The 66,433-nt window shown below is 50.1% G+C and overlaps 6 protein-coding genes and 1 non-coding gene across 14 annotated transcripts; 5 read left to right on the plus strand and 2 right to left on the minus strand.

The window, feature by feature from the left end:
- The first annotated feature begins 6,138 nt into the window (after positions 1-6,138).
- On the plus strand, positions 6,139-19,328 carry Vps72 (vacuolar protein sorting 72 homolog). The gene is made up of 6 exons (XM_057793544.1): positions 6,139-6,316; positions 14,785-14,937; positions 15,219-15,333; positions 16,824-17,000; positions 17,758-17,902; positions 18,752-19,328. Exons 1-6 carry the CDS (start codon positions 6,200-6,202, stop codon positions 19,137-19,139), a joined length of 1,095 nt encoding a protein of 364 aa, XP_057649527.1. The 5' UTR covers positions 6,139-6,199; the 3' UTR covers positions 19,140-19,328.
- A 2,186-nt stretch (positions 19,329-21,514) lies between these two features.
- Positions 21,515-26,078, plus strand: Tmod4 (tropomodulin 4). The gene is made up of 10 exons (XM_057793219.1): positions 21,515-21,597; positions 22,577-22,738; positions 22,985-23,141; positions 23,589-23,705; positions 24,210-24,299; positions 24,455-24,585; positions 24,668-24,775; positions 25,124-25,267; positions 25,450-25,594; positions 25,963-26,078. Exons 2-10 carry the CDS (start codon positions 22,616-22,618, stop codon positions 25,983-25,985), a joined length of 1,038 nt encoding a protein of 345 aa, XP_057649202.1. The 5' UTR covers positions 21,515-21,597; positions 22,577-22,615; the 3' UTR covers positions 25,986-26,078.
- Positions 23,856-29,710, minus strand: Scnm1 (sodium channel modifier 1). The gene is made up of 7 exons (XM_057793223.1): positions 29,520-29,710; positions 29,093-29,163; positions 28,753-28,841; positions 28,551-28,645; positions 28,363-28,451; positions 27,544-27,723; positions 23,856-26,732 (listed from the first exon to the last, which is right to left on the minus strand). The coding sequence occupies exons 1-7, from the start codon at positions 29,568-29,570 to the stop codon at positions 26,633-26,635; spliced, it is 675 nt and encodes a 224-aa protein (XP_057649206.1). The 5' UTR covers positions 29,571-29,710; the 3' UTR covers positions 23,856-26,632.
- Positions 29,711-29,768: 58 nt separating this feature from the next.
- Lysmd1 (LysM domain containing 1) lies at positions 29,769-36,272 on the plus strand. Of its 3 annotated transcripts, none has more exons than XR_009058561.1 (4): positions 29,769-30,678; positions 34,346-34,707; positions 35,067-35,907; positions 36,131-36,271. XR_009058561.1 is itself a non-coding variant. In XM_057793221.1 (4 exons), the coding sequence occupies exons 2-4, from the start codon at positions 30,499-30,501 to the stop codon at positions 35,203-35,205; spliced, it is 681 nt and encodes a 226-aa protein (XP_057649204.1). In that variant the 5' UTR covers positions 29,769-30,103; positions 30,468-30,498; the 3' UTR covers positions 35,206-36,271. The 3 variants fall into 3 exon arrangements, 2 of the variants coding, with proteins under 2 accessions (XP_057649204.1, XP_057649203.1); XM_057793221.1 differs by having other exon boundaries at positions 29,769-30,103; positions 30,468-30,678; positions 35,067-36,271; XM_057793220.1 differs by having other exon boundaries at positions 35,067-36,272.
- A 22-nt stretch (positions 36,273-36,294) lies between these two features.
- Positions 36,295-39,424, minus strand: Tnfaip8l2 (TNF alpha induced protein 8 like 2). The gene is made up of 2 exons (XM_057793224.1): positions 39,348-39,424; positions 36,295-37,294 (listed from the first exon to the last, which is right to left on the minus strand). The coding sequence occupies exon 2, from the start codon at positions 37,264-37,266 to the stop codon at positions 36,712-36,714; it is 555 nt and encodes a 184-aa protein (XP_057649207.1). The 5' UTR covers positions 37,267-37,294; positions 39,348-39,424; the 3' UTR covers positions 36,295-36,711.
- A 10,266-nt stretch (positions 39,425-49,690) lies between these two features.
- On the plus strand, positions 49,691-49,809 carry LOC130890248 (5S ribosomal RNA). The gene has a single exon (XR_009058695.1). It is a non-coding gene; the product is annotated as a 5S ribosomal RNA (ribosomal RNA).
- Positions 49,810-51,918: 2,109 nt separating this feature from the next.
- Positions 51,919-65,560, plus strand: Sema6c (semaphorin 6C). 6 transcript variants are annotated; one of them, XM_057793652.1, is made up of 21 exons: positions 51,919-52,174; positions 54,066-54,115; positions 54,859-54,948; positions 55,770-55,938; positions 58,854-58,968; positions 59,259-59,322; positions 59,476-59,532; positions 59,739-59,840; positions 60,024-60,114; positions 60,285-60,404; positions 60,549-60,637; positions 60,855-61,072; positions 61,248-61,379; positions 61,643-61,795; positions 61,901-62,074; positions 62,276-62,422; positions 62,691-62,768; positions 62,848-62,903; positions 63,034-63,078; positions 63,279-63,374; positions 63,749-65,560. In XM_057793652.1, exons 4-21 carry the CDS (start codon positions 55,824-55,826, stop codon positions 64,747-64,749), a joined length of 2,853 nt encoding a protein of 950 aa, XP_057649635.1. In that variant the 5' UTR covers positions 51,919-52,174; positions 54,066-54,115; positions 54,859-54,948; positions 55,770-55,823; the 3' UTR covers positions 64,750-65,560. The 6 variants fall into 6 exon arrangements, with proteins under 6 accessions (XP_057649635.1, XP_057649631.1, XP_057649633.1 ...); XM_057793648.1 differs by lacking the exon at positions 63,279-63,374 and having other exon boundaries at positions 63,749-65,558; XM_057793650.1 differs by lacking the exons at positions 54,859-54,948; positions 63,279-63,374 and having other exon boundaries at positions 63,749-65,558.
- Positions 65,561-66,433: the final 873 nt, after the last annotated feature.

The following is a 66,433-nucleotide window of genomic DNA, read 5'->3' on the forward strand; positions in this document are numbered from 1 at the left end:
TTCTTACTGCCATCTGCTGGCTTCTTTGTGCTCCCTTGGGTACTGAAAGCAGACAAACAGCGTTGTGAGTGGGTAGCAAGGAAATATTGTTTGTTATGCTATCCCTAAAACCTTCACCCAGCTGAACAGCACTGGAATTAGGGTGAAGCATAGGATCTGTCTCACAGGTCCTCGGTAAATACTGTTGGATAAATTGTCCATATTTCCAGAGCAGGCTTTCAGTTACCTGGGGACTGTCAAGACATCAGATAAAAGTACCAAGGTTGATGACCCAAGTTCTATCCCTGGCTCACTATGGTGGGATAAGAGAATTGATCCAGCCAGGCACTGATGGCGCACGCCTTTAATTCCAGCACTCAGGAGGCAGAGACAGGTGGATCTCTGTCAGTTTGAGGCCAGCCTGGTCTACAAGAGCTAGTTCCAGGACAGCTAGGACTAGTATGTAGAGAAACCTTGTCTCGGGAAAACCAAAAAAATTCAAGAAAAGAGGGGGTACAGGAGAGAATTGCTCCACTCAAGTTTTCCCCTGACCTCCACAGACAGGAGTGCACACACTAAATTAATTAAGTGTAAATTCACTTAATTGATACCATTTCCCAAATTGCTCTAAAAATAAGCTGAGGGAGACATTAAAGCTATTTCTGATTTTGAAATTGCAAATAGACCGTTAAGACCTGAATGACTAAGACAGTTAGGAACAGAATTTTCTTCCTATAATCTTTATTTCAGGCCTAAAAGAAAAAAATCCATTTTACAGCATCCTAGTCACCTTTGTTTCTACCTTGAGTACCAGAAAATGGCCGCTGTAACCTGCCCACCTGACGCTGCTGTACCTGTCCACCTAACGCCACTATAACCTGCCCACCTGATGCTGCTATAACCTGCCTACCTGACGCCGCTGTAACCTGCCCACTTTCTGCTCTTCCTTTACCTGTGTCTCCCTCATAAGACTTTTTTTTTCTCCAGTTTTTCGAGACAGGGTGTCTCTGTAGCTTTGGAGCCTGTCCTGGAACTAGCTCTGTAGACCAGGCTGGCCTTGAACTCACAGAGATCCACCTGCCTCTGCCTCCTGAGTGCTGGGATTAAAGGTGTGCACAACCACCACCCAGCCAAGACTTCATTTTTTATTGTTTTTTTTTTTTTTTTTTTTTTTTGGTTTTTCGAGACAGGGTTTCTCTGTAGCTTTGGAGCCTATCCTGGAACTCCCTCTGTAGACCAGGCTGGCCTCGAACTCACAGAGATCCACCTGCCTCTGCCTCCCGAGTGCTGGGATTAAAGGCGTGCGCCACCACCGCCCGGCCAAGACTTCATTTTTTAGAGCAAAGTGATGCTTTTCATTTTTACAGCTGAAGAATGTAGACTATGCCTGGCACTCATTAAGTTCCAGAAATATGTTTTCTAAATACATAAATGGGCCGGGCGGTGGTGGCGCACGCCTTTAATCCCACCACTAGGGAGGCAGAGGCAGGCGGATCTCTGTGAGTTCGAGACCAGCCTGGTCTACAGAGCTAGTTCCAGGACAGGCTCCAAAACCACAGAGAAACCCTGTCTCGAAAAACCAATAAATAAATAAATAAATAAATAAATAAATGGGAGAAGGTGAAATTCCAAAAGTGGAATTAAGAATTGGAATTAAGGCCGGGCGGTGGTGGCGCATGCCTTTAATCCCAGCACTCGGGAGGCAGAGGCAGGTGGATCTCTGTGAGTTCGAGGCCAGTCTACAAAGGGAGTTCCAGGACAGGCTCCAAAGCTACAGAGAAACCCTGTCTCGAAAAACCAAAAAATAAATAAATAAATAAATAAATAAATTGGAATTAAGATATGTGGTGGAACCAGGCATGACAGCACATGCTTTTAATCCCAGCACTTTGGAGGCAAAGTCAGGCTGATCTCTGTGAGTCCAAAGCCAGCCTGGTCTACATAGCCAATTCCGGAACAGCCAGAGTTCCATGGTGAAACCTTGTCTTAAAATAATAATGACAATAATATAATTATTGTTTAAAGATTTAGGTGTGGTGGTACATGCCTGAGGTCCCAGCTACTCAGAAGATTAGGGGAGGAAAATCTTAATTTCCAGAACAGCCTAAGCCATAGGCAAAATAGCATATCTTTGTCTCGAGAATAAATACAACAAAAAGGAGAGCTAGGAATGTTTAAGAACATTTTATCATAAGTCTCTCTGCCCAAACTTCCCAGTGCTCGAGGTGTCCTCTGAGTCAGGCGCTTCTCTTTCCCCAGCAACATTCCTGGCATAGCAGGACTGGGGTGATGTGGCAAGGTGTGGAGCAGGGCAGAGCAGACTGCGTGGGCTTGATTCTCCTGAGGAAATGGAAAAGGGTGTTCACCAGTACATACTTTCGGGAGGCAGGCATTTGGTGAGCTCAAAGTGGGGCCACCCCTTCCCTCTGCAGTTCCTGTGAGTGCGCTTTATCAAAGCACCTCTTCCCTGCCTCGTACAAGGCCCTCGATTTAATTCCTGGCCCTGAAAAGAAAAATAAAAACAACAATGAAAGAAACAGTAAAAGAATGAGTACCTATTTCATTTAGTTAGTCTTTCATTAATTGCCTAGCCTCAGCTTTATCCCAGGCACTCAGAATTCCTAATACAGACAGAGACAACCTCTCTCCTCACTTGGGATGTACCTCAGTAGGTGAATGCTTCCCTAGCATTCCTGGGGCCTTGGGTTCAATTCCCAGCAATGAAGAAAAAAAAAAAAAAACACCCAAATAGAAAAAAAAAATCCTTCAGCCGGGCAGTGGTGGCGCACGCCTTTAATCCCAGCACTCGGGAGGCAGAGGCAGGCTGATCTCTGTGAGTTTGAGACCAGCCTGGTCTACAAGAGCTAGTTCCAGGACAGGCTCCAAAGCCACAGAGAAACCCTTTCTCGAAAAACCAAAAAAAAAAAAAAAAAAAAAAAATCCTTCAACCTAGTATCATAAAGCAGTCAAAAGACCAAGGCAGAGCAGTTCAAGACTGGCCTTGTTACTACTGAGTTCCAAGGTAGCTTGGATTACATAATGAGACCCTATCTCATAAAACTACTCCCTGGGTAGAGGTATTTGCCATCAAGCCTGTTGACCTGATCTTGTGTCCCAGGGTCCACATAGTATGAGGGGAGAGCCAATTCCTGATGTTGCCTTTTGACCTCCATATCAGTACAGTAGCCTGTGCTCACATGTGAACACAGACACAGTTTTAAAAATGTAATAAAAATTTTAAATATAGCTGGGCGGTGGTGGCGCACGCCTTTAATCCCAGCACTTGGGAGGCAGAGGCAGGCGGATCTCTGTGAGTTCGAGACCAGCCTGGTCTACAAGAGCTAGTTCCAGGACAGGCTCCAAAACCACAGAGAAACCCTGTCTCAAAAAAGCAAAAAAAAAAAAAAAAAAAAAAAAGTAAATATATTCTTCTTTAAAATAGGCCTGACAGTGGTGGTTCATGCCTTTAATCCCAGCACTTGAGAGGCAGAGGCAGGCGGATCTCTGAGTTCGAGGCTAGCCTGGTCTACAGAAAGAGTTCCAGGACAGGCTCTAAAGCTACAAAGAGAAACCCTGTCTTGAAAAACCAAAAAAAAAAAAAAAAAAAAAATTTAAAAAATGCCTGTTATAGTGGTGCACGCTTTTAACTCTAGCACTTGGGAGACTGAGGCAGGCAGAACTCTATAAGTTCAAAGTCAGTCTGATCAACAGAGAGAGTTCCAAGACAGCCAGAACTACATAGTGATACCCTGTTTCAAAGACAACAACAAAGCAAACAAGCAAAGAAAACAAAAGTTCACAAACAAATGGGTATGGGAGCATAAATCACTCGAGTGAAATTGATAAGTATTAGCATGGAATTGTCTGAGTGCTATATTTCTTTTGTTTTAACTTTTTATTTATTTTTATTTCATGTGCATTGGTGTTTTGCGTGCACGTATGTCTGTGTGAGGGTGTTAGAGGCCCTGGAATTAGAGTTACAGACATTTGTGAGCTGCCATGTGGGTGTTGAGTATTGAACCCAGGTCCTCTGGAAGAGCAGCCAGTGCTCTTAACCACTGAGCCATCTCCCCAGCCCACTGAGTGCTGTATTTCATAACTGTATTTTCAGAACAAACCATGAAAACAGAAGTTCACGCAGTCTTGACAACACAGACTATTTGAATTTGGAACTATTTCCGAGACTCTGGGAGACATCCGTTCCATGTTTGTGGAAGCTGTGTCTAGAAAGAGAAGAATGGGTGTTTGGGAACTCCTCACTGTCCTATAATAGAGAGGGAAGAAATGCGAAGGGGACCTGGAGTGACAGAGAGCTGCGTGGTAGGAGAGTGACACCAAAACTGGACAACAGAGCCAGAGCTGGAGCCAGAGCTGGATCTGCAGAGACAAGAAGACAAATGTGGGGGACCTAGATCAGAAACTCCCAGCCTTCCTAGTGCTGGGACCCTTAATACAGTTCCCCATGTGCTGATGGCCCACCCTAAAATTATTTTCATTGCTACCTCATAACTGTTATGAATTGTAACGTAAACATCTATGTTTTCTAATAGTCTCAGGCAACCTCTGAGAGAGGGTCATCGCGACCCACAGGTTGAGAATCACTGACCTAGAAGTTTATGCTAATGGTAGTTTCCTGCTAATGTTCTCTATAAACTTACTAAAACTGTGCTAAACGCTTCACAAGAGTTATAGCCCTTCACCTTAACAATCACATCTCACTTTACAGGTGAAAAATGGGACATTCAGAAATGGACAGCTACCTTTCCTGAGAGTAGCGTGAGTCACGCTACTGCAAGACTTTCGGGCTAAGTCTATGGATTTATTTTGTTTTGTCCAGATCTTCCAGTTCAGTCTCCTTCCCAAGTGCTGAGTTTACAAGTCTCAAATACCACACTGGGCTTTTTGATGGTGGTAGTGCTGTTTGCTTTTGTAATTGTTTTGAGGCAGGGTCACATTTTGTAGCCCTGGCTGACCTAGAACTTGTTATGTAGATTTCCAACTCATAGAGATCCCTAGCTTCTGCTTCCTGTGTGTTGGAATTAAAAAGGTGTGCAGGCCAGGAACTTAGTTGCTTGTGGGTTGTTGCTGTTTTTCTTTCTTTAGACAAAAGCTTGCTTTTGCTTTTTGGTTTTCTGTGTAACAGTCCTTGCTGTCCTGGAACTAGCTCTATAGACCAGGCTGGCCTTGAATTCACAAAGATCCATTTGCCTCTGCCTCCCCAGTGCTGAGATTAAAGGCCTGCGCCGCTACCACCTGGCAACAAAAACGTTCTATGGTTACCTAGGCTGGCCACAAATTGTGATCCTCCTGCCTCAGACATTCAAGACCTAGGGGTTACAGATGCCCGCCACCACCTCTGCTTTTAAGGTTCTGTTCTGTTTGTTTGTTTGCTTCAAGATAAGGGTTTCTCTGTGTGGCTTTAGCTGTCCCAGAACTCCTTCCGTAGCCCTGACTGGCCTGGGACTCAGAGATCCACCTGCCTCTGCTTCGCTAGTGCTGGAATTAAAGGTGTGTGCCACCACCAGCAGGCTTTAGGCTCTGGTCTTAATGACAATAATGTTGATTTTGAACATGCTACGGATAAAATTCAGGGAGCATGTACGCTAAACAAGCACACCTCCACTGTGCTATATCCCAGCCTTCTTTTCATTTTTTTAAATTTTGAAACAATTCTACTTTGCTAACTAGGCATGCGTTGAATTTGTGATTCTTCTACCCTATAGTTGCTGAGAGTATAGGAGTAACTGTCATTGGAGTTTTAGAGGAAGGAAGTGAAAAGGCCAGGATTTTTAGAAAGGCTTCTGGTAGCAGAATTAAAATCTGATGGGGGAAAGGAGCTTGCCCCGGAGCCTTTAATTCCAGCACTCAGGAGGCAGAGGTAGGAGACTCTCTGAGTTGGAGGCCAGCCTGCTCTGCATAGACAGTTCCAGGCCAGTCGGGACTATCCAATGAGACCCTGTCTGAAACAAACAAACAAAAAAGTGGGTGGAGTGGAGGGGAACTCCTGATACTGTTCCTAGGCTCTGCCTAAGAGTGGCCAAGACAGCCTGGAGAAGGCTTAGAGGCTGGCTTTAGAACCGCTCGACACTCGGCTGCTTTTGCCTGTAATGCCGGACTTCCACCATTGGCTGCCGCCCGCAGGAACTAGTGTGGAGCGCCGATCTCCGCGCACCGGCCTGGACTAGGGGCTGCGGATGGCAGCGCTGTCTCCGTGGGCAGCATGAGTTTGGCGGGGGGCCGGGCCCCTCGGAAGACCGCTGGGAACCGGCTTTCCGGGCTCCTGGAAGCCGAGGAGGAAGATGAGTTCTACCAGACGACTTACGGGGGTTTCACAGAGGCAAGAGCTGGGCCCAGGAAGAGGGAGGGAGGAAGCGGAGGCTCGAAGGGAAAAACCCTGGACAAAGAGGAAGGGGGCGGGGAGTAGAGAGGTGTTCTGAGAGCTAATGCTCCTGCCTGCATGGCGGAGTCGGGAGGAACACCGTGTGTGTCGGCTTTGCAGTTTCCTTGTCCTGCTGTCGGGTTATTTACAAGAAGAAACCACTTCAGAAACAGAAGCTCAATTAGCATACTCCGTTTGCAGCTTTCAAATCCCTGTACAGTTTTCTTAGATGACCCTTTTATTGGCTGTTCTAAGAGAATCCCTATTTATTTCCATCATAGAAACAAAATTTCGGTCTAATTAAATTTGGCTTCTTTTCATTCTCTGATTGGTTTGTAAGGTCTGAAACACCAGAGTTCAGTTTGTTTGTTTGTTTGTTTGTTTGTTTTTACATCCGGGGCTGACTCTTGGCTGAATTGTTTTGTTTTGTTTTTGTTTTTCAAGACAGGGTTTCTCTGTGTTTTTTTTTTTTTTTTTTTTTTTTTTTTTTTTTTTGATTTTTCGAGACAGGGTTTCTCTGTAGCTTTTGGGGCCTGTCCTGGAACTAGCTCTTGTAGACCAGGCTGGTCTCGAACTCACAGAGATCCGCCTGCCTCTGCCTCCCGAGTGCTGGGATTAAAGGCGTGCGCCACCACTGCCCGGCCTTGGCCGAATTTTTATTAACAGAAACTATTCATTGATTGAATATATGTTGAGCACCCAGGTCAGCGAACCATATGTGATAGGTCGTGGTGTGCTCCTTGAAAACATCAAAAACTGTCCTGGAGTTGGGACTATAGTTTGTGCCTTAGTGATAGACCACTTGCCTAGTAAGCCCTAAATCCTGTGTTACCAGCTCTATCCTGCAGGGGAACTGTCTGGATTTCTGGATTCTCAGTCAACTAAAATACTTTTTTTTTTTTTTTTTTTTTTTTTTGGTTTTTCGAGACAGGGTTTCTCTGTAGCTTTGGTGCCTGTCCTGGAACTAACTCTTGTAGACCAGGCTGGCCTCGAACTCTCAGAGATCCGCCTGCCTCTGCCTCCCGAGTGCTGGGATTAAAGGCGTGCGCCACCACCGCCTGGCAAAATACTTTTTTTTTTTGAGAAAGGGTTTCTCTGTGTAGCCCAGGCTGTCTTCAAACTCAGAGAGATCCGCCTGCTTCTGCCTCCCAAGTGCTGAGATTAAAGGCATGTTTCATAACCACCTGACTCAACTAAGATACTTTATGATAAAGACTTAAAATCAGGCCGGGCAGTGGTGGCGCACGCCTTTAATCCCAGCACTTGGGAGGCAGAGGCAGGCGGATCTCTGTGAGTTCGAGACCAGCCTGGTCTACAAGAGCTAGTTCCAGGACAGGCTCCAAAACCACAGAGAAACCCTGTCTCGAAAAACCAAAAAAAAAAAAAAAAAAAAAAAAAAAAAAAAAAAAAAAAAAAAAAAAGACTTAAAATCAGGGAAATGTGAGATGTCATGGGAACAGGTGAGAGGTTTGCGTTTTGTGTTTTAAATTGCATTATATTTTGTGTGCATGCAAATGAAGATCCGAGGGCAGCTTGCAGGAGTTCGGTGTCTCCATCTATCCTAAGAGCGCCAGGCATCAAACCCAGGTGGTCAGGGTTGGACAGCAGACTACTTTACCCACTGAGCCATATGAAGGCCCCAGAGTGGGTAAGGATAAGCACTCACGGGGAAATTTAAACAGAGGACATTATAAAAAGCATACCTTGGTTGGGATGAAGAGTGGGGGAGAAGAAGATTAAACAGAGTGTGTGGAGGCCCTGGAGTCCTGGCCTGAGACTAAGGCGTCTGCTTTTGTTCTCTGTGAGAACAAAGATTGGTATGGCTAGAGGGTGTAGACCTCAGCTAGATTTGTTTTGGTTTTTTTTTTGTTTTGTTTCTTCAAGACAGGGTTTCTCTTTGTTACAGTCCTGTGTTGTGATAAGGAGCGGAGGGGCGGCCCCAGCACCCGGCCGCCCACATGGCTTTACCAGAAATAATTACACGGAAACTGTATTCTTTTAAACACTGCTTGGCCCTTATTCTAGCTCTTATTGGCTAATTCTTACATATTGATCTAACCCATTTCTAATATTCTGTGTAGCACCACGAGCTGGCTTACCAGGAAAGACCTTAACCTGCGTCTGTCTGGAGTGGGAGAATCATGGCGACTCACTGACTTGGCTTCTTTCTCCCAGCATTCTGTTCAGTCTACTTCGCCTCCCTAATTTTCTGTCCTATCAGGGGCAAGCAGTTTTCTTTATTAATTAACCAATGAAAGCAACAGATAGATAAAGAAGTCACTCCCACATCAGTCCTGGCTGTCCTGGAACTCACTTTCTACCTGGCCCTGACTGTCTTGGAGCTCACTATGTAGACATCCCCTGCCCCTTCCATGCCCAGCTTAGGTGCCCCCTCCCAGGAGTACCACCTTCCATGTAGCCCTGGAGCTCGCTTTGTACACCAGACTGTCCTGGAACTCAGAAATTCCCCTGCCTTTCCCTCTGACTGCTGGGGTTTAAGGCGTGCACCACTGTGCCTGGCCTTATGACATTTGTTTAAAATGGGGTTACACTGGGCGGTGGTGGTGCATGCCTTTAATCCTAGCACTCGGGAGGCAGAGACAGGTGGATCTTTGTGAGTTCGAGACCAGCCTGGTCTACAAGAGCTAGTTCCAGTACAGGCTCCGTAGCTACAGAGAAACCCTGTCTCGAAAAACCAAAAAAAAAAAAAAAAAATAATAATAATAATAATAAATAAATAAAATGGGGTTACTTAGCCAACCTCAAAGTTGAGGCTGTCTTTTGCCTCAGACTCCTGAGTCCTAGAATTGCAGGCACTTGTCACTGCCCTTGGTGTCCCCCTGATATCTCCTGTCAGATTCTGTGGGACAGGGAGGCAGCATTAAGCAGGCTGACTTCACATCTAGAGGTCTGAGATGAGGCATCAAAGTTCCATCATTAAAAATAAAACGGAAAAAAGATTACTCTAGGGCTGGTGATCTCAGGGAGACGGACAGCCGGGTCACCTCCAGTTCCAGGCCACCTGGGCTGTGTTTCCAGTTCTGTCCTGACTCGTGTGTGTGTGTGTGTGTAACTAATGAGATAAGCCTAAAGAGGGCAGAGGCAGAAAAGAAACATGGACAAGGGCTAGCTGTCACTGTTGTTCAGGGCTAATTTGCTTAGTGTGCCTGAAGACCTGGGTTCCATTTTCCGGCACTATGGGAAGAAGGTGGGTATGGGACAGTGTTGTAGGGTGGAAGGGAGAATTTTGGAAAAAGAGTAGACAAGACCTTATGACTAACTAGGAGCTCCTGTGTGCACAGCTTTAGTAAACTAGTTTAAAATAGATCTCTCTTCATCCTTCCTCCAAGATTCGTTTTCCTGTTCCTGTCATTTTATGAGATGTTATTTAATAGGTGCACTTCATGCTTCCAAGAAGGATTTAAGAAAGGTTACAGTAGAAAATTAGGAGCGATAAAAATAGAAAATGAGCAGAACAAAATATGTTGTATTAATGTATGAAATTTTCAGACTAAGTAAAAATATTAATTTTTTTCAAAAATCAGAAGTACTTGTGCCAAGAATCTATGCTAAGATGGAAATGGCATTTGATAGCTGTGAGGTTCCTAGCAGCCAGACTGAATTTGTCCGTTTGTAAGACTGAAGTATATGGTGTATTAAGGAAGACAAACTTATTTAGCATTAAATGCTTGGGAGAATTTCTCATTATTTCCTTCCATGAGGTTCAACTAAAGTAATCATGGATTTGGTGGATAGAGAGCATTCTGGAAAGGAGCCCAGTGCCGTGACACTAAACCCACAGTGTAGTAGAGACTACTACAGATTGGGCACGCTCGGGACTTGATCTACCACTCTGTGATGTGGCTCAGAGCAGGGCTGAGGAGTTAATGTGTTCTGAGTCTTTCACACAGTGGCTCGGAAGAATGGTGCTCATTTGTGCTGGACTGAACTCTGGCGGGCTTGGGGTTTCAACCATTTGTTATTTGCTTGCTTTGGCAACATGTGTACCACAGTTAATCCGCTAGTTGAATCACTGATTGAAGAGCGGGCATTGCTTGAGGTACCCAGTACAGCTGACTTCCCCTCATCAAGTGATGTCCCCCCTTTCCAGTGTAGCTGCCATTCAAATCTTAACCGGTACTACCTCAGGTTGCACTTGAGGTTCTGTACTCTAGCCCTTCCAACACCCACAGCTTTCTCAAACATTCCATGTGCGTACCCCACATCCTCAGCGGCTTCCATTGTCCACAGTAGTATTCAGATAGCTTTCTGTCCCAACACAGATGAAGAACACATTTCTCTCAGTAACTACCTCAGCAGTGATGATCAGCAGTGGGATAGGTCAGATGAGGGGAGTGAGAGCCACCGGCCAACAGATTGAGTTATAAGTTTATTACTTTGACATTTAAATTTTCCCAAGGGGCTGGAGTTGAGATAAGAGCAGTTGCTGCGTTTGCAGAGGACCTGGATTTGGTTTCCAGCACCTTCGTGATGGTTCACGGCCATCATAACTTTTTTGTGTTCTTTGGTATTTTGAAACAGGGTTTCTCTGTGTAGCTCTGGCTGTCCTGGAACTCGCTCTGTAGACCAGGCTGACCTTGAACTCACAGAGATCCACCTGCCTCTGTCTCCCAAGTCTGGTATTAAAGACGCGCACCACCACCACCTGTTCATTCATAACTCTTAATTTTAAAGGCTCTGATTCCCTCATTCCCCTTCTGGCCTCCTTGAGCACTAGGCACACACCCACATGCACATACACACATGCAAGCAAAATGCATTTGCACATACAATAAATGTTTCTCCATTGCGAAAATGGTAGGCATCTTTTGAACCTAGAGAAGTCATTGTTGGAACTAGAGCAGTCAGCTAACGGGCTCCTCTTTTCCTTTCTGTCATGTGTTTGTGGGGGAGGGTCGTGTGCCACCCCTTCTGTCCTTTGTGGGGAGGGTCGTGTGCCACCCGTAATTGTGAAAGCCGAAGGACAACGTGTCTTGGCGTTGGTTCTGTCTACCAGGTGGGTCCTGGGACCAGGTCTGTGGGCTTGGTGGCAAGCTACTTTACCTGCTAAACCATCTCACTGGCTTTAATACAGTTTCGTGGCAGGGGAAACTCTGTGCTTGGGTCTAAATCCTTATTCCATAAATAGCTGTGTATGTGTCTGCCTTCCCACCTACCTGTGATTCATTCCTCCCCCTTGGCTGTTTTGTTTTTTTGTTTTTTTGTTTTTTGTTTTTTCGAGACAGGGTTTCTTTGTGGCTTTGGAGTCTGGAATCGCTCTTGTAGACCAGGCTGGCCTCGAACTCACAGAGATCCACCTGCCTCTGCCTCCGGAGTGCTGGGATTAAAGGCGTGCACCACCACCGCCCGGCTCCCCTTGGCTGTTTTAAACACTACCATGTATTAAATCAAGACTCATGTCCTTTTTGTCCTTCAGGGTAGTACAGGTTCAGCAAGCTTCAGTTAGCTCACATCTGGCTCACTACCATGAGACTGTCTTTAGAAAAACAAAGCAAGGGCCTGGAGAGATGGCTCAGTGCTGAAGAGAATGTCCTGCCGCTCTTCCTATGCTCAGTGCCCAGCGCGCTGTCTTCTGAACTCTGTAGGGGCTTCACTCACCCAGCTTACCCACACATAAATAAAATCCTGAAGAAAGAGAAGAAAACTTTCACAGCCTCTGGCTTTTTGTAAGGGAGTAAAGTCTAAAGTTTAGGCTCTTGGACTGCCAGGCTGTTCTGATTTGCAACTTTTTTTTTTAAACTTAAGCATCTTTAATGGAAGTTGTATATGAGACACTTCTACTCCTGCCTCTTCTCAATAGTTTCTTCTTGTGTTTGTTTTTCTCCTTTCCTGCTGCTGAGACTTGGCTTCCCTTCCAGGATCTTTTGTGGTCTTTGTCCACCTTGCTGGGGTGGATGCCCACATGGACAGTTGTGCCATTAGCCTTTTCTCCCTGCACTCGCTCAGTGTAGATGACGTATTTCTCACTGCGCTCAGTGTAGATGACGTATTTCTCACTGCGCTCAGTGTAGATGACGTATTTCTCACTGCGCTCAGTGTAGATGACGTATTTCTCACTGCGCTCAGTGTAGATGACGTATTTCTCACTGCGCTCAGTGTAGATGACGTATTTCTCACTGCACTCGCTCAGTGTAGATGACGTATTTCTCACTGCACTCAGTGTAGATGAGGTATTTCTCACTGCATTTGCTCAGTGTAGATGACGTATTTCTCACTGTACTCACTCAGGGTAGATGACGTATTTCTCAGTGTACACTTGGACCACTTTGCCAACCTGCTGGCCTTTGTAGTTGGACAACCTGAACTTCATCTTCCTTTTGAATGGGCAGAGATTGAACATTGTGCTTCAGTCTCAGCTCTTATAAAGAGGGGAAGACAAAGCTGGGCTGTGGTAGCACACACTTTTAATCCCAGCACTTGGGAGGCAGAAGCAGGTGGATCTGTGTGAGTTTGAGGCCAGCCTGGTCTATAGAGTGAGCTCCAGGACAGCCAGAGCTACACACAGAAACCTTGTCTTGAAAAACCAGAAAGAAGAAGGGGAAGACATGGTCCTTCTCCGAATGTGAGACGGTGCACTAAAAAGCCGTTTGAGGTTCTTGCTTCAGTCAGAAGCCTCAAAAGAATTGAATTTCATTTTAGCAGCTGTAATCAGCGATAGCCACAGAAGGTTACTGTTGTTTTGAGTCAGGGATTCTCTAAGTAGGTCTGGCTGTCCTAGAACTCACTATGTAGAACAGGCTGGTTTCACAGAGATCCACCTGCCTCTGCCTCCTGAGTGCTGGGATTAAAGGCCTGTGCCACTAATGCCCAGTTTTCATGGTTTTTTTTTTTTAAACACCAGTAGGGATTGAACCCAGGGTCTATCACATGCTAAGAAAGCACTCTACCATTGAGCTGTAGTTCCAGCCAAAAGCGTAGCCCAGGCTGTCCCCAAACTCATGATCCTTCCTGGTATCTGTCACCACATTTGACTGTTTTTGTTCTTATTTATGTAGGGGTTCTTATTTTTATGTCATGTATTATTTTTTTAATTTTTATTATTTTTGTTTATTTTGGTTTTTTGAGACAGAATTTTTCTATATAAAAGCACTGCTTGTCCTGGAACTTTGTAGACCAGGCTGGCCTCAAACTCACAGAAATCCTCCTACCTCTGCCTCCTGAGTGCTGGGATTAAAAGTGTATGCCATTTTCTTTTCTTTTTATTTATTTATTAAAAGTGTATACCAATCTTTTTATTTTCTGTATGTGGTGGATGTTTTGCTTGTATGATTGTTTTTACACCAAATGCATGTACTGCTTGTGGGTGTTAGAAGAGGTAGGGCCCCTGGAACTGGAGTTATAGGTGGTTGTCAGCTGCTTTGTGGGTACCTAGACCTGAACTCAGGTCTTCAAAAGTGCAGGTAGTGTTGTCTTTCTAGCCCCAGTTTCTGTGTTTTTGAGACAAGGTTTCATGTTCCTCAGGCTGGCCTCAAACTAGCAACATGGCCAAAGAGATGGCTTTGAATTTGTTTTTTGTTATTGTTGTTTTTAATTTTTATGTGCATTGGTGTTTTGCCTTCATTTGTGCCTGTATGAGGGTGTCAGAGCCCCTCAACTAGGGCTACAGACAGTTGTAGCTGCCATGTGGGTGCTGGGAATTGAACTCGGGTCCTCTGGTGGAGCAGCCAGTGCCCTTAACCGCTGAGCCATCTCTCCAGCCCACAGTGACTTTGAACTTGTAATCCTGCCGCGTCCACCTACTTAGCCCGGGATTGCAATTGTGCAACCCTACGCCCAGACAATGTAGTGTTGGGGATTGAATGCAAGGCTCATTCATGCTAGACAAGCATTCTACTAACCGAACTTTGTCCTCAGCCCCTATTTAGCTATTTGGGGAATAGCATCTCTTCTAACCCAGGCTTGACCTGAGCCACTAACTAGCCAAGGAATTTTATATCTGTTTCCTTGTGTTAGAACGTACTTATCTATTTATTTGTGTTTTGTTTCAAGTCTCACTCTGTAGCTTATTCTGCCCAAACCTCACCGTGTAACCAGGTTCCCTTCAAACCCACAGCAATCTTCTTGCCTAGGCTTTCTGAATGTGGGGTTATAGTCATGAGCCACCATGACTCTGGCTCAGCATCAACTTCTTTTTACAACTGTGTCCTGTCCTTCAGTAGATGAGGCCAAAGCACATCCTTTAGATCCCCAGCGAGTCATAAGGTATTATAGTTGATATAGGCCAGTTGTCTGTAACACTGGAAGGTGGTGGATCTCTCGGAACCATCATCTGGAAAGGCTTTGTCTGTGGGGGTGAAAAGCTAAGTAGGAAAGACTAAGAGTCCCTGTCAGGGGAGTGAGTTAATCCACTTCCTCCCCAAGAACGTGTACAGTGCCCGCCAGTTCTCATCTCCCCTTGTCCGCAGGAATCTGGAGATGATGAATATCAGGGGGACCAGTCTGATACGGAGGACGAGGTGGACTCCGACTTTGACATTGATGAAGGAGATGAACCATCCAGTGACGGAGAAGCAGAGGAGCCCAGAAGGAAGCGCAGGGTTGTCACCAAAGCCTATAAGGTACAAAGGAACCTTGGACACCAAGGAAACCTTTGTGTGGGGGAAGGTGTGGGATTGGGGCGGGTTGATTTGTTTTTTGTTTCTTGCTGTGCAACCCTGTCTGGCCTCAGACTCAAGGATGTTTGCCTGCCTCTGCCTCCATGTGCTGGGATTAAAGGCGCGCTCTTTGGACTGTTTTAATTGTATTCTCCTCTTACTGAGTGCTAGTTTTCTCTGATAAAGTCCTCATCTTTACCCTTATCCCTTATGTTTTCTTGTGTCTGATTCTAATTTGTCCCCAGGAGCCTCTAAAAAGCTTGAGGCCTCGAAAGGTCAGCACCCCAGCAAGTAGCTCTCAGAAGGTCAGAGAGGAGAAGGCACTGCTGCCCCTGGAGCTACAGGAAGACGGCTCTGACAGTGAGTTAAAATGTTCTGCATTACGTTTACTAAGGTGATAGCTATTGTGTGTAAGGAGGATCATGTCGATGTGTATACGTGTGCCTACTTGAGCGTATGTGCACTTGTGTGCACAGATGCATGCAGAAGCAGAAGAGCTAAAGGTACCATTCTCTGGGGGAGGGGTGTTACGTGTGTGCCAGTGTCTGAACTGCAGTGGCATGATTGCTCAGCAAGCACTTGAGCGGCTAAGCCGGCTCTTCAGCTCAGGAAATCCTTCTTCTTAGAAACAGACCTGGGCCTGATGGTGCAGGCCTGTAATCAGAACTCTCCTGCAGAAACTGCAGCAGGACGCTGGGCGGTGGTGGCGCACGCCTTTAATCCCAGCACTCGGGAGGTAGATGCAGGCGGATCTCTGGGAGTTCGAGGCCAGCCTGGTCTACAAGAGCTAGTTCCGGGACAGGCACCAAAGCTACAGAGAAACCCTGTCTTGAAAAACAAAACAAACAAAAAAAAAAACTGCAGCAGGAGAATCTCAAGTTCAAGGCCACCCAACAGTTGAGTGAGCATGTCTCAAAATAAAAAATATGAGGGCTGAGAAGATGTCTCGGTAGGTAAAGCTGTTCGCTGACAAGCCTAATCACCTGAGTTCTGTCCCTAGGACCACATGGTGGAAAGAGAACTAAGCCCTGAAAATTCTCTGATTTCCACATGAGCTGCCCCCCCAAAGATGAATGTAATAAAAAGGGTTAAGGTACTAATAAAATATAACTATGAAAAGGTGTGGAGATTTAACCAGTGATAACATACTTACTCCCCAATACCACAAAAAATAAAAAGACTAAAATATTTAAGAAAATCTGTATACAACTTAATTCTTAAGTCATTAAAAAATTGTAATCTACAGAATGAGACAGGTGTGATGTTCACAAAAGATGTTGTGACTAAAGACTGTAGACATGCCGGGCGGTGGTGGCGCACACCTTTAATCCCAGCACTTGGGAGGCAGAGGCAGGCGGATCTCTGTGAGTTCGAGACCAGCCTGGTCTACAAGAGCTAGTTCCAGGACAGGCTCCAAAACCACAGAGAAACCCTGTCTCGAAAAACCAAAAAAAAAAAAAAAAAAAAAAAAAAAAGACTGTAGACATTATTTTTATTATGCTTGCTAACATTTTTATAAGCTTAAATTGTTTTTTTAATTTTTTTTTAATTTTTACCTACATATTTTTTGTAAGCTTAAATTGTTGAGTTTGTTTGTTTTTTGGTTTTGTTTGTTTTGTTTAATTTTTAGCTGGGCTCATGGCACTGTCTTTAATCCCAGTGCTCCAGAGGCAGAAGCAGGACATCTCTGAATTCAAGGTCAGATTGGCCTACACAGTGAGTTCCAGGACAGTCAGGGCTACATTGTTGGAAGCCTGTCTAATGAGGAAAAAAAAAAAAAAGAAAAGAAAAAGAGAAAAAGAGACTACAGAAATGAATTCAAAGATTTCTTCCCATCTCACTTCCTGCAGGTCGGAAGTCTATGCGTCAGTCTACAGCCGAGCACACGCGGCAGACTTTCCTTCGGGTTCAAGAGAGGCAGGGACAGTCGCGGAGGCGGAAGGGTCCCCACTGTGATCGACCACTCACCCAGGAAGAGCTGCTCAGGGAGGCCAAGATCACAGAGGAGCTGAACTTACGATCGCTAGGTCAGTTGTGGTTTGAGGACAGGAGGTAGAGACACTGAGGAGAAAGGCTGACACCTGCAGGACCAGAGGAATGGAGATTTGAGGCAGAATAATTAGAAAGTTCACATTTAATAGTCCCAGCTTGCCAGGTGGTGGCGGTGCACGCCTTTAATCCAGCGTTTGGGAGGCAAAGACAGGCAATCTCTGTGAGTTCAAGGCCAGCCAGAGCCACTTGAGGAGAGCATGTCTCCCTCACAGACAAACAAGGGGAACTGTCCTCAGGAATTGTATCTTAGCTGAGAACTGGACACACTCTGTCTGGTCGTCATGTCGGGGTAAGGAGCAGGTGGCCGGGCTGTGGGGTTGGGAGGAATATGCTGAGAAATGAAGGGGTTCCTATCGCAAGGCCTCTGCCTACCTGAGATTCTTCCTGTACTGAGTGAGTAAGGACCCTGTGTATTTGAGAAAGGAAGGACTTGTGCCAGAGTGGCAGGGATTAGATTGATCAGATCATAGGACAGGGCCCATGAGATCCATGATGGCTCAGCCTTTAGGCACTTGCCAACAACCCCCTTGACCTGAGTTTGATCCTTGGAATCCACGTGATATACGCAGGGAACTGACTCCATAAAGTTCCCTCTGACTTCTGCGTGTGTGTGCACACACATACATAAACACTCGTAAATACATAAATGTAATTTAAATAGACCATGAGTCAGAGCTAGAGTGTGGGAAAGGGAAAACTGATCATTTCCTCATTTCTCCTTTGCTCCTGAAGAGACCTATGAAAGGCTTGAGGCTGACAAAAAGAAGCAGGTTCACAAGAAGCGGAAGTGCCCTGGGCCAATCATCACCTACCATTCACTGACAGTGCCGCTCGTTGGGGAACCCGGTCCCAAGGAGGAGAATGTGGACGTGGAAGGGTGAGTGACTCCCGTGTCCCTGGCTCATCCCCCATCACGCTCCTCACCGCACATCTCAGATCTCACCCCTTCCCTGTAGCTCTGGCTGGCCTGAACTCACTATGTAGCCCAGGCTAGTCCCAAACTCATGATCTATCTGCGTCTTTCTCCTTAGTACTTAGTACTGGGATCACAAATGTGAATCACCATGCCCAGTTTTTATTTGTTTGTTTGTTTCCTGAAACAGGGTTTCTGTGTGCAGCCCTGACTGTCCTTGAACTCGCTCTATAGACCAGAGCTGGCCTCAAACAGAGATCTGCCTGTGGGGTTAAAGGCATGCTCCCCGCCCAGCATTTTTATTTTATTTATTTCATGTTAAATGTGTATCAGTGTTTTGCTTGCGAGTATGAAGAAGGGAACAGATACCTTGTAACTGGAGTGGAAAATGGTGTGAGTCACACTTTGGGCTCCCATGTCTTCAGGAGAGTAGCCAGTGCTCTTTTTTGTTTTAAAAAAAAATTATGTATACAGTGTTCTGCCTGCATGCCGGAAGTGGGCATCAGATGTGGTTGCTGGGAATTGAACTCAGGACCTCTGGAAGAGCAGTCAGTGCTCTTAACCACTGAGCCATCTCTCCGGCCCAGTATCCAGTGCTCTTAATTTCTGAATTATCTTTCCAGCCCCATGTCCAGCTTTTTGTTGTTTTTGTTTGTTGTCTCTGCAGTGGCTTGAAACCCAGGGAATCATTTTCCCTCCGCCTCTTGAATATTCATATTACAGGCATGAACCACCACACCCAGCCTGACTTCTTCCTCTCTCTGCCTTTTGTCTTCTCCTCAGCATTTTGTATTTTCTGTCTTTTGCCCTCAGACTTGATCCTGCTCCTGCAGCTTCTGCATTGACCCCACACACTGCGACTGGAGCTGCCGGCGCTCCTGCTCACTGCTCACGCACCTTCATCACATTTAGTGATGATGCAACATTTGAAGAGTGGTTCCCCCAAGGGCGCCCCCCAAAGGTCCCTGTGCGGGAGGTCTGCCCAGTGACCCACCGTCCAGCTTTGTACCGCGACCCTGTAACAGACATACCCTATGCCACTGCTCGAGCCTTCAAGATCATTCGTGAGGCCTACAAGAAGTACATCACTGCCCATGGACTGCCTCCCACTGCCTCGGCCCTCGGGCCCGGTCCCCCGCCCCCTGAGCCACTCCCTGGCTCTGGGCCCCGGGCCTTGCGGCAAAAAATTGTCATCAAGTAGACGCTCGCTCCTTAGGAACGTCTTTAGGAACGTCTTTCTTCTGCCGACCTGGGCTGATAGGTCCGCCGTTCCCTTTGTCCTCGCTCATCTTTGCTCTGGGTTTTGTTTTGTTTTAAATCATTTCCTTCCCTAGTTCATTCTGGTTTTGTTTTGTTGTTTTTTTCAATTCTAATAAAATGGTAAAATCCCTTTTGTGTGGTGTGTAGGGTTGGAGGCAAGATATGAATGTGTTAGTGTTTTAGTATATTTGGGTTGTTTAGTTTTGTTTGTGACAGCGTTGAACACGTGGCCTTATTCATGCTGGACAAATGGTCTGCCACTGAGACCCCCAGCCTTGTATGTCTTCTCTCTCTTTCCCTTCCTCTTCTTTTTCTCTCTTTTTTAAGACAGGGATGTCTACTTAGCCTAGGCTGGCCTCAGGTAAGATCTCCCTGCCTTTGCCCCCCGAGTGCTGGAACCCCTCTTGGTTGTCACACCCGTCCCTATATCTTTTTTATTGTTTTATAGCACTTGTTATGAACTTTCAAACCACCTTGTTATTTTTTTTCAAATTTCCACACGGGGCTTCTCTGTGTAGCCCTGGCTGTCCTGGAATTCACTCTGTAGGCCAGACTGGTCTCGAACTCACAGAGATCCACCTGCCTCTGCCTCCTGAGTGTTGGGATTAAAGGCCTATGCCACCACCGCCCGGCCTTGTTTCTTTTTTTTGGATTTTTCGAGACAGGGTTTCTCCGTAGCTTTTTGGTTCCTGTCCTGGAACTAGCTCTTCTAGACCAGGCTGGCCTCGAACTCACAGAGATCCGCCTGCCTCTGCCTCCCGAGTGCTGGGATTAAAGGTGTGCGCCACCACCGCCTGGCTTGTTTCTTTATTTTTAAAACAGAAGCTCTTACTAAATTGTCCTGGCTAGTTTCAGACTCCTGGGCTCAGGCAGTCCTTCAGCCTCAGCCTTCCAAGTGCTAGGCCTAGAGGCGAAATCGCGGTCCCTGCTCTGTCTTTTATTAGTACATATTTATTATATAAAGTAATTGGCTTCATAAAGATGGTTTTGTTCGATCCTGTCACGTATTTTTATTATACTTCCCCGGGTTGTTATCCAGGCAAATGTAAACTCGATCCTGTCCCTTGGGGACCTGACAGAGGCACAGTACTGACTCTGCTTAGGTGAAGAGGTTCCTTTAAGAGACAGGCTCTGGCCGGGCGGTGGTGGCGCATGCCTTTAATCCCAGCACTTGGGAGGCAGAGGCAGGCGGATCTCTGTGAGTTCGAGACCAGCCTGGTCTACAAGAGCTAGTTCCAGGACAAGCTCCAAAACCACAGAGAAACCCTGTCTCGAAAAACCAAAAAAAAAAAAAAAAAAAAAAAAAAGAGAGAGAGAGACAGGCTCTGCCCACTCCCGCTCTCTGCTGTGCCTCTTCCTCTCTCTCTCCCTTTTCCCAGTAAACTTCCTTCCCGTTTAAGCTCTGTTTGATGGCATGTTTGTCCCCTGCCATGTGATCCACGGTCCCATCTCGCACTGCATATCATTACATGGGTTGTCCATATTTAATTCTAAAAGTATTTGTTCTTTCTACTAAAGTTAGATACCAAATCAAAATCCTTACGTTGAGAGAGTGTGTGTTTGTGGGTGGCTTGCACATGCAGAGGCCACCAGTGTCTTCTGTAATTCTTTCTACTCCTGAGCCTGGGGCCATGCTTTCTAGGCTATCAGAAGCCAGCAGCCTCCAGTGATCCTCTGTCTCTGCCACCCACAGAAGCTGGGGTACAGCATGTGTGAAATGACCAGTTTGTCACGTGGGTGGAGGGATGTCAACTCCAGTCCTCACAATTGCACAGTGAAGAACCACTTGAGCCATCTCTAGCTCCCACACCCCTTTAAAAAGATGTTTTGTAGTCAGGCAGTAGTAGTGAATGCCTTTAATTCCAGCAATTGGAAGGCAGTGGCAAGTGGCTCTCTGTGAGTTCGAGGCTAGCCTGGTCTACAGAACGAGTTCCAGGACAGCCAGGGCGACACAGAGAAACCCTGTCTCAAAAAATAAAAAACAAACGTTTTGCTATAGTTCATGCTGTTCTCCATGTTGTAGCAGCTCGGCCTCCCCTGTGGCGGGAATACGGGTGTGAGGTACTGTCTGGTTGCACTGACATACCACCCCATGTTCGGTGCTTTGAACGGAGCAGGAACAGGCATCGCGCAGTGGGGGTCATCTGATTCTCCCCTGGAGGACTCTGCTCATGGGGAAAGAGAAGGTGTCATGGCAGGTACTGGCCACTAGAGGCTCTCAGGGCTGGGCAAGGTATGGGGTCTGTGTATATGTGATCTCCCACCACTCCCCACCTGGCCAGAGCTAAAATAATAAAATGCTGAGCTCACTGTTCCCCCACTCTCTCCCCCGGCACCAGACTCCTCCTGCTGACCGGACGGTGCCCTAGTAGAACAGACGGACCAACTGACAAGGGGAGGTGAGAGGTGGCAACTAGGACTGGTGGGTGGGAAAAGAGGGGTCTTCTGGGTGAGGGCCTGGGGGGTGATAGGAAGGAAGAGCGGCCCCAGGGGAAGTGAGCTGGTGTGTCCTTGCCTCTGTCACTCTGTATGTTTCTGCGACTTCCCTGTCCTGACTCTGTCCGGCTTATGTTGCTAATGTCTCCCTTTCAGGATCATCTTCCATGTTAAGCATGATATGTATGTAGAGTTCGGGAGCATTTTTCACACAGTAAAAGACTGCAAGCTTACTCGTCCCGCTACCCCATTTAGAAGAGGCTTTTTTTTTTGTTTGTTTTTGTTTTTGTTTTTTTTTTGTCCAGAGCTCTGGTGTCACCTTTCTGGTGACAGATTATGGGAACTGAATGCCTTCTGAGGCCATATTGCCCTTCTCCCAATCTGGAAGTGCCCCAGCTTCTAAGCCTTACTTTCCCCTCACAATTTAGAATTTTAGCAAATACAAAAAGTAAGATCTTGGTCCTTTACAATAAAGGAGGAAATGAGGATGGCATAAGAGGCCGCCAATCCAACCCAGCCATTCTTCCTCACTTACCAGTTTTGGAAAAGGCCTGGGTGTTGGGGAAGAGAGGAGGAATTTCCCTGGAGCTCTCTGTCACCCCCTCCCACCTTTCAGTAGGAACTGGGCATGCAGCCAGCTGTGCTGGCAGGGCCTCCAGCAGCTGTGTCAGGGCAAGAGACACTGTCGGGTAAAGTAGGGGAGGGCCCTGCCAGTTTTTCTCCATCACAGTGGGTGCACAGACCCAGCCTGGAGCTTAGACTCCCCAGCCAGAATGGCTGCAAAGTGCAGGAACCAGGAAGGAAATTGTAACAAAGAACGGTCTAATCTTTCCGTCCCCCGTAGACCCTGGTCTCCAAGGTGTCTAGCTCAGTGCTCTAACCATGGCTGGACTTCTGTGTCCTCAGTGTCCATGTTCAACACCTTTTCCCATATCCCTCCAGGCTGTGAGTGTCATACGGTGGGGAGGGGGAGGGGCCACCATGTCATCATATCAGAAGGAACTGGAGAAATACAGAGACATAGATGAAGATGAGATCCTAAGGACCTTGAGCCCCGAGGAGCTGGAACAGCTGGACTGTGAGCTACAAGAAATGGACCCTGAGGTAGGGGCACCAGCACAGGGACTGGAGCATCCCTACACATGCGGGAAGGAGTGGATGCTGGGTGGCTGAGACCAGGGCCTGAGCTAGGGAACCAGCACAGGGGTCAGAGCATCCCGCACATGCGGGAAGGATAATGGATGCTGGGTGTCTGAGACCAGGGCTACCAATAGGACCTGGAATCCTAAAAGAGCCAGGGAAAAGATGTCTGGAGAGTGTCTGATTTGTTCCCCAAAACTCATCCCTAAGAACATGCTCCTGCCAGCTGGACTGAGACAACGTGACCAGACAAAGAAGAGTCCAACAGGGCCACTAGACCGAGATGCCCTATTGCAGTACCTGGAGCAACAGGCACTAGAAGTCAAGGAGCGTGATGACTTGGTGCCCTTCACTGGCGAGAAGAAAGGTATGGGCACCCTAACATCTATGCCCTACAGGAAGCAAATGGCTGTCCCTGGCACCTTTCCGGTAGCTCCCCTCCCCTTTCCAGCAACCATCTATCAGGAACTCCAGTGCTAGACACCTGCATGCTAGTTTGTTCTCTTCGATTTTTGTTGTTGTTGTTTTCAATATTTTTTTGAGGTAGGATGTCACTGTGTAGCCCAGGTTGGCCCTGAGCTAGCAGTCTGCTAGCTCAGCTTACCAAATGCTGGGATTGCAGACACACACTGCCTCACCAGCATGTGTGTACTCTTCAGTTTTTCCAAGAGTGGAGAGGACAGGACTCAAGGGTCCTGTGCTTGTGGAGAATTCAGGCTTCAGTTTGACCCCACATGGAGAAAGAAAGGAAGGTGGATGCTGCCATCTTGGAAGAAATTACCTCTTCCTGAACTGTCCTTCATCCCTCTATCAGGGAAACCTTATATTCAGCCCAAGAGAGAAATCCCAGCAGAGGAGCAGATTACGCTGGAGCCCGAGCTGGAGGAGGCACTGTCCCATGCTACAGATGCTGAAATGTGTGACATTGCAGGTGGGCAGCCGGGAAGTTGAGGAAGGTGGGAGGATGGGGCTTGTGCCATCTTTACCTTGATATAGAACTAGAGGGAAAGGCCCAAGCCAGAACATGGACATCAGAGAAAGCCTAAGGCAGTGTTTTTTAACTTTTATTTGTTTGCTTGTATACTGGTTCATTCTTTTTTTTTTCTTTTTTTAATTTAATAAGTTAACATCCCAAGAGCATCTTTCCAGGGATTGTGAAGGCAGATAAGGGTGGAACTCTGGCTGAAAGCAGCAGAGGATCTTGTCTGCAGACGGGGCTCACCCTCTAGCGGCTCCTCAAGGGGCTCCCTGAGCCCTCTCAGGTTCTAGAAATCAGCCCAATGTAGGTGCATGGAAGAGACTCCTGGAGCTGAGGGAGGGTGAGAAATTCCACAAGAGTGGACGGTCAGGCTGTAGAATTGCTTCAGGAGAGAGGCAGGAGGCAGGCCTGTGGCAGGTACCTTAACTGCCATGTCCCTCTGCTTACCCTCACCAGCCATCCTGGGCATGTACACACTGATGAGCAACAAGCAATACTACGATGCCATCTGCAGTGGGGAGATCTGTAACACCGAAGGCATTAGCAGTGAGTGTGCTGGGGGAGCATGCCACCCCGACCCTTGAGCTCCGGGGGCTGAGGAGGCTCCAGTGTGAGACATGCTGCACAAAGGTTTAGAGGGCCAGTGGAGAGATGGAGTAAGGGATATGTCGGGGTTCCCTCTCGGCTCTTATCCCCACCAGGTGTGGTACAGCCTGACAAGTATAAGCCAGTACCAGATGAACCCCCAAATCCCACAAACATTGAGGAAATGCTAAAGAGAGTTCGGAGTAATGACAAAGAGCTGGAGGAAGTGAACCTCAATAACATACAGGTATTTGACTCCCATCCCCAAATTGTAGCAGGAATAGCTGTGGAGGCATGAGGATCTTTATTCCCCATCCTGTGTCCCTTAGGACATCCCGATACCCGTGCTCAGTGAGTTATGTGAAGCAATGAAGACTAACACCTATGTCCGGAGCTTCAGTCTGGTGGCCACAAAGAGTGGTGACCCCATCGCCAATGTAAGGCTGGCTGCTGTCCCCAGTCCTCTTCCCCTACCCTGTACTCCTGGCAAGGGCTGTCTTTCTGGCCACAATAGGGGGTGCTGTTCCCATCATGAGTTATATGGCAGCCCTCAGAGGTCCCTCTCTGGCTCACAACTCTGAAGTTCCAAGGCATTTTCCCCCAAAAAACAACCTTCTCTAGTAGCCTCGATCCCGCCAGTGATCTTAACCTTCACGCTTCCACCAACTCCCCAACCCTGGCTCCTTAGGGAACTGCAAAGGGCTGTGTCCCTCCTGCTCCCCTTCTGCCTCTCCTCAGTCACCTAGGAACCTGTCCCCAACCCTGACACAAGTCCCTACCACCAGGCGGTAGCTGACATGCTGCGTGAGAACCGTAGTCTCCAGAGCCTGAACATTGAATCCAACTTCATCAGCAGCACAGGGCTCATGGCTGTGCTGAAGGCAGTTCGGGAGAACGCCACTCTTACCGAGCTCCGTGTAGACAACCAGGTCAGCATTCCTTCCCAGGGTCACTCATCCAGCTAACACCCACTGAGTTCCTCCCTAGGCAGCAAGGGGACCAGCACTCCCTTCACCGACTCTAGAGAAACAAGCCTCTTAACTTTCCGGAGGCCCGTGGGCTGGGCTCAACAACCATAGGTTTCTGATAGCTTCTGCCTCTCTCTCCTCAGCGCCAATGGCCTGGTGATGCAGTGGAGATGGAAATGGCCACTGTGTTAGAGCAGTGTCCCTCTATTGTGCGCTTCGGGTACCACTTCACACAACAGGGACCACGAGCTCGGGCGGCCCAGGCCATGACCCGGAACAACGAGCTACGTAAGTAGCTGTGGAGCCCATGTAGAGACGAGGGCAAGTGCCGAGATGGTTAGACAGTCCTGAAAAGAGACTTAGTGACGGAGGCTTGGGTAGCTGGCACACACGCGGAGAGGAATGAGCGGGAAACAGATACAAAGTCTGTCTTCCCCAGCATACATCTGTAGAGAAGTGGGTGGGAGCTCGACATGACAGTACCACCCAGAAACACGTCCTCTTATTTTCCAGTGTGTGTTCTTGATTTGTTGTTAACATGGGACAGGCCCCTCAGGTGGCATGGGGCAGCAGTTTATAGTCTATGGAAAGGGAAAGAGAAACACACCCTTGCCAAAACAAGAGATGAAGCTGTGTTCACCATTCTCCCCTTATAGGTCGCCAGCAAAAGAAGAGATAGCGTCACCCTTCCTTTTGCTAACAAGAGATGAGAGCCCTGGACACATAAGTCCTCATCTCTCTTCCCTTTCCTGTAAATAAAATCCCTTTTGTTCACACCGCCTGTCTCCTTCCTTGGGTTGGGGTGGGAATCTTGGCGCTAACCCTCAAGGGTTACTGCCAGTTCATCAAGGGATTATTTATACTCTGGGGATCAGCAGGCAGGGAGGTTCAGGTTACTAGGAGGAGGGGGAGCTCTGTCCCTTGTGTTCCCCATAAATCTGCCAAAGGCTTCAGTCTCTTCACAGGGCACTTGGCCACAGTGCTCTCTGCAGACAGAGGTGGCCAGAGCCCCTGTGCCCACTGGCCATCCACATGTGAGCTGAAGGAAAGGGACTGAGGGTGAAGGTGGGGAGGGGTCAGACTACACAAAGGGCAGGGATCTCCTCCTGACAGACTTATTAATAGGGCACCAGGCTGAATGCAGCTGACGCTTGGCATGGCTTTGGTAGAGAGGGGGGAGGGGTCAGAGTATGGCGAGCCATGGACACTGCAGGAAAGAGTGGCCAGGCTAAGAATGAACAGATTTGAAATCCTAAGGTCGAACAAGGACCATTAGGCTCCCAGAACAACTACAGTTTATCTGTGGAAGAAATGGGGGAGGGGCTGTTAGTCCACGGGGAGATCAGGGGGCTCTTCCTCATCCGAGTCAAATTCGACATTCTCATCTTTTATCCATCGGCCTTGTCCATCTGGGACCCATCCCGAGCTGGAAAATCAGAGAAAAGACAATGGGTCAGGAGAGAGGTCTCTTGGTTTGTTTGTTTATCGAGACAGGGTTTCTCAGTGTAGCTCTGGAGTCTGTCCTGGCACTCACTCGCTTCTGTAGACCAGGCTGGCCTCGAACTCAGAGATTCGCCTGCCTCTGTAGGCGGAGACTGCTCATTCGTTTCTTGGCCACCCAGACCCGAATAATCACACAGAAACTCTATTAATTACAGCACTGTTTGGCCAATGGCTCAGGTGTATCTCTAGCTAGCTCTTACATCTTAAATTAACCCATTTCTATCAAGCTATGTATCACAAGGCTGTGGCCTACTGGTAGGCAGTAGGCATCTTTCTCCTTCAGCAGTTACACGGTGTCTCCCTGACTCTGCCCCCCCCCCCCTGTTTGAATTTCCGGCCTGGCTTTGCTCTGCTAAGCCATTGATGGAAACAGCTTTATTCATTAACCAATTAGGTAATAAAACATATTCACAGCATACAGAGGAGAATCCTACATCATTCTCTGCCTAAGTGCTGGGATTAAAGGTGTGTGTCACTACCGCCCAGCAGAGAAGAATTTTATGAATAAGGTTCATGGTGCTGAGTCCCAACCTCGGGACCCACAGGGTAGAAAGAAAGGACCAACTCCCATAAGTCGCCCTATACTTACACAGTGTACCCCAACATAAATAAATAAATAAATGTCATTTAAATAAAAAGTTACTGGTGATTAAAAAAAAGCAGCTGGATTGGTTTGAAAAGGGTGGGTCAGGGAAAAATGAAGGAAACCCAAAGAATGTGATTGGCAGACTAACCTTCGGAGGGTAAGGTAATGGTTCAGGATTCGTCGTTTTGTGGGGCTCATGGGAGCAGATGACTCTTTGGCATGCGATCCTGCCTTAGGCTCGGGTTCCTTACTGATCTTTGCACTCTGGAGTCCAACCTCTGGGGCTGGCAAAGGAGAACTGGAGACAGAGGGAGCAGAGGCTTCCGGTCTGTGTAGAGAAGAACCCAAGTCTTGCAATGCATTGAAGGAAAGCAGCAGTTGCTGTGCCTCCCAAGCCCTCAAAGCAGTGCTTCCTGAGCTGAGCTCCTGAACTGAGACGGGCGGGGGGGGACAGGGCCTTACTATGCACCCAGGGCTGACATGGAACTCACTCTGTAGACCAGACTGGCCTTGAACTCACAGAGATCTGCCTGCCTCCGCCTCTGGAGTGCTGGGATTAAAGGCGTGCGCCACCACTGCCCAGTTCAATGTTACTAGTCTCCACTTTCTAAAATTTATCTTAAAAGTCATAAACTATCATTTTTCTTTCTTTTTTTTAAAATATTTATTTATTATGTATACAATATTTTGTCTGTGTGTATGCTTGCAGGCCAGAAGAGGGCAGCAGACCCCATTACAGATGGTTGTGAGCCACCATGTGGTTGCTGGGAATTGAACTCAGGACCTTTGGAAGAGCAGGCAATGCTCTTAACCACTGAGCCATCTCTCCAGCCCCCTCATTTTTCTTTAAACATCTCCACAATACAATAAATATTAGTATTGCTCAGAATACACTTTGGAGAGCAATAACTTTAGAGTCATCTACTTCCTTCTACCCTTTCCCACTCGGGTTTCCAAGTCCACAGACCTGTGTTTCCTCCGGCAGCAGCTGTTATAGTGGGGAGCTCTGTGCAGAGCACTCTGAGTGATCAACCGGGTCTGGGTTAGCAAAGGCGCCTATTTATGGAGGAAAGAGACAGATCAGAGCTGAGAGAGCAAAGGTTCCTTCAGGCCTGGAGCACGCAGTGCAGCCGGACACCTGACCCGCTCTCGCACCTCAGCTTTGGTTTCTGTCTTCAGGTCTTTCTGCTGCCTTGGATTTTGCTCTGTTTCCTTGCCTGCCTGCTTTTTGCCATAGAAGAGCTTCAGGCCTGAAAAGCAAAGGGGATGCAAAGCACAACAGCAGGGGGTTTGCTAAACTAAACGTCCTGAGTTTATTCTCCATCATTCTTCCCTCCCCTCCTTCCCCTATACTTACTGGACAGATGTTTCTTGCCTGCACGGTGGGCAGTCAGCATAGCCAGGGTGTCCAGTACTGGGCGATGGGGGCAAATGGCACACGCAAAGCTACGGAAAGGAGAAGTGAAGTGAATGATAAACCCGTGTGAGTTCCAGAGCAGGCGGTGGGGCTATTCCTGCTGGAGCAGGGGCTCCGCCTGTCAAAGCACTCCACCAACGCCCAGGTCTCCCGCTCTCCGCCTCTTCCAATCGCCACTTCCCACCAAAGAATCCTACCATACTCCTTAACTACTCAGTAACAAAAGTCTATTGAGCCTCTGATCGCAAATCCCCAGGCTCGATCTACCCTTCACGCTCACCGTCCATCCCGCAGCATCAGCGCCTCATCCTCTGGGATGTAACTGGCCAGCAAGTCTCCAACCCGTCTTTTCTGCAGAGAGAAGGACAGGAGAAATGAGGAAGTGGGACGGATGAAAGAGATAAAGAGTCAAATGGAACGGGGCCATGCAGATCATAGGGTAAGAAGGAGGCATCACTCAGTTCTGGTCCCCTAACAGTGCAGCTGAAGCTGAGCAGTCTCTCAGTCTCTCTCCCTCTCTTCCTCTCCCCCCCCCCTTTGGTTTTTCGCGACAGGGTTTCTCTGTGTAGCCTTCTTGGCTGTCGTAGAACTAGTTGTGTAGACCAGGCTGGCCTCGAACCTCAAACTCTGCTTTTGTCTCCCAAGTGCTGGGATTAAAGGCGTGCGCCACCATTGACCGTGGTCTGATTCACACTAGGGCTTCTTACTTTTAGCACATTGAGCTGACTCCAGTCGTCCCCTTCCCTCTTGAAAGACATCGCAACTGTGAGTCCCAGAAATAATAAATTCTCCTATGCCGACTTCGCTTCTCCTTCAGGCCACCGTAGGAAGAGTAGGTTATCGCTTTCTCTGCTTCCTGTCTTTTTCAGGTTGAGCCTGTACTGCCGAGGATGCATTTCCATGCATGCACCGCGCGAGCCGGAAGACCCGCCTCCAGCGCCCTGAGGGGGCCTGCATTTCCTCTGACGCCCTGAGGACGCTTTGCCCCTTGGGAAATGAAGTCTTTTAGTTATTATTTTTTCCTATTTTTCGAAGAGCTTACCGTTCACCTGAATACAGGCCCGCGCATCTCGAAGGATCTAGGTGTTTGGAGATCAGGAGCCTGAATGCGGAGCCGGCGTTTCGGGGTGGGACACCCCGATGTGGAGTGAGGCTTCGGGAGTCTCAGTGGACTGTGTACCGCGAACTCTCGCAGTCCTCAGGCTCAGCGCCCGCAGCCACAACCCACCTGGGGTGGGACTGATTTGGAGCCGAGAGGATGGGGGCGCTCCTGGCGGCCTGGCTGCGAAAGGTGGGGGCACACTGAGGGAAGCTTGTTGGTGAGAGAGTCTAGGGTTCAGAGGTCAGAGATCAGGCTTGCGAGGAGTTGGAGGGGGCATCGAAAGTCGAGGGGGGCAGCGGCTGACAACTCAGGCAAGATGTTTATGAGTAAGGGGCTTGAGGAAGGAGAGATGTAACCAGTCTGGCAGCCTTCTTCGAGTACGGGCTGTGACCCCAAGCTCGCTCGGTAAGCAGCAGAAAGAGGAGGAGGACCGATGTAGTCTCTCGAGAGCGAGGAGACTGAAGAGAGACGAGAGAACGGAAAAGGAATTCCCTGAATATCTATTCCTTGGGTTCGGCTCTCATTGTTGGCCACTGAGCCAGGCTTTCCTCAGTTGTGACCGTAGGTCTTGGCATCCTGAGGAGATGGCTTCTCCCTCTAGACAGCCCCCACTCGGGGGGTCAGGGCTGCTGCAAGGGAGCCGTACTCGTTCTTATGGAAGCCTGGTACAATCGTCCTGCTCCCCAGTGAGGGAAAGACGCCTGGAGCATCACCTGGAGCCTGGAGACACCTTGGCTGGACTAGCTCTCAAATATGGGGTGACGGTGAGTCTTCCAAGGATTGGGGCTGTGATGACCATTTAGGAGAGAGTTGTGGCCCGCTAAGCAGGCTTCCCTGACGTTATATTAATTATATTGTGTCTGCTTTGCCCTTCTTGTTTTCACATCTCAGTGCAGGACTATCTAGTTGGGACACATCTGCCCCACTCTCCCAGTGGGAGGAGCAGCTCCTGTGGATTAGGTTGGCCTAGGGGGTGGTGGGGTTGGGGGTGGACCTATCAACTTGAGACTTAAGACTGATAACCAGTTAGCCTGCAGATATGTCTGTTGTAGGAGGGTTTCAGGTCCCCTGGAACCGGAGTTAGACAGCTGTGAGCTGCCATGTGGGTTCTGGGAATTGAAGCCGGGTCCTTGGAAGAGCAGCAGTGCTCTCAACCGCTGAGCCATCTCTGCAGCCCTGGTAACCAGTTTGATGAAGGTCAGATAACTTGAGTGTCAGAGGAAGGTTTCAGTGTCTGACTTAAGTCACTACCATTAGTCACGCAGAAACACTGGGAGTGGCTAAACCTTTACAGCAAGTCGTGAAGAGTTAGTAGAATTCCCGAAGTGCCTGTTCTAGTTCTTCCCTCCAGGCCTGTGCTTTCTTTCCAATGAGGCACAAAACAAGTACCCTCTACATACATCGAGTATTTCTGGTCACACCTAGGAGGAGTTTGATGGGCATAAAAGTTAAAGTTGTAGCCGTCCCCTCTGTATCCTGTTTTACTGGTAACATACAAACAAATGTTGAATTTAGACAAATTCCCATGCCTGCTGTACTTAAAGCATTATAGTAACCCTTCCTGGAGATAAAACATAAATGTGTACTGATGTGTTCATGTTTAAATTCTGTGAGAGACGGAGAAGAAGCAATGGTTATGTAAGGAATAGTCACGAGGAGTGGGAAACCAGGAACTATTCATTTTTGTTTGGAACTGGGAGTGGATATCAGTTGATGTGGAATTTTGTTTGGCGGGGAGGGTGGATTTTCTAGTCGGTATGTCACTGTGTAGCCTAAGCTGGCCTGGAACTCTCAGTGTTCCTGTGTCGTGAGGGCTGAGATGGGTGTGAGCGATGGACGCTGTGGCGTAGGTTTTCCTCACTATGGGCCTTGAAGACTTAGAAACCTTGCCCTCCGTGTCCCCTTCTACAGGTCTGTCTGACCCAGGTATTTATGTCTTTGACTTCCAGCAGTGCACAAGCTCTTTAAGAGCAGAAATAGTTTCCTTTCCACCTTCCGTCTCTAAATTCTGGCCTAGTCTCAATTACATGGAAGTTTAACAGCTGTCTAGAAGTTGCCTGGCATGGTGGCGCACGCCTTTAATCCCAGCACTTGGGAGGCAGAGGCAGGCGGATCTCTGTGGGTTCGAGGCCAGCCTGGTCTATAGAGTGAGTTTTGGGACAGCCAAGCTACACTGAGAAACCCTGTCCGGAAGGAAGAAGAAAAGCTGCCTGAAAGCCAGGCTTGGTGACACAGCCTGACAGCTGGCTCAGAGTTCCAGGCCAGGGACACACATAGCAAGACCAAGGGAACTGGTGATTTGAAGGTGTAGCTCAGTGGAAGAATGCAGACGAGAGACAAGGCTAGACCCGTCCTGTGGGGGCTAGCTAGAGAAAGGCCTTGAGTCCCCACTTGGATTTTGTTGTTTAGCCCAAGAGGAGCCACAGAAGCTGCTGAGCCAGCTAGAGGGTTAATCAGATTCACTTTTCTAGATGGCAAGGGGAAGATATGTGGACAGGAAAGAGGAAGAGCAATTAAACGAACAGTTAACCCGGATGAAAGAGAGTGGTATGGTGTTGGTGGGCAGGACTGTGAGAACGTGTGCGAGAGTTTTGTTTATTTATAATTTTATAATTGTTGGAGGTCTGCTAGGGGTCCAGCCTAGGGCTCTGCACACGCCAGGCAAACACTGCACCGCAGAGCCACAAATACAGCCCCATCCAGGTTTGTTTATTTATTTATTTATTTATTTATTTATTTATTTATGGTTTTTCTTTTTTTTTAATATTTATTTATTTATTACGTATACGATATTCTGTCTGTGTGTATGTCCGCAGGCCAGAAGAGGGCACCAGACCTCATTACAGATGGTTGTGAGCCACCATGTGGTTGTCAGGAATTGAACTCAGGACCTTTGGAAGAGCAGGCAATGCTCTTAACCTCTGAGCCATCTCTCCAGCCCTATTTTTGGTTTTTCGAGACAGGGTTTCTCTGTGGCTTTGGAGCCTGTCCTGGAACTAGCTCTGTAGACCAGGCTGGTCTCGAACTCACAGAGATCCACCTGCCTCTACCTCCCGAGTGCTGGGATTAAAGGCGTGCGCCACCATTGCCCGGCCCAGGTTTATTTATTTTATTGTTAACCAGGCCTCATTATAACTTGATTGGCTTCACACTCAGAAATCCCCCTGCCTCTGCTTTCCAAGTGCTGAGATTAAAGATGTGTACTGTCACCAGGCGGTGGTGGCACACACCTTTGAACCCAGCATTCAGAAGGCAGAGGCAGGGGGATCTCTGAGTTTGAGGCCAGCCTGGTCTATACAGCAAGTTCTAGAACAGCCAGGGCTACACAGAGAAACCCTGTCTCAAAAAAAAAAAAAAAAAAAAAAAAAAACAGGAAAAAGAAAGATACACTACCATATCTGGCTCAGCTTTATTATTTTATTTTAAGTTTATTTTTAGTGTTTTCTTGCATGTATATCTGTGTGCTATGGGGGTACCTGGTGCCCCCAGAAGTCAGAAAAGGGTTTTGGATCACCAAGAACTAGAGAACTAGAGTTTAACGGATGGTTGTGAACCACTGTGTGGGTGCTGGGAATTGGTCCCCCTCTGCAAGAGCAGCCAGTGCTTTTAACTATTAAAACCATCTCTCCAGCCCCTCAGCTTTAATTATTAATAATTAATTTATTGTTATTAATTATTTAATTGTTAGCTTTAAATACTACTAGCTTATTCTGTTTCGTTTGAGACAACGTCCCTGGGAACTCAAGCTAGCTTCAGACTCTTCTTGGCTGCCCCTAGGGAGCTGGGGTAGGAGGCTTTTGCCACCACTCCTGTTTAGTGGCCTTAAGTAAATGAAAGGGTTGTAGGTTGTTTTTCTTTCTGTTTTCTGCTGCAATAATTTTTAAAAATGTGAAGGTGTCCTAAGATTAGAAAATAGGAAAACGGTAAAAGACGATTAACATCAGCCTTCATGCTTGAGCTGGTGTGTCCTGGAGCAAGGACTTGTACAACGACTTAAGACGTTTGCGTTGGTGGCTTGGAAAGATGGCCCAGTGGGTGCAGGCATGAAACCGTGCAACAGCCTTTGGGCTCTGCTGAAGTGCACATATCCCCATGACATACCAACGGCAAGAGTCCTAGATCCTGAGCCAGGCTTGGTTTGACATTAGCTTGGCCTACATAGTAAAAAAGAAGACAAAAAGTTTGAGATGCTATACAAGATTGGTGGATCTAGCCGGGCGGTAGTGGTGCACGCCTTTAATCCCAGAGCACTCGGGAGGCAGAGGCAGGTGGATCACTGTGAGTTTGAGGTCAGTCTGGTCTACAAGAGCTAGTTTCAGGACAGGTTCCAAAAGCTACAGAGAAACCCTGTCTCAAAAAAAAAAAAAAAAAGATGGGTGGATTTTATTGTCGGTCATTCATTTTGGGTGTTGTTTTGTTTTGTTTTTTAAGATGGAACAGATTAAGCGTACAAACCGCCTTTATACTAACGACTCCATCTTCCTGAAGAAAACCCTCTACATCCCCATCCTGACAGAGCCCAGAGACCTGTTTAATGGTTTGGATTCTGAGGAGGAAAATGATGGAGAGGAGGAGGTACGACCCAGGAAAGATGGCGCTGGTTCACTTTCAGGGAGGAGGAAGAATCAAGAGTCAGGTTCAGGCCGGGCCAATGGCGAAGCCCTCCTACCACGCCAGGAAACCTCCACACCCATCCATGACCTTTCTGCCTCTGATTTCCTTAAGAAGCTCGATTCACAGATCAGCCTATCAAAGAAGGCTGCTGCCCAGAAGCTGAGGAAAGGGGAAAGTGGGTGAGTCTCCAGCTGGCCCCTCGAAGGCCCTGCACAAACCCCACTCTTTTAGCGAACCACAAACTAATAACAGAATGGCCTGGAAACGGAGGATATCCTTTTCCCCATATGGTTCCGAGGCCGTGAGCAGAGCCAGTGGCAACTGGAAGGGGGTGAGGCAGTGGGAAAGTAGGTTCTGTGGCCTCTGTGTTCTCACAGTTCTCCCTGAGGTAAGAACTGTGCACAGTGTGAGGACAAGCGGTTTTCCCGGTGACATTGAGACTCTGTCCACCTCATGAAGCAGAGGAAGGCAGCCCCCACACCTTGCGCTGGGTCCATTCTCAGGTTCTCCCTCACTCTTGCTCTTTCCCCACCTGCAGGGTCCCTGAGGAGGGCACAGGGCTCCACCTCAGCTCCCCTAGGACGCAGCAGCGAGCAGTGCTCGGTCCGGTACCACTGACCCGGACCTCCCGGACCCAAACACTGCGGGATCAGGAGGATGAGATCTTCAAACTCTGACGGTACCACTGACCCAGACCTCCCGGACCCAAACACTGCGGGATCAGGAGGATGAGATTTTCAAACTCTGACGGTACCACTGACCCAGACCTCCCGAACCCAAACACTGCGGGATCAGGAGGATGAGATCTTCAAACTCTGATGTCCCCGGACTGATGCAAGAAGCAGGTTGGGAATGAACAGTTGAGCGGGGAGGAGTCTAAGGTGAGGCTCAAAAGCAGAGCTTCCCAGCCTGCCTCATTCCTCTCCGGCCGTCTTGCCCAGCTCTGTCAAGATTTCCTCAGCTGGGGACACTTTTTGCCAAGAGTTGGGAATGGGAACAGAACTCTTCCCAGTTCTTGGGCTGAATCTAGCGTTGTGCTTTAGATTCAAAGGCTCCTTTACAGCCTTACTGTCTCTTCCACCATTCCCTGGGTTAGAGCAGGGGAGCAGAGGACCCCCACCCCCATGTTTAATGACGTTACCTAATTTATTTGGTGCTATATTGAAGTAATATTTATTTGCTATATCTAACTCCTTCCTCCTCTTAACTGAAATAATGTGATTTCTGTATCATTGAAGAGAGGGAAAGCCAGAGCTGGGAGCGGGCTGCTTACCCTTCCCGCCTCCTGCCTCCCTAGCGAGCATGCTACTGAGGCCAGTAGCCACACTCACCACAGAGACTGGTGGACTGGACGGGCTGAGTCTTTCCCTGCGCTCAAGGTAGGGTCCTAAGTGAGCAGTTCCTCTAACTCTTGACAGTTCTTGGCTCTGAGAGGAAGCAGTGGGGCGGGGTACTGACAGCCTCCCAGTCCACCCTTTGACCTTCTTCCCTCTCCTGCTGGGCTAAGGTGTGGAAGAGGATGCCTTGGGGTGCAGGAGGCAGTTACAGAGCACACCCCAGCCTACCTATGTTCCTCACTTCGTATCTCTTTGTAATCGGTAGCCCCGATCTGCAGTACAGTGTGTCTTTGTTCCTGAAGCTGAAGAATTCTGTTCGCAAGTGGGAACCGGCGAGATGAGTGGTGTTTCTGGTCTTCGCCTCTATGTCCAGCCTGAGTGTGGAGCTGGAGAGATTAAACAGTGACCCCTGTGCGTGTTTTAGTGGTTTTATTTCCCCTGTGCTTCCCCTCCCCCAGCTCCTTCTAGAGACTTTGGAACCCAGCCTCTGGTATGTGTCCAAGGGCTCCCTCCAGCTCTAGGAGATCTAGAGGCCTCTGACCGCCACCTTCCTGCTTCTGGCCTTCCGTGCCCCCTTCCTTGGGTTCGTGGAAGAGGAGGATCCCGTTTCGGGCAGTTCTCCTGGGAGAAGCAGACCCGAGTTTCACTTCATCTTCCTCGGTCAGCTGTTTCCTTTGCTGGCACGGGATGGGAGAGCCACCCCAGTCGGCCCATTGCTGTCCTCTGCCAGCAGTTGGGGGTGGGAGCAGCCTGGGCGTCAACAGCCTTGGGGGAGAATGAAGCCAGGGATTGAAAAGCGCTTGAGCAGGGTTAGAAAGCCAGGTCAGTCGTTTTGCCAGAGTCCAGTCAGAGCTTCCCCTCATCCAGCAGCTTCCGGAGCCCGTCACAGATCTTGCCCAGGTGCTGAGTGAAGTCGGGCCCATAGAGGGCTGCCAGAAGGTCAGGGTCAGAGTAGTGATCAAACACGTGCCTGATGCGGTCATGTGACTTGGGGGTGAGGTGGTGCTCCACCAGCTCCAACAGAATGTCCCGGCACTCTCTGAGCAGGCCCGCTAGCACAGCAGCCTCGAAGGTGAAGTCCACCTCACCAAAGCTGAGCGCGGTCATCGCGCCCTGCCGCAGCTTCTGGCGAAAGCGTGTAGCCAGAGCCAGCTCCCCAGGGCCAAAGCAGCCACTGCGGTGCAGCACAGCCACCTTGACAGCCACCTTGATGAGGTCTTTGAGCACCCGCTGTGCCTTGGGCCGGCTGTGCGTGTACTCTTTGGACACGCGGTAAAGCTCATCTAACACCTCGCTGCTGGTCTCGTCGATAAAGAGGTGAGCTACGGACCGACCAGCCATTTTACTCAGTAGCTTCTTCTCTGCTTGTAGTGCCAGACTCTTCGAGCTGAAGGACTCCATGGCACCGGGGTGGGTATGTGGTCAGTCCCTAGAAGAGGCCACAGGCGTCCTTAGAGAAAGAGAAATGGCTTTTCCCCATTTTCTTTGTTTTGGCTGCTTTGTCTTCCCTCTCCCCATGGGGCCCCTCCATCCTGTAAGCCTTGCTTCTGCTTTTCCCTTTATTTCTGTAAATTCAGACTTGTGCCTCTCCAAAACAGCACAGAGGAGCAGGGAGAGCCTTAGCTGGAGGAACGTGGGCATAATTGGGTTCTTTTTTTTTTTTTTTTTAAGATTTATTTATGTATTATGTACAGTGTTCTGCCTGCGTACCTACACCCCAGAAGAGGGCACCAGATCTCATTATAGATGGCCCTGAGCCACCATGTGGTTGCTGGGAATTGAACTCAGGACCCCTGGAAGAGCAGTCAGTGCTCTTAACCTCTGAGCCATCTCTCCAGCCCGATAATTGGGTTCTTAGAGCGGGAAACTACTGCCACGATGGAGAGCCTAGTGCCCATTTGGCAGGGAATTTGAACAGATACCAGTTATGGATGCTAACTGTGTGTCCTGCATCAAGAAACATAGGCACTACCCTCGTGTCTCCAGGCTTCAGATCAAAAAAAGTCCATGTCGGTAGGGTACCATAGAACCTTAAAAGAAGTGGGATTATACGGGTCTCTAGAATCCTAATAAGAACTCTTGGTGCCAGGCGGTGGTGGCGCACACTTTTAGTCCTAGCACCTGGGAGGCAGAGGCGGGCAGATCCCTGTGAGCTCAAGCCCAGGCTGGTCTACAGAGTGAGTTCTGGGACAGCCAGAGCTGTTACACAGAAATCCTGTCTGGGGTGGTGGAGCACTTGGCATTTTCAGAGGCCTACTGTGTGCAAGTGGGCATACTGTGTGCAAGTGCTTAATATGAACCATCTCGGTTTTCCAGTCTCCAGGCTAAGAGAACTTCTTGTTTGTTTGTTTGTTTGAGACAGGGTTTCTCTGTATAGTCAGTCCAGCCTGTCCTGGAACTCGCTCTATAGAGCAGGCCTGCCTCTGTCTCCCAAGTGCTGGGATTAAAGGCGTGTGCCACCACCGCCCGGCAAGGCTAAGAGAACTTAAGCTACTTGTCCTAGTAAACGAGACACCGGCTTGGAGGAGCCGGAGAGGTGACTTGACCCACACACTCATAGGCGACTCACCATTGCCCATAACTCCAGCCTCGGGGAATCAACACCTCCGGCCTCCCCAGCCACACTTACATACATCAAAACAATTGTAAAAAAATTAGGCTACAAGTTAAATAATCCCCCAAAGCCCTTTCTGTCAAGGAGTGGTACCAATGAGGTGTCAGCCCACTGAGGAAGGCTGGGCGGCAGCGGTGGGGTTGGAGCTGAGGCCCTCCCGGTGGTGGAGCTGGCGCCTAAGGCGAGGCTGTGGTCCTCCACTGTGCTTCTGCTTGTTTTGCTTCTTACTTCCCCCTCCCCTGCTCTGCAGGATGTGGCTGTGACCGCAGTGAGGAGCAACCTCACCCTCTCCCCCAAATGAAAATGGGAGTCTGAAGAGGCAGAGGGAGACTAGCCAGAGGGCTTTCTCCTCCAGCTGAACCACTCCACCGCGAAGCTGTAGCCTTGATTTGTTCCTGACTTGCCCTGGGCTCGGTAGTACTGCCCTCCACAGTAGGGGTGACTGCTCCATATGAGCCTTCCTGCCTTCCTGGCCCCCCATTGCCCCAACTGCCATCTCCAGTTAGGTCCCCATCCTCTCAAGGTCTCTGTCTCTGGCCTTCTCTTTCTAGCCTCTACGTCGTCATCCCCGTGACCCTTGAGCCTAGCTAAGCCTTCCCTCTGTGCCACTGTCCTTCCATGCCCAAAGAGACTTTACGTCTCTAAACTTCCGCCATGCCCCACTGTGCACCTCCATTCCCTCAGCCTGCACTCAGCCCTCATCCCAGGCCAGTTCTCTCTTCCAGATATGCCTTGCCCCATCCGCTACAGTGGTTCTCGTGGGGACTCAAGGATTCCCAAATACAGAAAGGAAGGTCAGGGTAAATGGGTAGGAGTATCCCGCACTGTCACCCCAAAACCTGCCCTTCTCTCACAGCCACCCTCTCACCTGCTGGGTGCTGGGTGCCAGTCTCGCCTCGGTTGTTCCTGAGAGCTAACAGAATGGAGAAGCTCCTAAGAGGCCCTTTGGTCTAGCCCCACCCCAAGCCCCGCCCACCTACTCTCAACCTCCGGTTTATCATCACTGTCACCAAGAAGGCCCGTGTCCCGAGAGCAACCTAGAAATAAGACAAAGGTCAGAAGGAATGGAATTCTGTGGGAAGCACGGACTCTGAGGTGGGAGGGGCCGATTGCACACCCTCCACCTCAGCTGCTTCTTTCTTGCTGCCTAATATTCTTGTGGTACTGAGGACGATGCAGAGTCCGAATTTTTAAGATTTTTAATGTGGGGGGTCGGTGAGGGAAGCGCTGAAGGTCGAGTGGTGCGGAAGAACAGCGTTATCACAAGTATCTTCAGGCTCAGGCAGGTAAGATTGGCACAGCCTGTCCTGGCCTCCAGTAGGGGCAGGAAGCAGGTGCCAGGGTTAAGGCTGCTGAGCCATATGTGACCAGCAGGTGTCAGTATCGAACTGAAACACTAGTGGATCAAGTAGAGAGCCTTGCAGCCCTTAGAGGGCTTAAGAAACGAGGGCGCCAGTGAGGCAAAAGTATTTGCCATTAAGAGTCTAGCAGTGGGCCGGGCAGTGGTGGACCAGACCTTTAATCCCAACACTCAGGAGGCAGAGGCAGGGGGATCGCCGAGCTCGAGGCCAGCCTGGTCTATAGAGTGAACTCCAGGGCTACAAAGTGAAATCAACCCATACCTCCAGCTCCAGGGGCCCAGTGCTCTCTTCTGACAGAATGTCCTGCATAGGCATGGTCCTAGACATGTATTTGGACACACACAGACACTAATATTTTATGTCTTTTAAAAATTTATTTATTTTTGTGTTTTTTGAAAGATTTATTTATTATGTATATAGTGTTATGTCTTTTTTTTTTTTTTTTTTTTTTTTTTTTTTTTTTTTGGTTTTTCGAGACAGGGTTTCTCTGAAGTTTTTGGTGCCTGTCCTGGAACTAGCTCTTGTAGACCAGGCTGGCCTCGAACTCACAGAGATCCACCTGCCTCTGCCTTCTGAGTGCTGGGATTAAAGGTGTGCGCCACCACTGCCCAGCTGTGTTATGTCTTTTTAAAACTTATTTTATTTTGTTTTTAAGATATACTTATTACATATATAGTGTTCTGTCTGTGTGGACAGCAGAGGAGGGCACCAGATCTCATTTCAGATGGTTGTGAGCCACCATGAGGTTGCTAGGAATTGAACTCAGGACCTCTGGAAGGGCAGGTCGTGCTCCTAACCTCTGAGCCAGCTCTCAGCCCCCAGTTTATCCTTTCTTGCACTGCTGTAGCCGTGTTGGTGCTTTCCTGCTCCAGTGTACCCTGCGGGGTCTGCGGCCGCCTCTTCCTCTGTGTTAGCCTTCACACTTCTGAGCCCTCTGCTGAGAACTCTCCCCAACTCCCAGCTGGTGCCCCCCATACCCTCCCACTCATCCTCCGGATGTCAGCCCTCATGCCTCTGCCTTCTGAGTGAATTCTGGGGTTACAGGTGTGTATCACACAAGCTGTCCTCGTTCTCCAGACTGCTTAGCCTGTGTTCTGTAGTCCTCCAGCAGCACAGACTGCCCCATGGGAGCATGTGTGTCAGTGTGATGCCAGAGGCTGACTGACAATGGGCGTCTTCTACGGAAGCTGGGGTTCACCTTTGAGCCCCTGGGATTCTCCTGAGCCTCCTTCCCCCAGCACTCATACCACCGTGACATATGGCTTTTGGTGGGTTCAAGGGATCCAAATTCAAATTCAGGTCTCCATGTCTATACGCAAGCACTCTACCCACCGAGCCACCTCCTGTGCCCCACATCTCCCTACTGTCATGTGTGACTTTGTTAACTACCAGACCATGAACACATGAGGGCATCTGTGCCTTACCCTGCTCATAGACACCTCCTGGGTCAGGAGATAAGGGGCTGTCAGGAAACTTGCTTAGGAAGCTGCTGGCCAGGTAAGCTGAGTTCAATCCCCGTAACCCAAATTAAAAAAAGAAAAAAAAGAAAAAGGTCAGATGGTGTACACTTTAATCTTGCGGCACTGGGATGGCAGAGACAGGAGATCACTGTGGCTCACTGGCCAGAACAGACAGCTTGGCTCACTTGGCTAGCTGCCGGACAATGAGAGACCCTGTCTTACAAAATAAGGGTGATCTCGGTGTGGTAGCACACACCCTTGATCCCAGGACTAGGCAGCAGAGGCAGGTGGACCTCTGAGTTTAAGGCCAGTCTTGTCTGTCTCAAGTTCAACCAGAACTACATAGTAGGACCCTAAATCAAAAAAAAGTGGGGTAGGGTGTGCTGACACTTGAGAGAAGACACCCCAGACTGACCTCTGACCTCTACATATACACACATGCACACGCACAGGGGTGAACACACACACAAAGACGATGGTAAGGAAGAAATGGTAGCAGATGCCAGTTACATGATATTGTTCTTATGGGAAGGTTTCACTTTTATTGTTTTATTTTTGCTTTTGCTTTTTGAGACAGGCTTTCTCTGTGTAACAGCACTGGCTGTCCAGGAACTCACTCTGTAGTCCAGTCTGGCCTCAAACCCACAGAGATCCGCTTGCCTCTGACTCCTGAATGCTGGGGTTAAAGGCGTACGCTGTCACGCATGGTTTCTTTGTAGACAGGCTGACCCTGCACTCACAGAGCTTTCTGTCCCTGACAGAGTGCTGAGCTTTGGTGTGTACAGCCCCTCCGCCCTGAGCTTTGGTGTGTATAGCCCCTCCGCCCCACACCCCCTGCCCCTGACAGAGTGCTGAGCTTTGGTGTGTACAGCCCCTCCGCCCTGAGCTTTGGTGTGTATAGCCCCTCCGCCCCACACCCCCTGCCCCTGACAAGTGTTGAGCTTTGGTGTGTACACCCTCCTCCGCCCCACACCCCCTGCCCCTGACAGAGTGCTGAGCTTTGGTGTGTATAGCCACTCCGCCCCACATCCCCTGCCCCTGACAGAGTGCTGAGCTTTGGTGTGTACAGCCCCTCCGCCCTGAGCTTTGGTGTGTATAGCCCCTCCGCCCCATACCCCCTGCCCCTGACAGAGTGCTGAGCTTTGGTGTGTACAGCCACTCCGCCCCACACCCCCTGCCCCTGACAGAGTGCTGAGCTTTGGTGTGTACAGCCCCTCCGCCCTGAGCTTTGGTGTGTACAGCCACTCTGCCCCACACCCCCTGCCCCTGACCAAGTGCTGAGCTTTGGTGTGTACAGCCACTCCGCCCTGAGTTTGGTGTGTACAGCCCCTCTGCCCCACACCCCCCTGCCCTTTTATTTTCACCTTGCCGGGAAATTTGCCCGGGGCCTGTGTGTGCCAGGCAAATGTCCTGCCGCTGAGCTGTATCTTGAGCTCCTCTTTACTGCATAAGCAGTTCCAGTAGGAGCTGAACCCAGCACACAATTAGCAATAAACTTAGAAAGTAACAAGGAGCTTTTAGAAACAGGGAACAGGCCGGAGACACAGGTCAGCTGTTAGGCATCCTGACTGTTCTCCACAGGGTTCGGTTCCCAGCACTGTAGCCCACAATCCTGTGTAACTCCAGTCCCAGGAAAGCCGACCACACCCTCTTCTGGCCTCTGAGGGCACCAGGAATTCTGTGGTACACAGACATGCATGCAGACAAAACACCCAAATTCATAGACCAATAAATAAGAGGAAATAATTTTAAAAAGAAAAAACTAATAAAAATGGGAGTTAGCATGAAAAGACTAGGAAAATCAAAATATAAACCACTGGAAACTAACATGGGGTGGTGGTGATCCTGGCACGCACATGGGAGGCAGGCAGATCTCTGAGTTCAAGGGCAGCCTCCTCTCTAGTGTGCGTTCCAGGACCACAGAGAAAGCATCTTGAGAAAGACAAGAAGAAAACTAGCATTTTGGCCGTGTAGAAGAGGAGCAGACGGTATTGATTACAGAACTGGCTTTGAGGTCCTTACTGTGTTCCTGGGAGTTTTAGGCTACAGGTGTGGTGACACAGGTCCCTACCGCCAGTGCTGTGGCAGTAGAGAAAGGAAGATGAGCTGTCTTGGCTCCACAGTGTGTTTCAGGGAGCCTGGACTACATGACCCCCTGCTTCAAAGAGCAAGAACAAAAGTCTAAGCACGTGGTCCGATTTATGTCTGTGAGCCCTCTTGATCCGGATATTCCCAGTGGCTCGTGCTTGTACGGCCAGCCCTCAGGAGACTGGGGCAGGAAACTTGCTGAGCCGACCAACCTGGGCTGTGAAGTGAAACCTTCTCCAAAACTAAATTCACACACATACATGCATACAAAGACGTTTTAGAAGATTAAATGATAGCCTGGTGTGGGGGCACATACTTTTAATCCTAGTCCTTCAGAGACAGAGGCAGGTCGATTTCCGTGAGTTTAAGGCCAGCCTAGTCTACTTGGAGAGTTCAAGACCCAGTGAGGCTGCATAGTGAGATCCTATCTCAAAAAGAAAACAAAGTTAAATGATATCATTTGGGTTTTATATTTTATTTATTTATTGGTTTTTCAAGACAGGGTTTCACTGTGTAGCACTGGCTGTCCTTGAATTTACTCTGTAGACCAGGCTGACCTCGAACTCACAGAGATCCGCCTGCCTCTGCCTCCCAAGTGCTGGGATTAAAAGCATGTGCCACCTCTGTCTGGCTTGTTATTGAATTTTTAAAGTGAAAGAGTTTATTAAATATGCTGCCAGAGGAGCCATAAATCAGAGTCCATCATTTGATTTTTGTTTTGTTGTATGTAGCTCAGGCTGACTTTAAACTCATGGCTAGAGACTGAGCTCGCCGGGCAGTGGTGGCGAATACCTTTGATCCCTGCACTCAGGAGGCAGAGACAGGCAGATCTCTATGAGTTCGAGGCTAGCCTGGTCTACAAGAGCTAGTTCCAGGACAGGCTCCAAAGCTACAGAGAAACACCGTCTCAAAAAAAAAAAAAAAAAAAAAAAAAAAAGAGTATGAACTCAAGGCTTCATATACTAAGTATGACAGCCATCACTGGCTTGTCCTTAATCCAGCGGAGGTTCAGCATGGCAAAGATCTCTCTCTTTGTCAGGAATTCGGCCTGACAAAGTTTTTACACGGTTTCTAATCTACCCCACCCTGCCTTGCCCCTTTCTATCTTTGATACTTTTACTTATTCCTTTACTTATTGCTTGCCGGACATTATAACTAAATGCTTGGGATAAGAAGACAAAAGACACGATGCTCGCTGGGCGTGGCTGCTCGCAATGGCAGTGTGAACTCTGAAGAGGCTAAGGAGATCATGGGTGTGGCCACACAGTGATAGACAGACAGGATGAGCTCCACGCCGGCAAGACCGCAGAGTGCGACCCTGCTTGTTGCTGTTTAACCAAACTTCCTGTTTTTGTTTACTACATTTCTCTGAGAAGAATGTATATTGACCTTCTGGGTAGAATTTACTCTCCAGGACATAACCCCTCATACTTCTGTGGGAGCCAGTGCGTGGCTTCTTCGCTGGTTCTGAGTCTGACTCCATTGCAGTTTGTGCCGCTGAAACCTGGCCTGCCCAAAACCCCGGTGACACACACCTTCAATTCCAGCACTCAGGAGGCAGAGGCAGGTGGATCTCTGTGGTTCAAGGCCAGCCTGGTCTACGGAGTGAGTTCCAGGACAACCAAGACGATACAGAAAAACACTGTCTTGAAAAAGAAAAGAAAAGGAACAAAAACTAATCAGCCAAACAAACAAACAAAGTAGTCCAGGACCTGGATCCTAATGCTTGAATCATAGTTGATAGTTGATACCCAGGTCGGTGCATTCCTGGACCCCAAACCGGGCATCTCTAGCATCTGGGAAGTTATCTTCATAGCTTTGCCAGGATTCCTTCTGCCCGGGCCCTGAGTAAAGGCCTGTGCCACCACCCCTGGCTAATCCCATTTTTAGACTGAGTGGTGAGTACACATTAGAGCTGAAATGGAAATAGCCAGCAGGTATTTGTCTAAGTGGGGGACTCAAGCATAGCAGAAGACCTGAGCTGGACCTGGGTTCTCGGGGAGAGGCACTCATTGCAGCAAGCGGGTGGGGATTGTCTTGGCCAGGGAGAATGCACAACAGAGGAGCTGCCCAGGGATGTGACCCTAGAGACCACCCACACTTAAGGCGAGGTCGAGGAAGCCGTTCACAAATTTGAGAAATATTTATTAAGCCACTTGTCTCTGTCAAGAGAAAAAGAACCCTCTGAGGTCAAAGGGGAGAAGACTTTAAGGAAGGAGTCGAGTGCCATACTGGGGACAAAGGGATGAAGGCTGGAGAGCTGTTCAAGAGCCGATTGTGACCAGGAGGTCACTGGCAGCCTTGGTGACAACAAACTCTGGGAACTGGAGGAAGCAAAAGGAAAAGTGATTCAGGATTAACGAGAACCCAGAAAGTAATCCAGCGGCAGTTTGGCAGCAGTTTGTCACGCAGAAGTCACACACTAAATGCAGACACATGAAGGCGTAAGTCACAAACAATCCCACACCAGTTTGGAATTATGATTAATAGGGTGGTATTTATTTAAAGGGGAAAAAACTTACAGATCACCGTCCTAGACAACAGCTCTCTGCACAATCAGGAAGGAGTCTAGTTGCAGGAAAAGGAGCAGGAAGCAAACAGAGTGAGGAGGGAAGTGGCAGCTTTTTTAAAGAGAGAGACCACGCCCCAATGGGCTGGTATCTCAGCGGCTATTGGCTGGAGGAGCGGAAGGACCTCCCGCAACACCTCCCCCTTTTGTTTAAGTAAGAGAGTTCTAAACCTACTACGAAATTATATACAATAAGTACAAATATCCTATTCTAACTAGCTTAGGTCTTATATAATAAATAGCTTGGCTAAGTCATGAGTCGAAAGTAACTACATTTATATAGTCTTCAACCCCATCGAAGATCTGAGAAGGGAAATAATGTTACCTGGGTAATTAGGAAGTTCAGTAAAACAACTTCCAAAACATGCAACAAATCACAGAGACAACTGACTACCTGGGCAATCACCCAAAGTCACGTTTGCAGCGTTGAAGCAACCAACTTTGGCTAAGGCCTAACATAACTGACATACCATTTTCAAAGGCAAGAAACTTGTCAAAACTATCTTACCCTGTCTTGGCAGGATATGACAGTCCTGTTTTATCCATTAATGCATGCTCTGTATCTCTGTCAGTGGTTGAGGTATGGGCATTTCTTTGCCCAAAGGCCAGTTCAGCCAAGAAGAAAGGCTCCAGGTGGAGTGTCTTTGGTGCTCAACATTCTGTCGGGAATAGAGCGGTGTTGCCAGGAGCAATTGTGTCTCACTACCCAAAACTCTGAGTTAGATTAAAGGCCATTTTCTACAGCTCTTTGAAGAGGTTGAAGATTATCTATCTATACTGAGTATAATCTCTATGTATCTAAAGAACCTGATTAGTCTAATTATAGATGACAAACTTAGAATACTATTGATCTATATAATTCTCAATACCTATCTAACTTAAAGACTAAGACGATAAACGACTGTGAAACAAATGAGGACAATGACCTCCAAATATAAACAATGTACAAATATACATTGCAGTATGGTAAATATATATCAATACACAAACAATATATAAGTATCTTAATCAGAGGTAGAAATGTGCACTGTAATATGGTAAATATATACAATATATCAATACAATATATGTCAATACATAAAAAATGTTTTAAACAGAGGTAGAAACATACATGCATACAATAGTCAATATAATTTCACTTTGTATCAATATATAGAATTGATACCAATATATTTGTCTCAAAACAATAACTCACAAGTACCAACAAGTACCAATCTATTATCCCATCATCCCATTATCTCTTTTTTTTCTTCAAATGATCCCTGAGCTTATAAAATTCCTCCCCCAACCCTCAACTGTATACTAATTATAATCAACCCCTAAATGATGTCCCTAAACCCAAGGGCAAACTTTACTGGGAGAGGGGACATCGTCCTCTAGAGTTACTTCCAGCTGTCATGGGGGCCGACGTTCTTTCTGGGGGATCCTGTGAAAGTAAAATGATGGTTAAATTTCAAGATCAATGTCTTTTAAAATTGCAAATAGTCTCTGAGTATTTTGTGCAGGTCTGGCCAGAATGTTGTATAAGATGTGCACCATTTCAGCTAACCAAGTTGGAACTGTCTTGTGCAGCTGGTACCCAAAACGGGTCTTGTAGTAGCGCTATCAGTATCATGACATCATATCAACCAGGTGGAGTCGTTGTTATGGGGCCCCATCTTCTTCCTGGAAACTTCAAATGTCACTTCAGGAAAAACTCATTGTTCATTGTGTAAAACTTAAACATTAATCATATAGACATATATATATATATTCAATGAAAGGCATGATAGATATATTCAATGAAAAGTATGATAGATATGAAGAAAAGCAAAGATGTTTTCTAAACTCATATTTCTTTCTGTCCCATATCATGGCTCTTGACATGAAACAGAAACTCCAGAAACTCTGGGTTTTTCTCTTACCAACAGGCTTGGAATTGGAGAGGAACTGAGCCAGAGTCCAACTTCAAAACCAGCTCTATAAATTTAGAAATATGGTTTAGTATATTTTACTTACACAACCTATTCAGTTTTCTTGATAGTTCCTATTGGGCAGGTATTTTTCCATCTGTCAGTATCCAAACATCCAGGGTCCCTTAAATTTTTCAAAGATGAGTGTTTTCCTGTGGAGATAAGAAGAGAACCCTGCCCCCATTCTATATGTTTTTCTTACCACCTGTATAAATATCATCATTGTGGATGAGCTGTCTGGAAAAAAACGGTTACTTATTTGCCAGGCATGATGGCGCAGGCCTTTAATACCAGCTCTTGGGAGGCAGAGGCAGGCGGATCTCTGTGAGTTCGAGGCCAGCCTGGTCTACAGAGTGAGTTCCATGATGGCTCCAAAATTACAGAGGAATCTTGTCTCAATAAAGAAAACAAAAACAAAAAATACAAAAAACCCACTCCCTAAAAAACAAAAAGCAACCAAAACCAAAAAGAACAAGACACTTTGACAAGTTATTCCCTTACTAAGGAACTTAAACAACATACCCTACCCCCTCCAAATTGTTTTATCCAGCCCACCTTGATGATCCCTCCTCCTCTAACAAGATTCCCCTTTCACTTCTCCTGTCCAGAACCAGTGTCTTTTGTACACACAGCCTCGTGTGACCTTTTGCTATCTACACTTCAGGCTGCGTATTTACCAAGGAAAAGCTTCTGCTTAAACACAGACTCTTAGGAATACTATCTCCTCTCTTCGGGCTGACTCCCATCAAAGCTCCCTCCCCCTCCAGATAAAACACCAGCAAAGAGCAGGGACTAGAATCCAGTGGGAGAATGTTTACTTAGTATATTATCAACGGCTTCGGTTTCTTTCCCCAGCACTGAACAAAAAAGTAATTAAAATGTTTCCAATACTTCTTGCAAACATCAAGAAATGCGGAGGCTGGCCTTGAATTCCTCTGAGAACTATGAGCTCCAGATAGTCCGGCCATGACAGGTTTTTTGGCAGAGCTCTTTAAATTTTTTGAAATTTATTTAGATTTATATTTTATTTTATGTGTATGAGTGTTTTGTTTTGTTGATTCACTCATTTATTTTGTAACCCTTGCTCTCCTGGACCCCATGTAGACTAGACTGGTCTCAAACTCACAGAGGTCCTTCTGCCTCTGCCTCCTGAGTGCTGCCAACCACTTCGTCATCTCTCCATCCTGCTATTGCTTTTTAATCACCTAGTAAATGTAGATCTTGTTTTAACTCAGATAGATAGTGACAGATAACATTGAGTCTCTGATCCTGCCTCCGACTGATTTACACTGTGTGTGGGGACAGAACCCAGGTTTTGTGCATGCCCTACCAGCTTAGCCACACCTCCAGGTTTTGCTGCAGATGCCCTTTCCCACTGAACCATCTTTCCAGTTCATGGGAGTCCTATTTTTAAAGACTGGGATGATATGTCACAGTAAACTGTGCATGAATTGTTTAATACTTATTGTATTGAATTAAGGTTTGATCTGTACCCAGCACTCGGGAGGCAGAGGCAGGCGGATCTCTGTGAGTTCGAGACCAGCCTGGTCTACAAGAGCTAGTTCCAGGACAGGCTCCAAAACCACAGAGAAACCCTGTCTCGAAAAACCAAAAAAAAAAAAAAAAAAAAAAAAAAGGTTTGATCTGTATTAAAACTTGAAGGAATAATGTGTTTTGTTTGTTTGTATGGGTTTTCAATACAGGGTTTCTCTGTAGTTCTGCCTTTACTGGAACTCTCTCTGTAGACCAGGCTAGCCTTCAACTTACAAAGATTCACCTGCGTCTACGGCCATACCACCCTGAACGCGCCCGATCTCGTCTGACCTCGGAAGCTAAGCAGGGTCGGGCCTGGTTAGTACTTGGATGGGAGACCGTCTGAGAATACTGGGTGCTGTAAGCTTTGCGTGGGCAAGGAGGGGCCAGCTCAATTATTTGGGGGCTGGAGAAATGGCTCAGCGGTTAAGAGCACTGACTGCTCTTCCAGAGGACCCGGGTTCAATTCCCAGCACCCACATGGCAGCTCACAACTGTCTGAAAAATCCAGTTCCAGGGGATCTGACACCTTCACACCAATGCACATAAAATAAAGATAAATAAATCATAAAAAAATTAAAAAAAAACAAAAAACAAAGATTCACCTGCCTCTCCCTCTTGAATGCTGGGATTAAATGCATGTGCCCCCACTGCTTGGCATGCAGTTATGTTTAGATATATATATTCCAACCTATCTAATAAATACATATTTGAATATCCAAATCCTATTTTAGAAGCTAGGAAACATGTTTGCCTATCTTTCTCTTAAAACTTCTTTACAATCTTCAGAAGATTCCCTAATTCTCTTTCCTTTGTTTTTCAAGACAGAGTTTTTCTGCGTAGTCCTGGCTGTCCAGAAATCTCTATTTAGAACAGGCTCTGGCTTCAAACTCACAGAGATTCTCAAATGTCCTCTGCTTCCTGAGTGTTAGGATCAAGTCCTAACTACTGTTTTCTTCTTATTTAGCATCCCTATGCATGTGATGAGTGTCAGAAAGCTACAGTGTGTGTGGAGGTCAGACAGGACTTTTGAGACTTGGTTCTCTCCTCCCACCAGAGGTTCTGGGCATTGAGCTCAGGGCCTCAGGATCTTATCTATTAGGCCATTTTGCTGGCCTATGTTCTCCAATTTTACTGTCTGCTAAATTGCTTTGGACCCAGGCCCCTTCAGCAGTTACCATGTGTGGGTCTCACCCCTTTCTTGTTCTGTGTATCTCATTGCGACCCCTGACCTTAAATCTTTGAGTCTGTCTTGTGTTCATGTCTGTGTGTGATTCTTACTCACTGCAGGGCATAGTCTCGCTGGTGATATACTCATTCTATTCGGATTCCCATTCAGTTAAGGCTGCTGTAGAAATCGGCAACTCCGTGTTTTTTTCTCCAGTCCAGAGAACAAACGGTGGGTGGAAGTGCCCACTCAGACGACACTCTCTGAGAATGTCAATGTCTCCCAGACCACCTACATTCCTGGGAATTTTGGAAATATCTTTTGTCCTAGCCCCACGCAGGGAAAAATCTTAGCAGGCAAACCCAAGGTGGAAGCTAGGCAGCATTGTCTGAAGTAGCCTTGTACTTCCTCTTCACTGACATTCCTCGTATTGGAGGCTCTTTACTGGGGCGTGGGATAAGGAACAGTTTTGCCATTTGGGGGTTTGTCCAGAGGCCTTTTGAGGAGGCGGGACACACTAATCTTGCATCTATGGGGTTCGGGCAGATCCCTTTCAGGTCTCTGTATTTCTCTAGTGTTAGTCCGGCTTTGAGCGTTAGCCTTCCTACCTATCCTCTTTTGTCAACTGTCTCCTGACAGCCAGCCCCCTAGCTTCCTGGCGTGGTGGCTCAAGGCCGACCTGTTCTGACTGTAGAGGTCGGAAGGGAGATGAGGAGCGCACGATAAACCGGAGGACACTTTTTTCGTTTCTCAGGCCTCCACCCCCAAACTACATGCAGGCCTTCATATTGGGGTCGGGATGAACGTGAACCAGAGAAAGCATATGGGGGTGCAAAAGAGACACAGGCAGAAGCTTAGCAAGGAGAAACGCGGAGAGACTAAGGCGGGAGACTCCCTAGGGAGCAGGGTCGCCTAAGTCGCTGATGGAAGTGAGGGAGGATCGCGCAGGCTCTGACAGCCCAGCCCAGCTGAGGCCCCCTGGTTTCCTGTCTCTCTTCTCAGGTTGTCCTCCTGACTTTCTGGGACACTTCTGCCCAGGAACTCATCTCTGTCAGTCTGTCTCCGTCAGTGTCTCGTGCCGGCGTCTCAGCCACTGTCCGTGGGTCTTTCCATCTGGTCTCCAGCTCACCCTCTCGGCTTGGCTATGGGTGGACCGTGCTCTCAGCGCCCCTCCCCCTACATTACTATTGGTGGAGAGGTGGCGGGAAGGCGGTGTCTAGCCCTCCTATGAGCATTCTATTGGTCGTAGGGACCGAGAGGCGGGACGGAGGTGGGTCCGGCCAGGAGGCGGGCGGGGCGGCTGGGGCCGAGCCCAGAGCTCCGGGCGGTCGCATTGTTTTCCTCCGCGGATCTGCGGCGGGAGTAGGGGCTTCCACTCGGACCCAGGACTCTCGTAACCCGACAGCGCCCTGGAGCCTACACCCAAGCACCATCCAGACGGGACGCTCGTCGCATCTCGCCCGAACCCCAAACACGGATTGCGAACTCTGTGCGGCTCGGAGCTGGAGGCTGCTTGCTGCTCCCTGGATCTCGCTGACCCGGATCTCGGAGCAAGTACCCTGGGGTAGGGATGTAGCTGCAGGGAGGGGCAGGAGCACTGCAAGAGGGGGTCAAGCTTCTGAGTGTCACGGAGACCCGAGTGTGTTCAGCGCGCCTTGCGCCTGACAGAGAAAGGGTCAGCGGACTTAGGGTGCGTGGAGGAGGGGGGGACCGTGGCCGAGCCTAGATGCTCTGCTGGTTGCAGGGTGTAAGCTTCTTTTCCAACTGGTAGCAGTCCCGTCCCTCTAGACTGGGGGTCGCGAAAGGGAATATTTTCTTTTTCTGAGGTGCGCATGATGCGGAGGGTGGAAAACCCAGCATCTTGCCTCTCCCGCGGGAAACTGAGGCTCCGGGACCTGTGGAGAAGTAGACCTTCTTGACGCCCCTGCAGGAATAGGAAAGGGGACAAGTCGTTCTGGACTTTGGTTTAAGGGTTGCTTCTTCGTCCTTGTGCAGGCTGGAGTCTGAGCACTCCCAGGGGGAGGGGTCAGCTTGGGCAAAGAGTCCAGGAGTGGGGCCACGGAGAAGCATCAGTCCCCGCGCCCACCTCCACGCTTCACCTCACTCCTCCCGGGGCTTTGTTAGATTGGTCTCCCACGGAGGAGAGCGGGCCTGGCGACAGCATCTTAGCTCACCTACCCGCTCCGCGCGGGCCTACGGCCCGCCCTCGGCGGTTCCCAGCCTCTGGCCCTGTTTCCCTGGTCTAGGAGACCCGCCTCCGACCCCCAACCCCAAATCCATGCCCACTCGATCTGCGCCTGCAGGCCCCTCCAGCCCCTCCTCCCGCTAACGTGGCTCTGGGACCCGGTCCCGGTCCAGACGTTGCTACCCGCCCCTCCTCGGAGCCCCGGATCCAGTGAGGGGGAGACACGTCGAGCCCCTGGCCCTAGGCCCACCTCACGCGAAGCGCTCGCGAAGCTCCGGACACCTGGTTTACCCACATTGGGGGGTGGATAGGAGGGAGGGTAGGTACAAAGCCTGGAACTGAGAGGAAGGGTAGGGTGAAAGGGTTTTGAGGCTCAGCATACCCCAGAGCCTCCTGAGGAAGGTGGGCTGGGGCGGGCAACCATGCCTATGGTTTCCTGCTATTGTCCCTGGCCGGCCTCTCAATCCCTTCCCTAGCTCCTCTAGACACCGGCTATGACCTCGGCCACTCCCCAGAGGTGGCTGTCTGGCTAAGAGGAAAAAAGGGGGTATGTTTCATCTTTCAATCAAGGGGAGGACCCGAAAGGGGAAAGAGTGGCCAGGTCTCTCCTTGGGATTTCTCCAGGTCACAGCACGCCTGTCCCCAGGCCAGGGATTGGATGGGAGCCACCCAGATGTTGCTCCCCCAAACAGCTATGGGAAGCCCTCTTAAAGATGTATCATCCTTGAGTCTAGTGGGCCAAGGAAAAGGCCAACCAAGTGTTTTTAGAGGCTGGACTAACCCAGCTTAAAGTGAGCGAGTGTGGGGGTCCTTAGTGAGAGAGGTTAGGTGGGAGCTAGGCACGGTTTGCTCTCAGAGGAAGGAAGGGGATGAAGGTACTTGCTATCAGAGCATTTTGCCTGAAAATGAAGAGCATGCAAATTAGATGCAAATTAGCCTCTATTGTCCCTAGCTAGGGCGCTTTTGCAGGGAGGCTCTTGGATTCTGAAGGTTTTAACATGGGAGTGGCCATCAGCCCCACAACTCCCAGACAACCTTTTCCCAAGACTGGCCCTGCAGTTCTAGGAGTTTCTGCCTAAAGGCCAAATGCTACCCTCATATCTTCCGGTGCAAAGCCGTCCTCATTTTGTGACCAAACAAAATGGTCCCCCAATAGCATCTCCCCCACACTGGCTTCAACAGCTTTTTCACAAATTTGCACATTTACTTTTATAGGATGTGTAAGGGAGATGTGATTTTTTCCCCCCTTCTTTTGTCCCTTCTTCTCTAGATCAAAGGGCTCCTATCCCCCTTCATCCCCCACAGGACCCACCACCCCAGGTAAGGAGAAGAGAGCAGGGGATAGAAGCAAACTCCACGGGGGGCCAGGACGAGGGTCTGGATGTTCTCCCCACTTGCCAGAGACCAAAGTTGTTTCCAGGGTGAAGATAGCAGTTGCCCAGGGCAACTTGAGGGGGGGCAGGTAGGAGAGCATAGAAGACAAGCTGTGTCCCTTTCTCTTCTCTAGGGAGTACCAGCAACCGGAAACATGGGTTGGGGGAGGGAGGAGGACCTGGTCTTTCAGTGGAGGGGTCCGTAGCTAGCTAACTGCTCTGCCTCTGGAGAAAGGGGGGGCCGTACCTTGTCCCTTCCTCCAGCTCTCTTGGGACCCCACCTGACGTCAGCTTCCCCACCAGTGACGCTTGATTGGGCTTGGGTGGACACTTGGGTCCTGACTTTGAGTGGCATTGTTGGGGAGATGGAAGAAGGCTTGCCCTGTGAGCCCAAAGTTTCTCCTTTAGAAGACTGGAATGGACCACTAAGGCTTGTTGTCGGTCCCAAAAGAAAGGACTCCCCGCTCCCTGACTTGACTACTGGAGCCTCTTCAGCCCATCGCTTCAATGTGATGGGAAGGCAGGAGGCTTGTGTGCACCACCTGCAGTGGGCCCAGGCAGGGTCAGCTGGCTGGGGTGGGCTGGTGGTGGGAAGGAGACCCGTCTCACCGCTCCCTTCGCCATAGTCATCTTTTCTTGGACTTTGGGCTACAATTGCCTGTCATTGAATTATTTATATTTCAATTTCAGAGGCAGCCTGATGAGGGAAGAAGGGGAAAGCGGGGCACGTTCAGCCATTTCTCCTCACCCGTCCTTTCTGTCCTTCGCTCTGCAGAGGGGGTGGGTCTGCTCTTCTCCCCTCACTGAGAAAGAACGTGCATTGGTTCTTAGGAGCCCAGGAGGCAACAGGGGGCTCCAGGCTGGGAGGGGGCACAGTGGTCGAGGAGACAGCTGCAGCCAGAGCTAAATTTAGCCTCTGATCTGGCTTTCATGCAGATTCATTTTTGGCTAAGACAGCCCCTCCACGAACACCCCACTCCCTCCCTCCCCAGCTTCTTCCTCAGCAGTGGGAATGGCCCCTTAAGTATGAGCTTAGGCCAGGTCAGTGACCCCCGGGCTGTTTGTCCCTCTCCTTCTGTTCTTTCTCAGTCCTAGACAGGCCCATGGCTGCTGCACAGCCGCTTCTGCCTGGGCTCAGTGCCTGCATTACTCCCAGGGTGCTGTGGGGGTCTGTGAGGGGAGGGGAGAGCAGACTTGGTGCCCTCTTCCTCCTCCTCCTCCTCGTGCCAAGGAGTCACTATTTAGAATTTTAAGGCGTCAGGGTCTAATTATAGCCGAGAAGGGGTTAGCACAAGGGGGGCCGGGAGCTGTCACCTACCGAATGTCCCAGACCCAGGCAGGAGAGAGGAAGAAAGACTGGGAGGGGCAGCAGATCTGTTTTGTCCTTACCTGGGGTCACACCGGCAGGCTTCACTCCAGCCAGTTTGGGCCAGTTGGAGAGGGAAAGGCCTTGAGTGACAGGGACAGCTGGGAGTGAGGCAGAGATGGTTCTTTGCCCCACCCCACAGGGTCTTCTGGGGATAGACCTGGGGAGGAGTCTGCCTGCAACAAGGCTAGAGAGAACTTAGTCCCTTCCCCCACTTTTCTGTCTCCCCTTCCAGAGCCAGCGTATGGGTGAGGGGGTACCCCCTGGGGCTTGAGCTGCCCCGCACAGGATGCCCCGTGCCCCCCACCCCATGCCCTTGCTGCTGCTGTTGTGGCTGTCACTCCCCCATGCCCAGGCTGCCTTTCCCCAGGACCCCATCCCTCTGGTGACCTCTGACCTGCAAGGTGAGTACTTCACCCACCTGACACTCCGGAGGGGTGGGTAGAAGATGAAACCCCCCGTGTGGGAGGCAAGGTGTAGGAAGGGAAGAGAATGGCCAAGCAAAGGAGAGTGAGCTGGTCTCATCCCTGGGTTTTGCTTCCTCACTCAGAGGTGGTGTTGCTGTGTGGCTAAAAAAAACCATGACCCTAGCTGAGTGAGGTGCAGGCTTACAGTCCCAGCGCTTGGGAGTTTGAGGGAGGAAGATTGTAACAAGTTTGAGGACAGCCTGAACTAGGTAGTGAGTTCCAGGTCAGCCAGGATTACGCGGCAAGACTGCCTCCATCAGGCAAAGGAGCCCATGAGGAATGGAAGGTCTGAGCCAGACCAAACCGAATCCCTACTCAGGTGCTCACTAGCTGTGTGACCTAGGTTCTTTCTCTAACCCTTCTTTGCCTCGGTTTCCACATCCGTAAAAGGAAGATAATCATAGTGTGCTACCTCACAAAGTTATTTAGAGATTGACTGAGGTAACAGATTCAGCACTAACGAGGTGCAGCCCTGAGACACCGTCTGGCCCGAATTAAACACTTTATATTTATGTGTTATTCTTAGCTACAGCGTGAAGTCCTGGGCCAGGTCAGTGGTTCCCGGCTTTTACTTCCCTCACTACCCACCAGTGAGCCAGGTCTCACCATGACAGAAACTGTAAACCCAGTGTTTTAGAATCTTCTCCTGTTTGGGGTCTGTGTTCTACATGTTGGATTTAGAGTAATTTTAGTTGAGTTATTGGAATGATTGTTGGGAGATAGAGAAGAATAATAGCAAACATGACTGGCTGGTGGTGGCGCACGCCTTTAATCCCAGCACTCAGGAGGCAGAGGCAGGCGGATCTCTGTGAGTTGGAGGCCAGCCTGGTCTACAGGTTCCAGGACAGGCTCTAAAGCTACCGAGAAACCCTGTCTTGGGGGGGAGGGGGAGGATAATAGCAAACTTGAGTTGGGCAGTGGTGGTGCACACCTTTAATTCTAGTATTCGCAAGGCAGAGGCAGGGCATCTCTGTGAGTTCAAGGCTAGTTTGGTCTACAGAGTGAGTTTCAGGACAGCCAGGGCCACACAAAGGAACCCTGTCTCAAAAAAAAAAAAAAAGTAAACAAACAAAAATAGCGAACTGCATCAGATGGGTTCTCAGCACTCTGTTAACGTCAAATCATCTTTGAGCCTGGTTTCCCCCTAAACACCCATACCTGTGGCTTCCATGACCAGACCAGGTGGACAGTGGGGTTGGTCAGAAGAGGGAGGGACTTTGAAGGGTGACGTGGGGACAAATCTGGTGGGAGGACTCAAAGAACCAATGCTTTAGTTATTCGCATGTGCAGGTACTGTTGTGTGACAAAACTCTTCCTGGGGAGACAAACGCTTGTCTAACTCACCCCAGATACGGAGCCCACGACAGACCAAAGTACGGACATTCCCAAAGTCAATGAGTTTTATTGGGGTCACTTATAAGAATATGGGTGAAGGGCTACAGGAGCAGAAATGACTCAGACAGCTGCATCACCAAAGCCCACCCCAGCATGGGTGACAGCTCAGAAAAGCTGGGCACCTGGAGCACACTGCACAGCCTGCAGGCAGCTCAGCAGGTCGGAGAGCGTCCTCTCGGGGTCCTCAGTTGGTCTCTTCCAGGCAGTCTGGCTGCTGTCTGCTTCCTGCAGGCAGCTGGTGTGGTCGCAAAGGTTTTTGTTTGTTTGTTTGTTTTCCTTCTTCTCTGAATCTTCTTTGCGGCTCAGCTTCGCTTCCTCAGAGGGGGCTTCTCAGCTTTTATTGTTTATTCTGGCAGGGAGGGTCTTAGTGAATCTGGTCAGTTTCAGGGAGTTCTTGAATCTTTTTTTTTTTTTTTTTTTTTTTTTAGTTATGTATTTCCCTGGGTAAGGGGCTCCCCTGAAGGATGGAATATTTTAATCTTTGGAGGTCAGAAGAGGTAGGTCTCCTGGAGTTGGAGCTGAAGGTGCTTGTGAGCCAGTTGGTGTGCTTGCTGGGAATTGAACTCTGGACCCTAGAAGAGCATTGTATGCTCTTGACCATTAAACCATCTCCAGCCCCTTGAAAGGAACTTTCTAATACAGAGGTGGTCTGGCGTCAGTCAGACTTCATATATGCCCTGCTGCCTACCTGGTCGTCATGTAAATCCCTCCATGTACTAAGCCTTGAATTGGGCCAGTGTGAAGTTAATATATTAATATAGCTTAATATATTAAGCAAGGTGGATCAAATAACTCACAGTGTCTGGTGAAAATTAAATGCTCAGTAAGAGTTGATTTTGTATTTGTTTATTTAACTTTTTGTTTGTTTGTTTGTTTTTCCCCCGAGAGAGAGTTTCTCTGTGTGGTTTTGGAGCCTGTCCTGGAACTTGCTCTGCAGACCAGGCTGGCCTCGAACTCACGTAGATCTGCCTGCCCAGTGCTGGGATTAAAGGTGTGCGCCACCACCACCGGCCTTTAACATTTACTTATTTGAGGGGAGTGCACGTGCTCTGGTGTATGAGTGGAGACTGAGGGTCGACTTGGGGAACTGGTTCTCTGATTGCACTATTTGAACTCAGGTAGCCAGCCAGGCTTGGTTACAGGTATCTTTACCCTCAGAGCCATTTCATTGTTCCCCCTCCCCATTTTATTTCATTTCATTTCTTTATTTGGGGCCAGCATCTTGCCTTGTATACTGGCCTGGTACTTGCTATGTAACCATGGCTGGCCTTAAACTCTCAGCGGTCCTCCTGCCTCAGGCTCTCCATTGCTGGTCTGCACCACTATACGTAGCTTCTGGCATTGTTTTTAGAAGTCGATTTGGGGACTCTCTTCTCTCCTGCTCTGCTCACAGCTGGGTCTCCCTGGCAGGAAAGGGAAGTAGGAAAGTGTGTGTTATCTCAGCTGTCATCCTCTAGGCTCTTCTCCGTTATCCTGGTTCCGGGGCCTGGAGGAGGATGCTGTGGCTGCAGAACTTGGGCTGGACTTTCAGCGATTCCTGACCTTGAACCGGACCTTGCTTGTGGCTGCCCGGTAAAATGGCCGCGGCACAGTTGTGGGGCAGACATGCATGCTCCTGGGCAGACATGGGACCTGCATGGCCACTGCAGCATCTTGCAGGGGACACATGCAGGTGCACAAGCCATGGGACATGGACATGCTTGGACCCAGAGAACAAGGCGTGGAGGAAGGGGGAGGCTAGGGAGCAGGAACTTTGTGTGGCTTGGCCCTGAGCAGGTGAACATGGGTAAGCAGGGGACTGAGGCGCTCAGGCAGGCAGGGTGCCTCGGCTCAGCTCTGACCCCTCCTTACCTACCCTTCAGGGATCACGTTTTCTCCTTCGATCTTCAAGCCCAAGAAGAAGGGGAGGGGCTGGTGCCCAACAAGGTGAGGGGCTGTATGCGAGGAGGTGCAGGCAGGGAGACGAAGCTGGGAAAGGTGTATTGGGGTCTCGTGGGTGAGAAAAGCGTTTAAGAAGGAGTCGTGATGTGAGGAGGGGTCCTGGCTGCCCCATGACTTCCCCTCATTTTCTCTCTTTAGTTTCTGACATGGAGGAGCCAGGATGTGGAGAACTGTGCTGTTCGGGGAAAGCTCACGGTGAGGAGTGGAGCGGGTCGGAGGGAGGGAAGGCAAGGAGGTTCAGAGACCAGAGAACTTGGTGGAGGCTAAAGGGCCAGCAAACAGCCTGAGACTCTAGCCGCAATGCCATGACCAGCTCAAGACTGACGGCTACTGCCTCACTTCCTGTGGCCCCTAACTTCAATTCCAGGCTTGTCACTAACCTTGAATTTTGGGTTTTCTAGGATGAATGCTACAACTACATCCGTGTTCTTGTTCCCTGGGACTCGCAGAGGCTCCTTGCCTGTGGAACAAACTCATTCAGCCCCATGTGCCGCAGCTATGGGGTACAAAGGAGGAGGGCTGGGAGGAGAGTCAGTTTGCTGGGAAGAGATGGGCATGGGGGGGGGACTGGCATGCTTGGAATGCGAGAGTGTGGAAGGGGCTGGGGAAGAGGCACGGAGGAGTGGGCTGTGGGGCCACACGTCTAAGACCCCAAGGTTCTAGGAACCTGCCTCCTCTGCCCCCAGATAACTTCACTGCAACAGGAAGGTGAGGAGCTGAGTGGACAAGCTCGATGCCCCTTTGATGCCACCCAGTCAAATGTGGCCATCTTTGCAGGTGTGCACCTGGGCGTGTGGCTGGAAGGCGTTCCTCTCCCAGCTTGGTCTTTCCCTCATGTCCTTGAGTGGAGGGCAGTAGGGGCCTGGGGAAGGGCCTGAGTCGCTGTGTGGGCACCAGTAAGAGACAAGCTGCAGGCCCTGAGCTTCCCCTGACCCCCACCCCTCCAGAGGGCAGTTTGTACTCAGCCACAGCAGCGGATTTCCAGGCCAGTGATGCTGTAGTTTACAGAAGCCTTGGATCGCAGCCCCCACTCCGTTCTGCCAAGTATGACTCCAAGTGGTTGCGAGGTCAGTCTTCCTGGGGGTCGGACTGCCGGGGCGAGGGGGGTACCAGGCCTGTGCGGGGCAGTAGCAGTGTGTTTGTGGATGGGTAGGAAGACAGTGCGGCATGAGTTTCTGAGCAGGTATGGATACCCTTTCCTGTCACCTTAGAGCCACACTTTGTCTATGCTTTGGAGCACAGAGACCACGTCTACTTCTTCTTCCGAGAGGTCGCTGTAGAGGATTCCCGGCTGGGGAGGGTAAGCAATTGGACACCAGGGGTCTGGGTCCTAAGAATGGTTCTTGGCTCTAATCTCCATAACAGATTCCTTAGATCTGACCCCTCCCCATAGCTCTCTCATCTACGACATCTGGCCATTCTCTCCCGAACTGACCTGCTGTACCATTCCCTGCTTTGCCTCCTGGAGCCTTCACCTCACAGCAGCTGCCGTGTGGCTTTCCTCAATCTTTCCTCAGGTGCAGTTTTCTCGGGTAGCCAGGGTGTGTAAACGCGACATGGGCGGCTCACCTAGGGCCTTGGACCGCCACTGGACTTCCTTCCTTAAGCTGAGGCTCAACTGCTCTGTCCCTGGGGACTCTACCTTCTACTTTGACGTCTTACAGGCCTTAACGGGGCCTGTGAACCTGCATGGCCGCTCTGCTCTCTTTGGGGTCTTCACTACTCAGACTAACAGGTGGGTATTAGGCTGTGTGATCTAGTTCTCCACCCCACCAATCTGCTGTTCCCTGTGACTGCCCTGCCCACCGTCTCTGCCTCTCAGCATGGCGCACAAAGGGCAAGCCCCATAGCTTACCTGCAGGAGCAGTCCCGCCCCTGTTAACACCTTGAATCTTTTCTGGCTCCCTCAGCATTCCTGGGTCTGCAGTCTGCGCCTTCTACCTGGATGACATTGAGCGTGGGTTTGAGGGCAAGTTCAAGGAGCAGAGGAGTCTGGATGGGGCCTGGACTCCTGTTTCTGAAGACAGAGTCCCCTCACCCAGGTACACGGGATAGAGGTGACTCTGATGGGGCAGAAGCAGTGCTCGTTCTTAATATTCGGCTGTGAGGAGGACTCAGGTCACTGTGGCCAGGGCAGAGCTAGCACTGGGTTGGACTAAGGAGCTGCAGCTGGGAAGGGAGCAGGTGCCGCAGGGTGTGTTTGCAGGGGAGTGACGGTTACCAACCACGTTTGAGAGTAGGGGGCACATAGCTTCATTAACCCCGTTCTCTGCCCTAAGGCTGCCCCTTCCCATGTGCCCACCAGGCCAGGGTCCTGTGCAGGTGTGGGTGGAGCTGCCTCGTTCTCCTCCTCTCAAGACCTACCTGATGCTGTCCTGCTCTTCATCAAGGCTCACCCACTTCTGGATCCCGCTGTGCCGCCTGCCACCCACCAGCCTCTCCTCACTCTCACCAACAGGTAGCCAGAGATAAACCCCGTTGGCGTGGGGGTGGGGCTTGTAAAGGAGTAAGAGTGGCCAGCTTTCCCGGCAGCGCTGTCCTCACCTGAAGCCTGTCGCTGCAGGGCTCTGCTGACCCAGGTAGCTGTGGATGGCGTGGCTGGGCCGCACAGAAACACTACAGTCTTGTTTCTTGGCTCCAATGATGGGACAGTGCTGAAGGTGCTACCTCCAGGGGGACAGTCTCTGCGACCTGAGCCCATCATACTGGAGGAGATTGATGCCTACAGCCCTGCCCGGTGGGTTCTTTGTGGGGCAGAAGTGGGATGGGGGAATAGGTTGGGCACTCCAGTGCTGGTTTGGCAGAATCAGAGGCCTTGAGGTAGGGAAAGGGTTGGTGAGAGAGCTCTACTGTGCTGGGGAGGGTGCTTCCATAGGGTGAGCCCAGGTCTTCTGGGCACTTCTCCTGTCTCTTCTCACCCAAACCCCATTCCTATTAGGTGCAATGGGAAGCGCTCAGCCCAAGCTTCACGGCGGATCATAGGGCTGGAGCTGGACACCGAGGGTCACAGGCTCTTTGTGGCCTTTCCTGGATGCATTGTCTACCTCCCTCTCAGCCGCTGTGCCCGGCATGGGGCATGTCAGAGGTGAGGAGCCTAAGGGAAGATGCTGCCTGGCTATGCTTCCTGGGCGGGTAGGAGCACAGAAAAATCCCCAAGTCTTGAGGGTGGCAAGGAAATGGGGATAGTGAAGTTGGGGTACTCTGAGGAGTCTGAGGGTGGGTAGCAGCTGGGGTCTGGAGCAGACTGGGGTGGGTGGATGGGTGGAGTGTGGGGGCTGGGAGTGTCCTGTAAGGCAATGGAATGGACTGTGTAAGCGGAGGGTGCCAGCCTCACTCAGCTCAGTTTCTCTTAGGAGCTGTCTGGCTTCTCAGGACCCATACTGTGGGTGGCATCGACTGAGAGGCTGTGTGAGCATCAGGGGACCTGGTGGGTAAGTGAGGAGCCCCTGGGACTCGTGAGGAGAATGGCAAAGCATAGAGCCACAGTGAGCCACCTCCCTTTCCTTTTAGGACTGATGTGGATGTGACTGGGAACCAGGAATCCACGGAGCATGGTGACTGCCAAGGTAACCACGAGGGCCGGCTGCAGCCACAGCTGCGTATTCTGACGTCCACCAGCATCTTGGGCTTGGGCATCTGTCTTTCTCGGCATCTGTTCCAGTTGCTTCTACCACCTTCCCTCATTCTGTCTCATAGATGGAGCTACTGGGAGTCAGTCTGGCCCTGGGGATTCTGCTTACGGTGAGTCTTTCGGCCTCAGTTTCCTTTTTCCTTGCTTAGCCCACACAACCAAATCTGTCTGGGCTATAGGCAGGCCAGCGTTCCGAACAGCCAGAAAAGACACTGGAATTCTGGACTTGTGTTCCAAAGGGGAGGGGCTTGGTGGTGTCAGGGGCGGAGAGCGGAAGTCTCACTGGCACTGACCTGGTCTCTGTTACCAGTGCATCTGGGTCCTGGCCCTTCCCTTGAGACCCCCAGTTCCCCCAGTGATGCCCACCCAGGGCCCCAGTCTTCCACTCTTCGAGCTCACACGCAGGGTAAGGGGGTTGCCTGGGAGGGACCGAGTGCAGTGTGGACCTGTTGAGGCTGAGAATTCTAAGCCGGGTGCTGATTGGTGTTTGATAACCACTAACACCTGTTTGGAACCGCCCTTCACCACAGCTGGACATCCCAGCCAGTGTCCTGCACAGGCAGGGTGGCAGATGTGCCTGGCATGGCTGCAGGGGCTAAAACTGGGCAGGGACTACCCCAGACCCGTGCTCTAGCCTGTGTGTTTAGGGATCCCGAGAAAACGACTCCTGAAACTGAGTGGAGCGAAGCTGAGCAGCAGCATGAGAACTTGTGGTTGGCCCCACCTGTGTCCCTTCCCTGCGCCTAAAGCTGAGCCGCCTCCCTCCTTCTTGGCCGGCAGGCGTGCGCAGGGACCTTCCCCCAGCTTCAGCCTCCCGCTCCATCCCCATCCCACTCCTTCTGGCCTGCATGGCGGCGGCCTTCGCCCTGGGCGCCTCAGTCTCCGGCTTCTTGGTGTCCTGTGCTTGTCGCCGAGCGCGTCGCCGTCGGAGCAAGGATATCGAGAGCCCGGGGCTGCCGCGCCCTCTCTCCCTCCGCAGTCTGGCCCGGCTGCACGGTGGCGGTCCTGAGCCCCCGCCTCCGCCCAAGGATGGAGATGCTGCGCAAACGCCCCAGCTCTACACCACCTTCCTTCCTCCGCCCGACGGCGGACCCCCACCGGACCTCGCTTGCCTGCCCACCCCCGAGTCCACGCCCGAGCTGCCGGTGAAGCACCTCCGTGCCTCCGGGGGGCCCTGGGAATGGAACCAGAACGGGAACAACGCGTCGGAGGGCCCCGGCCGCCCGGCGGGCTGCAGTGCAGCGGGCGGGTCCGCGCCGCGGGTGCTGGTGCGGCCGCCCCCGCCGGGCTGCCCGGGGCAGGCGGTGGAGGTGACCACGCTGGAGGAACTGCTGCGCTACCTGCACGGCCCGCAGCTGCCCAGGAAGGGAGCCGAACCGCTCGCCCCGGCCGCCTTCAGCTCGCGGCCGCCCGCCCCGGCCCCCAGCCCGCTGCCGCGGGACTGCGTGCCGCCGCTCAGGCTCGACGTGCCCCCCGAGGGCAAGCGCGCGGCTCCCGGCGGGCGGCCCGCCCTCTCGGCCCCGGCGCCGCGCCTGGGCGTCGGCCGCAGGTTGCCCTTCCCCACGCACCGCGCGCCCCCGGCGCTGCTCACGCGGGTGCCCTCGGGGGGCCCGGCTAGGTACTCCGGGGGGCCCGGGAGGCACCTCCTGTACCTGGGCCGGCCCGACGGCTACCGCGGCCGCTCCCTGAAGAGGGCGGACGTGAAGTCCCCGCTGACCCCCAAGCCGCCCCTCGCCGCCTCGACGCCGCCCGCGCCGCACGGCGGCCATTTTAACTTCTGACAGAAGCTGCTAGCGCCGGTGCGGGCGCCGGAGGCCCAGGCCCGCGATGGCCGCCGGCCTTCCCGGACTCCGAGAGTCTCCCGGGGCCCGCTCTCGCCTCGGTTTATTTATTGACTGTCGTTCCCCCGTCCCGGCGAGGCCAGTGAGAGGCGCGGAGCTCGCCGCGACCCGGCCGCCTCCCACTCCCCGCTCCCTCCCTTCCAGCCATGCTGCCTTAACTCGCCGCCCCGGGCTCCCGCGGACGGGGCCCCGGGCGGGCCGGCGGGGCTGGAGCCGCGCCTGTGTACAGGGTCCTCGGGCCTCCCGGGGCCGGGACGTGCCGCCTCCTACTGTGTAGGAGCCCCCGCTTCCCAATACAGCCATGACCGCCCCCCTCCCCCCAGCCGCTGCCTGACTTTTCTCGCGGAGCGGGAGGGACAGGAGGGCGGGCCGCCCGCCCGGCCCTCTGGGTGCCTATGCCCCTGAATGTCTGCCTCCGCTTCACCTCGGCCCCCAGGTCTCTCCGGAGTAATTGGCTTGGCGGCTGTCCCACCGGGGTTAATCAGGAAAGGTTTCCTGAAGGAGGCAAGAGAAGACATGGTGTGTGGGGATGAGGCAGGGCCCAGGAGAGCCGGGTACCGTTGGGGGTGCGGCGGAAGGCGCTCAGCAGGTTTCTGAATAGAGGGCAGGCACCTTTTCACGGCCTACACTATGGGGTGGGAGAGGGAACTTTTGGAGAAATAAAACGAAGCTGCTGCGTGATTTGGATTTCACATCAGCACATCTTGTCCTAAAGAGAACTTGGGCTAGGTGTTTGGGGCACTTGGGCCTGCAAAACAAAACAAAACAAAAACTGGCCAAAGATGAGCCCTGTTAGAAGAAGGGGTTTGACCCCATCTGTTTCTCTGTGGGCAGCCTCAGCTGCAGGCTAGCCCAGGGTGTGCCCGTCTCGAGGCTCCATTGCACTGGCTGCAGATACCCGCACAGTATCCTGAGTACCAAAGGGAAGGATGGCCCGGAACGCTTGTCCCACCCACCACCCTGGCGCAAAGAGCAGTAAGGCCTCTCGCGGGTGCTGGCTGAGCTGGAGGATTTGCAGATCTGGAACTTGGCAGGCGCGTGGCGGCACTGTCCACCCTGCTGCGGCTCCCGGCCACTTCCCGTTGGCGCCTCCTAGAGGTCCGCCGGAGCCCTGCGCTGAATCAGCCGCCAGGTCTCTGGTTGCTTTCTGCTTCTTGAGAACTATTTGGCCAATAGTTCTGGGTGTTTGTTTACCTCTTCACCTTCACCCTTGAGATCCTAACTCTGCCTTAAGCCTGCTTCCTCATCTGGAATAAGAGAGTCAAGAGGCTCAAGTACTATAATGTGTAAATGCTTTGTGAAAGAGAACTCTTGAAATGGTGCTTCCTCCCGTCTCACTAGCTAGGCTGTGTATACCAGATTTTATGGTCTGTTTTCACTAGACACCACATTCCCTTTGTATTATAAATTCGACTTAGAGGCATTTTCTTCCCCCTTAAGGTTTTTGACGCGCAGAATGTCTCTTAACACGGCTCAGCTAAGCATATGCAGACTGACCAAGGGTCCTCCAGAGTTCAGCATCTCTTAGCTTGGCGGGTTTTTTATTTCTCTTTGGGAACCTTACTTAGGATACACCGGGCTGTTGCTAGTACCCTAAACAGTGCTGGGGCGCGTGGAAGAAGAG

This window comes from Chionomys nivalis, chromosome 18 (genome assembly GCF_950005125.1).
Source record: "Chionomys nivalis chromosome 18, mChiNiv1.1, whole genome shotgun sequence".
Lineage (NCBI taxonomy): Eukaryota > Metazoa > Chordata > Mammalia > Rodentia > Cricetidae > Chionomys > Chionomys nivalis.

What these genes read in the sequence shown, in the direction of transcription:
- Sema6c (XM_057793652.1), top strand. Translation starts at nt 55,824, where the DNA reads ATGCCCCGTGCCCCCCACCCCATGCCCTTGCTGCTGCTGTTGTGGCTG. An exon ending in CCATGTGCCGCAGCTATGGG is followed by an intron (nt 59,841 to 60,023) that starts GTACAAAGGAGG and finishes CTCTGCCCCCAG; the next exon opens with ATAACTTCACTGCAACAGGA. An exon ending in CGGCATGGGGCATGTCAGAG is followed by an intron (nt 62,423 to 62,690) that starts GTGAGGAGCCTA and finishes AGTTTCTCTTAG; the next exon opens with GAGCTGTCTGGCTTCTCAGG.
- Tmod4 (XM_057793219.1), top strand. Translation starts at nt 22,616, where the DNA reads ATGTCATCATATCAGAAGGAACTGGAGAAATACAGAGACATAGATGAA. An exon ending in TGAAATGTGTGACATTGCAG is followed by an intron (nt 23,706 to 24,209) that starts GTGGGCAGCCGG and finishes TACCCTCACCAG; the next exon opens with CCATCCTGGGCATGTACACA. An exon ending in TGAACCTCAATAACATACAG is followed by an intron (nt 24,586 to 24,667) that starts GTATTTGACTCC and finishes TGTGTCCCTTAG; the next exon opens with GACATCCCGATACCCGTGCT.
- Vps72 (XM_057793544.1), top strand. Translation starts at nt 6,200, where the DNA reads ATGAGTTTGGCGGGGGGCCGGGCCCCTCGGAAGACCGCTGGGAACCGG. An exon ending in CTTACGGGGGTTTCACAGAG is followed by an intron (nt 6,317 to 14,784) that starts GCAAGAGCTGGG and finishes CCTTGTCCGCAG; the next exon opens with GAATCTGGAGATGATGAATA. An exon ending in TTGTCACCAAAGCCTATAAG is followed by an intron (nt 14,938 to 15,218) that starts GTACAAAGGAAC and finishes ATTTGTCCCCAG; the next exon opens with GAGCCTCTAAAAAGCTTGAG.
- Tnfaip8l2 (XM_057793224.1), bottom strand. Translation starts at nt 37,266, where the DNA reads ATGGAGTCCTTCAGCTCGAAGAGTCTGGCACTACAAGCAGAGAAGAAG.
- Scnm1 (XM_057793223.1), bottom strand. Translation starts at nt 29,570, where the DNA reads ATGTCTTTCAAGAGGGAAGGGGACGACTGGAGTCAGCTCAATGTGCTA. An exon ending in CTGATGCTGCGGGATGGACG is followed by an intron (nt 28,842 to 29,092) that starts GTGAGCGTGAAG and finishes TCCTTTCCGTAG; the next exon opens with CTTTGCGTGTGCCATTTGCC. An exon ending in TGCTGCCGGAGGAAACACAG is followed by an intron (nt 27,724 to 28,362) that starts GTCTGTGGACTT and finishes TTCTCTACACAG; the next exon opens with ACCGGAAGCCTCTGCTCCCT.
- Lysmd1 (XM_057793220.1), top strand. Translation starts at nt 30,499, where the DNA reads ATGGCTTCTCCCTCTAGACAGCCCCCACTCGGGGGGTCAGGGCTGCTG. An exon ending in CTCTCAAATATGGGGTGACG is followed by an intron (nt 30,679 to 34,345) that starts GTGAGTCTTCCA and finishes TTGTTTTTTAAG; the next exon opens with ATGGAACAGATTAAGCGTAC. An exon ending in CTGAGGAAAGGGGAAAGTGG is followed by an intron (nt 34,708 to 35,066) that starts GTGAGTCTCCAG and finishes CCCCACCTGCAG; the next exon opens with GGTCCCTGAGGAGGGCACAG.